At 56.3% G+C, this 69,160-nt stretch overlaps 1 protein-coding gene and 3 long non-coding RNA genes across 5 annotated transcripts in view; 2 read left to right on the top strand and 2 right to left on the bottom strand.

Moving 5' to 3' along the window:
* Positions 1-11,081: 11,081 nt before the first annotated feature.
* LOC138437972 (uncharacterized) lies at positions 11,082-13,995 on the bottom strand. Its single transcript, XR_011256220.1, has 3 exons — positions 12,801-13,995; positions 12,459-12,653; positions 11,082-12,153 (listed from the first exon to the last, which is right to left on the bottom strand). It is a non-coding gene; the product is annotated as an uncharacterized lncRNA (long non-coding RNA).
* NFAM1 (NFAT activating protein with ITAM motif 1) lies at positions 13,326-50,543 on the top strand. Its single transcript, XM_069586156.1, has 6 exons — positions 13,326-13,732; positions 33,257-33,586; positions 34,742-34,854; positions 40,126-40,224; positions 48,633-48,719; positions 50,085-50,543. The coding sequence occupies exons 1-6, from the start codon at positions 13,627-13,629 to the stop codon at positions 50,142-50,144; spliced, it is 795 nt and encodes a 264-aa protein (XP_069442257.1). The 5' UTR covers positions 13,326-13,626; the 3' UTR covers positions 50,145-50,543.
* LOC138437971 (uncharacterized) lies at positions 32,686-39,339 on the bottom strand. Of its 2 annotated transcripts, XR_011256218.1 has the most exons (6): positions 38,874-39,339; positions 37,703-37,910; positions 37,239-37,549; positions 35,671-35,787; positions 33,523-33,632; positions 32,686-33,019 (listed from the first exon to the last, which is right to left on the bottom strand). It is a non-coding gene; the product is annotated as an uncharacterized lncRNA (long non-coding RNA). The 2 variants fall into 2 exon arrangements; XR_011256219.1 differs by lacking the exon at positions 33,523-33,632 and having other exon boundaries at positions 38,874-39,317.
* Positions 50,544-66,011: 15,468 nt separating the features above from the next.
* Positions 66,012-69,160, top strand: part of LOC138437969 (uncharacterized) — a 4,749-nt gene continuing 1,600 nt past the window's right edge. Inside the window, exon 1 of the long non-coding RNA XR_011256217.1 lies at positions 66,012-66,233. This is a non-coding gene — a long non-coding RNA (uncharacterized lncRNA). The remainder of the gene's footprint in view (positions 66,234-69,160) is intronic.

The raw sequence follows: 69,160 nt of genomic DNA, 5'->3' as shown, positions 1-69,160 counted from the left end.
TTCTGCAGCCTGCCCGCGGAGGTGTCCATGTGGGCTGGTGGAGTGCTAGGGTGAGGGTAGACCGGGGCCAGGGCGAGCTTTCTCCAATCCCCACAGGGAAAGCGCAGTCCAGTTGGGCCTGGTTCTGAATCCTGATCAGAGTCATCACCCCTTTCTCCACACATAGGAGACAGCTGAGCTCCCAGAACCGGCCTCCGGGGCCCCCTGTTGCTGTGTTGTGCTGTGCTAAGTAGATTCAGTCGTGTCTGACTCTTTGCGACTCTATGGACCGTAGCCCACCAGGCTCCTCCGTCCATGGGATTCTCCAGGCAAGAATACTGGAGTGGGTTGCCATGCCCTCCTCCAGGGGATCTTCCCAACCCAGGGATCGAACCCGCGTCCCTTATGTCTCCTGCATTGGCAGGAGGGTTCTTTACCACTAGCGCCACCTGGGAAGCCAGCGCCCCCTGCAGACCCCTAAATGGCAGGGTCCCCGGACAGAAGACAGCAGCCCCAAGTTCATCCACGGCCTCTCACTGTCACGGCACTCGCTCTCCTTGTGGCTGCCCTTCTCACCGGCCTGGAGGAGGGGAAGGCTGAGGCTCAGAGGACCCTGGTGACTGGCCCAGGTTCCTGCAGGCAGGACGTGGCGGAGCCGGGCCTTGCAGACCTCGGCAGGGGCTCGGCTGCTGCGTCCTCTCTGGGCCGCTTCCTCGGAACAGCCAAGGAGTGCCTTGGCTTCACCCGCAGGGACGTACCTGCTCAGTCGGTGCCCCTCAGTAACAATGCAGTCTTTGTTTCAGCCGCTGAACCGCACTCTGTCACTGCGTTGCGTTTACGTGATCATAGGTTTCTGCAGACATTTTAACCTCAGTTAGATGAGCCTCTTGCCGCTCTGCCGGCCTCCCCGCCCCTCTCCCAGGCGGGTGGTGTCGGACTGGCCATGGCTTATGTGGCTCCCAGTTACCTCCACGTGGAGGCCGGTTCTTGGGCTGCTGAGGGTCTGGATGACTTCCAGGAATTATCCCACCGATGAAGGAAAAAGAGGACATCCAGTGAAAACAATGAAATAGTATTTGAATTTCTTAATGATTTGGCATGAAAAGCTGACAGTGACTGGCTTCCCTGGTGGCTCAGATGGTGAAGAATCTGCCTGCAATGTGGGAGACCCAGGTTTGATCCTTGGGTCAGGAAGATTCCCTGGAGAAAGGAATGGCTGCTACCCACTCCAGTATTCTTACCTGGAGAATCCCATGGACACAGGAGCCTGGCAGGCTACAGTCCATGTGGTTGCGAAGAGTCAGACATGACTGAGAGCTAACACTTTCACTTTCTTACTTTCTTGACATCAGTAAACATAACACAGGGACTTCCCTGGTGGTCCAGTGGGTAAGACTTCGCACTTCCACAGCAGGCGGTGCGGGTTCGATCCCTGGTCAGGGAACTGAGATCCCACATGCTGTGCAGCCAAAAAAACAAATAAAAATATATAAACATAACACAAAACTCAAAATATGTCCCTGCAGAGAGGCCATCGAGGCTACACTAGGTATTGAGGGTTGTCCATCCAAGAAGCAGGTTGGTCTCTGTGGAAGGAAACAACATGCCCTGAATTCTTCCTGCTCATCTGCAAAGGAATTGATCAAAAATTACATTCTCTGTATCAGTTCAGTTCAGTCACTCAGTCATGCCCAACTCTTTGCGACCCCATGGACTGCAGCATGCCAGGCCTCCCTGTCCATCACCAACTCCCGGAGTTTACTCAAACTCATGTCCATCGAGTCAGTGAGGCCATCCAACCATCTCATTCTCTGTCGTCCCCTTCTCCTCCCGCCTTCAATCTTTCCCAGCATCAGAGTCTTTTCCAATGAGTCACTTCTTCGCATCAGGTGGCCAAAGTATGGAGCTTCAGTTTCAGCATCAGTCCTTCCAATGAATATTCAGGACTGATTTCCTTTAGGATGGACCAGTTGCATCTCCCTGCAGTCCAAGGGACTCTCAAGAGTCTTCTCCAACACCACAGTTCAAAAGCATCAATTATTCGGCGCTCAGCTTTCTTTATAGTCCAACTCACATCCATACATGACTACTGGAAAAATTATAGCTTTGACTAGACGGACTTTTGTTGGCAAAGTGATGTCTCTGGTTTTTAATATGCCGTCTAGGTTGGCCATAGCTTTTCTTCCAAGCAGTAAGTATCTTTAAATTTCATGGGTGCAGTTACCATCTGCAGTGATTTTGGAGCCCAAGAAAATAAAGTCTGTCACTGTTTCCATTGTTTCCCCATCCATTTGCCATGAAATGATGGGACCGGATGCCATGCATTCTCTGTATAGAGTGTGGCATTCCAAAATCCTTGTCGGACAAAGAGGTGATGAGCGTACAAAATCACAAGGAGTAGTGTATAGAGGTGGTCGGGCAGTTAATACAGAAATTTCCGGTTATGTTCCTGAGTTGCTGGATGTTTATGGCTTTGTCAGCCTTTTAGGATTCTTAACTTGTGAGTTCTGTTCTCACTGGAAAGGGAAGTTACTATTCACTGTCACACCTCATATTGGTTTTGCAATTGTGGAGATTTTTTTTTCCAAAGAAAATCTGGTCAAAACTGTAAGCCTCAGCCCCCAGCTTCCTCTGAAAGCAGGCGATTTCCAGAAAAGTGGTGGGCTTGGTCCTGCCGCTGCCTCTCTCCAGATCCTGGCTACCTGGGCTTCCCAGCTCGGCTCTTTCTATATCACTAGGGGCAGCGTGTCACTCCTGGGAGGTATGAGATCACCTGTGTGATGCGCCCGAAGGCCTCCAGAATCCTCACAGAAGCCAGTTCTTGCCCCATCCCTCTCTTTCCTGGTTCATATCCCACAAAGATGGTTGCCATTCCCCCCATGGGCCACACTAAATGGGCGATTTGTCTTTGCCTGCACTATGAACTTCCCCACAGAGAGTGGATCACAGAGCCTGAGAAAGCCTTTTTCAAAATCAAAATGACCTGTGGGCAACCTCAGCTAATGAGGTGAGGGTTGGGAATCAGAGTGTCAGAGGGGACAGAGAAGGGGGGCTTCTGAACCAGTGCCTCCCCTATGAGCCCCGCGGACGGGCCTCGTCAGGGAAAGCCAGGTTTTTGCCACATGTGACGCAGACGAGATCCAACCAGTCCATCCTAAAGGAAATCAGTCCTGAATATTCATTGGAAGGACTGATGCTGAAGCTGAAACTCCAATACTTTGGCCACCTGATGTGAAGAACTGACTCATTTGAAAAGACTCTGATGCTGGGAAAGATTGAGGGCAGGAGGAGAAGGGGACGACAGAGGATGAGATGGTTGAATGTCATCACCGATGCAATGGACATGAATTTGAGTAAACTCCGGGAGTTGGTGATGGACAGGGAGGCCTGGCGTGCTGCAGTCCATGGGGTCGCAAAGAGTTGGACATGACTGAGCGACTGAACTGAATTGAACTGAACTGAGGCAGACGATAGTCACCATCACGAGCCACTTCAAAAGAGGACCCACGTGGGGGTGGCTTCCAAGGACATAGAGGAGGCCCAGCAGAGGGTAGACCAGCCGCTCGGGGCCAACGGGGGACCCAAAAGGAGCTGAGGGACTCTTGGGCAGCACCTGTCCAGGATACAGGCAAGGCCACACTCCCACTAACCTCAGCCCTGCACAGAACCCAGCTGGACACCAGGGAGGTGCAACTGGAGGAGCTGGAAGCTGGGCGGGGGAATGAGCAGGACCAGGGATGTCTTGTCCTGGCGGGAGAGAACCACAGCCCCATCCTCACCTATGGGAAGGAAATGGAAGAAGTTCCTGGAGGTGGAAACTCCTAAGGAAGGACTGTTCATCCAGGGCAGGGGCTGAGAGCCTCCTGTTATAGGTGGAACACTAGTGGGGGGGAGGGGTGGCAGGGCAAGGGGAGGCAGGAAGAGGAGGGGCAAAGCCACAAGGGCTCTAGGGAGAGGTAGCGGGAGCCCCAGGTCACCTGCAGACCCCAGGAAGCCCCTGAGCCCATCCCCCTCACTTCCTCCTCCCCGATCAAGTTCCCCAAACAGCCAAGGCCTCCTGCCCCCACCCCTGCTCTGACATCAAGCACAGCTGTTGCTTCCTCTGCCTGGACCCCAGGACCATCTGTTAGTCCCCTCCCCTCCCCCTCTGCTTCGGCAGCATGTCCCAGGGAGCCTGTGATGCAGGCATCTGGGATTCCCACAAGGGGAAGGGAGTCATCTGGGAGGGGTCTTATTTTCCCATGATCTCAGCACCAAGCCCAAGGCCTTGTCCCCGGGAGCACAGTTTAAACACCTGAGGAACTGATTTGAAGGAGGAACTCGGTTCTGAGGCCAACTTCCTAATACTTTATAATTCTACATGTTAGCCAATTCTTTCCTATGAAGGGCCAAATTCCACGTTTTCAGATTCTGACATCCACTTTCTACAAGTTGGTAGCCAAAGTCATATGCGTCTACTGTTAATTTGATTAAGGCTTCCCTGGTGGGTCAGTGGTAAAGAACTTACCTGCCAATGCAGGTGACACAGGATCGATCCCTGGGACAGGAAGATCCCCTGGAGGAGGAAATGGCAGCCCACTCCAGTATCCTTGCTTGGGGAAGCCATTGGCCGGAGGAGCCTGGCGGGCTACAGTCCATAGCGCTGCAAAGAGTCAGGCACAACAGAGCGACTAGACAACAACAAAAATGTAATCAGAACTCCCTGGGGGCCCCTTTTACCTCTGCATTCATAAAAGGGCCTCATACAGGACTCCTCTCCCAGTTTCCCATTCATTCATTCAAGAGATACTTGTGCTTGTTCTGAGCACCTGCAGAGACAGAGGTGTCCTGCCCCTGGAAGGGACGGCTGCTGCAGGCAGGGCAGGTGAGGACCCCAGAGGAGGTGTGGCCACAGAGAGCTCACCACCTAGCCAGGGAGTGCAGACACCCCAGAGGTTGTTAAGAGGCAGCCCGTGCGGGTGGGCAGAACCGGATTCAAACCCCAGCTCTGCCCTTGCCAGCTGTATGGCCTTAGAAAAGTGACTTCCCTTCTCTGAACCTGTTTCCTCACCTGCAAGATGGGGATACCTGCCCGGAACGGTGGCTAAGAGGATGGATGCAAGTCCAGCATCTGGCAAAGACGAGTTCCATTCCCGCCTGGGGACACCCTTCCCACACCCTCCCCCCTACCCCAGACACTGGCCAGACACAGGCAGGCAGGTCAACGCTGGGGCAGGGGGTGGGCGCAGAGTGGTGTCAGAGGGCCCTTTGCCTGCTTCAGGCCCTGGGTTTCCTACCCACCCTGAGGTCAGCTGCATCCAGCCTGGAGCCCAGCCCCGGCCCCACGGGCGGCTCAGGGATGTCCATGGCCTGTGCAAGGCTCATCTTCCAGAAGGTGGTGACAACAAAGATTGGCAGATAGATTTAGGGAGCGGAGAAAGGAAAAGGAATGACCAGCAGGGCGCGGAGATTCGGGGACTCAGGCCTGGGCTCTCCGCCAGGCTATGCTGCTGCTTAGGAATACTTTCACCCAAGCCAGATGCAAGGAGCCTGAAAACACTCCTCCAGGCTCCGCGGGGGTGGTGGGGGGTTTCCCGGGGAGGAGATTTCTGGGGGCGTGAAATCCTCAGGCCCTCAGGCCCTCAGCCTGCTGCTCTTCTGTGGGACCTGATAGATCACAGCATCTGACGGTCTAGACTCAGCTGACTTTCTCCCTTCCTTCTCCTATCTGGACTCAGGGCAGGCTGTGGTTCTTGTCAATCAGCACACCCCCTGCAGATTTCCGGTCCTAAAAGCCACAGTGTGGCAGGCATTTTGTACAGAACGGGATTTTCACTCCAGGGAACGCAGGAAGTCTCTTTACTTCCAAATGAGCTGTCTTCCAGAGAAAGTCTTTCCACTCAGAAACCATATCACAAATGATGCCAGGCTTCCAGGAACAGCCAGCAAGCTGCTTAACTCGGAGTGTGGCTGAAAATCTGTGCCTGTGAAACGAATACAGTAGAAATTGATACCGGTTGCAACACCAGGAATTTTTTAATAGAAACATAAATGGTTTTATTCATCTGACTGTTGACCCTGGAGAGAAGGTGGCTTCATCAGAGGATCGGGGAAGAGGGGGGCTGTCTTAGTCCGGCTTCCATGGGCCCCCCCTCCTGTCTCAGCTGCATAGCCTGGAGCTGACATCTCAGCCCCTCCTGCCCGCCATCTCTCTCCTACTCCTGGGAGCTCCTTACCAAGACTCAGAACGCTGTGGCCATGGTTTCCATGGCGGGCTCAGCCTAATCTGGGCTTGCGTCCCTCTCATACGGGGTTCCTACTGGGCTGTGACTTAGATATGTGGGCATGAAGCTCTGTCCTAGAGGGAAGGTGCCCAGGACAGCTCCTGACCCAGAGCAAGGCTCTGGAGACGTTCACAGAATGAATGAATGAGCGAACCAAAGTTCCCTGTGGCTCCTCCGAAGGATTTCCTCAGGAATTAGAGGTGCCAGCCTTGGATCTTTGCCATCTGTGGATTGAAGGCCTTCTGGCCTTCACCCAGGTCCCAGGCATGAGGGTTTGAGGGAGCAGGCCGAGATGCAATTCAATGGACAGATAGGAGAATGGAAAGCAGAGCTTTCCGGAGAGGTCAGTGGTGATAGAGACCCCGGGAGAATCCCCCGCCGCTGCCCAGGCCCCAGCACCCTGCTTCTGGAACCTACTGGGGCCATGGGCACCTGGAAGGCCCTCCTCCCTTTCATGTATGTCACCCTGCTGCCCTCCCAGACCTGTCCCCCACGCAGACTTCCCCATCCATAACTGCACACCCTTGGGGGCTGCACCTGCCTCTCTCCCGGTGCAGACCCTTGCTGTTCTCTGCAGAACCTCCCCCAACAACCCACCCTCTCCACCCAAGCCCCTGGCCCAGCCCCTGTAAAGAGACCTCCTTGAAAGAGGCTCAAAGGTTTAAGTCAAAGCAGCTACTTTCAACCAACACCTCATTCTTTGCAAAGTGCTCTCACTTCTGTTACTATGACTATTCTTCATCAGATCCGTGCAAGGTGGATATTTCACCCCCGTATTGTGGGTGAGGCAACTTCCCCCACTGGCCTGGGACGCAAATGAAGGGGGGTTGTTGCTTGAGCTTCACCAACCGGCCGTCTAAGAGGGAGGAGGAGGGAAACGGAAGGGAGCAGGGACGACCCAGTCTTTTTGAAGGGCTCCTCCTGGCCAGAGCCTCCTTTCAGAGCTGGCTCCCTCGAGAGCCGTCCATCACTGCCCACAGACCCTTGGGAATCCGCCTTGGGAAGCGCGATGGGCAATTTCTCAAGTGTGACCACACAGGTCCTCTGGTCTCCCAAAGCCTCATGGAGCTGGATCTCCAGGGTGGAGCCAGAAATCTTTGCAATTAGTGGCTGCCACCCCCTCACCGCCCTTCCCTCCCCACCGCACGCCCTGCCCACAGGGGACGGAGGTCCTCAGTCTTAAAGAACCTTGAGCATCGAGGGGTGACAGTGCATGACTCAGCCTCAGGGGAGGCTAATTGCTTCCTAATTGGCTGAGCTCTCTATGGGGAGTCCTGCCTGGAAAGTCCCTGGTTGTCTCTGCAAAGCCACGGACTGGTTTGCCTGGAGCCCGAGAGCTGGCTCCTGTGAAGCTGCCCCAAGAGGAGTTTCTAAGGTGTTCACAGCCAAAGCAGCTGTCAGGATGGAGCAGGGTGGGCTCTGAAGGAGGTTCTCGTGGGTGCTGCAGAAAAGCGTCAGAGAGGCAGGCAGGTTGGGGTCCTAAGGCCTCACTCCCTGCCTTCTGTTCCCACGGGCCCCCAGCACATTCCTGGTCCTGCCTGCCCTGTCCTCACCCCTCCCCCCGCCACTTTATCATGTGGCCTCTCAAGCTCTGGTCTGCCCCGTGCTGACTGGCAGCCTCTGGGCACCCCAAGACCGCTGGAGAGGGAATAAGCGACTTGGAGAGGCAGGCATCCCAGGTGAGAGAGGGCCATGTGTGCCACCAGGTGGCGCCACGAGCACAGGACAACCCAGGGGCTGCCCTCCAGACTGGAGGGGAAAGGGGTGGAAGCCTTAGGATAAGACCTTCAAGCTCTGCACACACCCCTCCCGCCACCCGAGGACCTCCAGTGATCAGCCTCCTGGCGGGTGTTTGTCTCTCCCAGGGACACAGTTGTACCAAGAGTCTGAACCTAACAAGGCCATGGCACATGGTGAGCATGCAATAACGGTTGAAAAGCGATGCCACCTTTGTTCTTCAGATCCTCAGGATTACTTTCAGTCTGGCAGGGGCGCGGGAGGGGGCACTAGCTCCTTGCTGCCTCTCCCAACGGTGTTAGCAAGGAAAGTCTTATCTAACTCTGGGTATACATCCAACAGGAAAACCCTGGACTCTGTCCCCTCTGTGACCCCAGGCAGGCCACTTACTCTGTTTTGCTGCATCACTAAATGAAGGTTGTAATGCTAGCTCCCTCTGGAGAATCAAATGAATTGCAGGACAGCATAGTGGTTAAAGAGCTTCCCTCGTAGCTCAGATGATAAAGAATCTGCCTGCGAAGCAAGAGACCCAGGTTAGATCCCTGGGTCAGCAAGATTCCCCCGGAGTAGGGAATGGCTACCCACTCCAGTATTCTTGCCTGGAGAACTCCATGGACAGAGGAGCCTGGCAGGCTACAGTCCATAGGGTCGAAAAGAGTCGGACACGACTGAGGGGCTAATACCTTCACTTCCCTTTTCATAGTGATTAAAAGCAAAGCCAAGGAATGCGAGTCCTTGTTCCGCTGCTTCCTAGCTGTGTGGCCTTAGGGAAGTGACTTGCGGTCTCTGAACTACAGTTTCCTTGTCTGTAAAATAAGGGCAATAATAACACCTACACACACGAGGTTTCTGTGGGGACTGAAGTATTCAATACATAAAGAGCCTTTAGAATCGTGGCTGGCATGAAGCAAATACTTCATAAACAGGCCAAATTTGGGCTGAGAAGGGACTTTGGAGATGGGCCAGGTCAGCCTTCCAGGCCAGGCAGGTGTATTTCAGCAGCGTGCAGGGCGGATGGTTTGCACACATCCAGTAACAGTAAGCTCATCCCGCTGAGAAAGGAGGCTGGTCCACTGTGGACCAGCCTAGTTCACGATTGGATGGGTCTCGTTCAACTGAGTTGCAGCCCGCTCTCTCCCCTGGGCGGGGTGGTCAGGGCCACTCTCAGAGCAAGGAGTCAGCACCACCCACCTGCCGGCTGCTACATGGTGCAGAAAGGGGCCCCAAGGCAAACCCAGGTGTTGCTAGGACGGGAGGGGGCCGCCCCGCACACCACTCTCTGTCTCTCTCCAGTGTGCAGGGTACCCGAGGCAGAGGATGGACGAGAACAAGGAGCCGATCCATCTGCCCCTGGTGCCCTGGGCAGTGGGGTCACGGAGCCCAGAGGAGGGTGACACTCTCCATCCCAGGCTGCTTCTCAGGGGGCCCTAGCAGGCTCCTTCTGGTGCTGGGGTCTACAGGAAGGAAATGACTTCCTGCGGGTGGGAGAGGAGGAGCGTGGTCCCCTTCCGCTTCCTGTGTCCCCGCGGCCCACGGTGCAGCATGTAGAGGAGACAGCAGATCCTGAGCATCAGGGCCAGATGCGGCTCTGGAGCCTCACCTCGCTCGCTCACTTGGGGCAGCTGGAAATACTGTCTGGGGGTTCTGTGTTCCTCCCTAAATGGGGAACACTTTGAGGACAAAACTATGACTTTTGTGTACCCCCACTGCCTGGCACACAGTAGGTATTTAATAAGTGTATGCAGGCCAACGACAGTGATCTCATTGGGAAAGCTTTAGTCTTTGTGTGAACAAGGCACTCTAGGACTGCAGGGGACTTGTGTGCTTCCCCATGTCCTCCTTCACAGCTGCCACCTCCTCCATGAAGTCCTCCTGGTCACCCCTGCCTCCCTCTTTGCTCTGTACACACTGTGCTATTGAGGCAGGCTGGAGCAGAGGCTGGAGTCATCCTGAGTCACTTCCCCTGGACGCATTTCTTAGCAGTGTGAACTTGGGCAAATTTTAACTTTCTTGTGCCTCATTGTCCTTATCTGTAAAATGGGAGTGACTATAAAATCTGTGTGTGAGTGTTAGTTGCTCAGTCATGTCTGACTTTTTGCAACCCCACAGACTGTAGCCAGCCAGGCTCCTCTGTCCACGGGATTCTCCAGGCAAGAATACTGGAGTGGATTGCCATTCCCTCCTCCAGGGGATCTTCCCAACTCAGGGATTAAGCCTGCATCTCAAGTCCCCTGTGTTGGCAGGTGGATTCTTTACCACTAACACCACCTGGGAAGCCTGATTATAAAACCTCCCTCATGGAATTGCAATGAGCATTAAATAGATGTGTAGATTAAAACTGTCTCATACGTGTGTCTGGCGTTGGTTGAGTAACTGCTCTGAACTGCCACGCGATTGTGTGATTGTGCGGACGGCTGCTCTCCCACCCGAGACGTGGGCTCCTCGAAACGGGTCTTTCACTTTTGCGTCCTCCTGTTGAGGCCAACGCCTGGGGAGGAACAGGTGCACAGCAAAATGCGAACAGATGACGGATGGAGAGAAGGATGGACGGACGACTGGGCGACAGCCGGAGCTGGAGTGAGCGGGCCCCGGGGCCCTCGCCTGCAGACTCAGCTGCGGAGGCCTGGCCCAAAGGCTGCGCCCTGGAGAGGCCAGCGGAGCCTTACATGGTCTGCTCTGCCTTTCACCCACTGATCGCAGCTCCCCCCAAAGGCAGGGGAGAGGAGAACCCTGGCCCCAAGTCCAGCAAGTTCACCGCCCGGCAGCCGCTTCAGGGAGAGGAGGTGGAGTCTCGGGGAAACTGTGGTTCCTGAATGTGCCGCGACTTCTCTTTCATCACCATCGCTGAGGCCCAGACGGCAGGGCCTGGACCCCTGGCTCCCCACTCAAGGTCTGCGCCTGCCTCTCCCCAGGGGCTGGGTGGCCTCAGACTATCTAGGAAACTCAACAATGACCCTGGACTTCTGGCCACTTCCTTTCACGTCACGTCTGCCTGGGGAGGGTGCCCGCCTCCTCCCGCTCCGCCGCGGAGTCCAGTCTGATGCCCAGAGGCACCCACCTCCACAGCCAGCCTTGGAGGGAGGCACTTGGGCTCATTCATCCTTCATTCATGCACCAAGATTTATTGGGCACAGACCAGGTGCCAGCCCTGTGCTAGGCTCAGGGGAGTCAGAGGTGAAAAAAAAAAAAAGACAAATGGGAGACCCCCAGGAAGGCAAGAGGCTGCAGGCTAGACTCGGGCCCAGAGGTGGCAAAGTTCCTAGGACCCAGGGGCGTGCAGACCCAGGGCACAGGCAGCACCATTAGGGGACCGCAGGCTCTGTGTTGGTGGTCGCAGGGGTGAGGGGGGCAGAGCGGCCCCAGAGGGGACAGGCAGGGGTCCCTGCTCCGAGGCGGCCTGGCACTCGGCTGCCTCCAGATGCCAAGTCATAAAGAGACTCCTGGAGGCTCAGACCGATGCCTTTATAACGCTCCCTCCGTGCGTGGAGGCATTAACATGACGTCTATCACCATGGCATCGAGGTGCTTAGACAACCTGCTCCCCCCAGGAGCTCGGAGACAGCGTGAAGCTGATTATCTGTGTCTCACCGCGACATCTGTGATCATGTATCACGGTGATGGATCCACAGTCAGTATCACTGGGGTCCTGCCACCCCCCAGCCCGCAGAAGTGTCTGCGGTTCATCTGTCTTCCTCACCTGGCGGGCGGGCCCTACTGCCTGCCGTCCTCCCGGTGCTCCTGGAGTTGGTAGGAAACAGCTTTCTGGTTTTCACTGTTCGTGTGCTCAGTGGCTGAGGGGAAAGCATTTAGACCAAGGGCAGAAGCTGGACCCAGTGTTGCCATCCCTGGAGGCCAGTTAGGGATGGGAAGAGAGGCTCTGGCTTCACCCAGCCGGGCTGCCCCTATCATGGGCATAATGCTTTGCCTCTTGGGGGCAGAGTTCGTCAGATTGGGATAAAAGCCTTGATCTTGAGGGTTGACGGGGTACTAGGGGCTTCCTCGGTGGCCCTGGGAGATCCCTCGGAAAGGAATCCGCCTGTAATGCAGGTGATTTGCAGGAGACTCGAGTTTGATCCCTGGGGCCGGGAAGATCCCCTGGAGTGGGGCGTGGCCACTCACTCCGGTATTCTTGCCTGGAGAATCCCACGGACGGAGGAGCCCGGTGGGCTGCAGCCTGTGGGGTTGCAAAAGAGTCAGACACAATCAACGACAGAGGACCACCAACAATGAGGGGGGGAAAGGGAGCGTGTTCAGCTTGTGCTGGAACTTACCACCTTCAGTGCCCCCCGCCTTCCTCTGCGGGCCGACTGGCTGCTCACCTCCACCCCAGACCCCTTCCCTCTGCCTCTCTGGACAGGCAGGCATGCAGCTGTCCCCCATGCCATCCGGCTCTGCCTGGTGCGGGGCTCCAGAACGCCAGGCCTGCACCGGCTCCCAGTCTGCTGGGGAGAGGGACCCAAGAGGCAGGTAGTCACTGACCTGTGTTGGGGGCCTTTGGAGGGGAGGACAGGGACTGAGGTTCACTCCTGATGGGGAAGCGATTCCTGGGCCTCCTGGTGGCGGAGGGGCAGCACGAGTTTAGGGGAGCGGCAGCAGGTAAGACGTCTGAGGAGGGTCTGAGGGGAGGTGTCTGCTGAGCCTCTCAGGGGGACCCCCACGGTGGCTGTTGCTGGGCTAAGGAAAGACAGCAGGCTTTTTGGTCTCTGTGAAAGGCTGGAAACTTGGGGCTCTTGCCCACCCCCACCCCCAAATGCCTGTCCCTCCCTCATCCCCCTAGCCCCTTCCACCCCCACATCCCAAACCATCCTCTTTGAGGAGTACCTTGATCCAAGGGGCTCCTGGGCTATTTCCAAGAGGCAGTTTGTGTGAATGGGGTTGGCCCATTGTGTTTTTAGAGTTTCAGGCCTGAGCAGCTAGACCTGCCCTCCTTTGGGCTAGTTTATCCAGCAGAAAAGGGGCTGAGAAGGGGAGAAGCCACCGCCTCAGGGGTGAGGGTGGGGCGGGAACGGGAGGCCTAGCCCCTCTCTGTTTGGCATGTCCTGGTTGCTGTTGTTCAGTCACTGAGTCGTGCCCAGCTCTTTGCTATCCCATGGACTGAAGCATGCCAGGCTTCCCGTCCTTTGCTGTCTCCCAGAGTCTGCTCAAACCCATGTCCATTGAGTCAGTGATATCATCTGACCATCTCATCCTCTGTCACCCCCTTCTCCTCTTGCCCTCAATGTTTCCCAGCATCAGGGTCTTTTGCAATGCGTTATCTCTTCGCATCAGGTGGAGCTTCAGCATCAGTCCTTCCAATGAATATTCAGGGTTGATTTCCTTAAGGATGGACTGGTTGGATCTCCTTGCATTCCAAAGGAAGGTTAAGAGTCTTCTCCAGCACCACAGTTCAAAAGCATCAGTTCTTGGCGCTCCAAGTCACATCTGCACATCTTGGACGGCTGGGAGCCCCAGATCCTCGCCTGGTGGCGTCCTGGCCTGAAACTGTTCCCACCAGGAAAGTCCGGGGTCATTGAGAGGACAAGGCGGTCGACTGAGACCTGGAGGAAGCAGAAGGCCGGCCGGGGAGGAGCCTGTTAAGGACGCCAAGGGCAACCGTGGCTACCAGCAGGCTGTCCCCGCCCGCGACCTAAAGAGGAAGGAGGCCCCGATGGAGAGCTGGCCTCCTCGGCCTAGGGCCCGGCCGGGCCCCCTCCCGGCCCCCGGGCTGCTGGGCTTGATCCTGCTCCCCTGGACCCTGCCGCTGGCAGGCGCAGGTACGCGGTCCTCCCCTCCTCCCGAGCTCTCTGCCTCGCGCACATCACAGCCGCTTTCATCCGCCGCGCGGCTAATTCCCCGGACCCGTCTCCGGGGATTTGCTGGTTGCGTTTGAACATTGCAGACTTCACAGGGGAAGCCTTCGGGGACCAGGAGATGTTTAGCTAATGCCTTGCCGAGGTGGCTTTTGAAGAGGCGGGGCAGAGGCCCCCTCTCGCTGCTGGAACAGCCTCCCTCTCGGCTCCTCCTGACCCCCTGGCCCCTCAGCGAGGTGGGTGGGCGTTGCTGTGGGCTGGGAAGGGGGGCCATCCGGTGGGGTGTGGGATCTCTGGGGAGGGGCAGCTCACCCCCAAGGTATCTGATTGCGGAACCCACGCCTTGAACCTGCCCATTGGTGTTGCAGTTCGCCGTTGGGAGGGGTGGGGCTGAGGGAGGGAGGCCACCGCTGGTCATAGGGCAAGGAGCCTGGGAAGCTGAGGGGATGGATCCAAGCCTGGCCCTAGGATGGGTGGCCTAGGGGCCAGTTCATCCAGACCAGGGAACTCCCAGGAGTGTCCCCCACCAGGGCTGCCCACCCTGGCTCTGGGGTCTCTGAGGCTGTCTCACCTGGGCAGTGCCCACCCTCCTGTAGCCCCAGCCTCTGCCCATCCCGCTGGGCAGGCTGGGTGCAGGCTGGATGCTTCCCTTTTCATTCACCTTGATTTTTATGAGCCTTCTAGGAGCTGCTCCCACCCTTCTGCTCCATCCTCTCCCTTTCACTCATACCATAAGCAATAACAGCTATATTTGTCCATATATTTTTTAAAAATGTATTTATTTGGCTGCGCTGGGTGTTAGTTGCGACATGCGAGATCTCTAGTTGCAACATGTGAATTCTTAGTTGTGGCATGTGGGATCTAGTTCCCTGACCAGGGAATTAACCCGGGCCCCCTGCTTTGGGAGAGCAGAGTCTTAGCCACTGAACCACCAGGGAGGTTCGACATCTACTCTTATTATCATAAATTAGCCTCTCTGCGCACATAAGCTGGGCTTTACACTTGTACTCAGGCCCCTTCAAGGTACCCTTGGGGTGCTGTTCCCACTGGCACCATGTAAGCACCGAGAAATTGAGGCCCAGCATAGCTGGCCTACAGCCTGGAGGGTGAGTAGAGGCCAGGTTCAGCTCTGAACTGACCCTTGGAAGTGGGCTCCAGGGGTCCTCTTGCCTTTCTTTGTAAAGAACATCCTTCACAAAAAATCTACCCCTTTGGGAAGGCAAGACTCAACTGGGTGTACCCACCCCTACCGCAGGCCTAACAGCCCAGCCCCTGTGAGGTCATCTCCTGTGCACCTCACACCCCCCACCCCGTCACCAACCACCACCCCCAATTCAAGGAAGGCTGAGGAAATGCAGCTTTTTGGTGACAACATGTTGAAACTCATTCGTTTTAATTTTTCCCCAGTTCCATCATTTCTCTTTGCGTGGTCCCTCTTCCCCAAAAGGGACCCCCGCACACCCCAGTAACTGAGTAGAAGAGACTTTTGGGGGTGCTGCTGTGAAAAGTGCCGTTTGTAACTGTCTTGACCACAAACAAACAACATATTCCCTGCCCCCGCCCCCCAGGATTGCAGGAAACATTGTACACAAGAGAAACTCTGCTCTTTTGCAAGAGGTGGAAACGCCTTGTGGTCTCCTCTCGGAGCAGCAGACAGCACCCAGTCCTCCTGGTCCTTCCCCTGCGGGTCCTGGGTTCTGTCTCTAAGCTGTGCCACGCCCCTCCCCACCCTCTTGTCTCTGAGCTTTGAGAGTTTGATGGAGGGAATCCAGTTTCTCTCACATCCCCCAAACCGCCCCTGACCTCACGCACCTGCCTGGTGCAGCCAGCTCCATCAACCACCAGCACCAAGACCCAGCCTGCAGCCTCAGCAGTGTCCCTGTGGGACCTTGGAGAGCGTCGTCGCTGAAGCCTGGGCTTGATGAACTGTTTACCTGGACCACCTGATGTAGGGTTGTGTGCAGGCCAGGGAGTCTGGATCTGAGCTCTGCTTTGGACCTGGGCCCCTGGGCAGGTTCTGTCTTTCTTTCTTTCTTTTTTTTTTTTGATATTTATATTTCTTTACTTGTTTATTTGGCTGCAAGGGGTCTTTGTTGTGTCACGCGAGATCTTCAGCTGTGACATGAGAACTCTTAGTTATGGCACGTGGGATCTAGCTCCCTGACCAAGGATCGAACCCAGGCTCTCTGCATTGGGAGTGAGGAGTCTTAGACCCTGGTGGTGGCTGTTGTTTAGTCACTAAGTCATGTCCTACTCTTTTTGCGACCCCATGGGCTGTAGCCCACCAGGTTTCTCTGTCCATGTGATTCTCCAGGCCAGAATACTGAGTGGGTTGCCATTTCCTTCTCCAGGGAATCTTCCTGGACCAGGGATCGAACCCCGGTCTCCTGCTGCTGCTGCTGCTAAGCTGCTTTAGTCGTGTCCGACTCTGTGCGACCCCATAGACGGCAGGCCACCAGGCTCCGCCATCCCTGGGATTCTCCTGGGATGTGGGTTGCCATTCAGCCCCAGAGAATCCCAGGGATGGCGCGGGGTTCCAACCCTGGGAGTGGGTTGCCATTTCCTTCTCTAGTGCATGAAAGTGAGAAGTGAAAGTGAAGTCGCTCAGTCGTGTCCGACTCTGTGAGACCCCAGAGATGGCAGGCCACCAGGCTCTGCCATCCCTTGGATTCTCCAGGCGAGAACACTGGAGTGGGTTGTCATGTCCTTCTCCAATGCATGAAAGTGAAGAGTGAAAGTGAAGTCACTCAGTCGTGTCCGACTCTTAGCGACCCCATAGACTGCAGCCTATCAGGCTCCTCTGTCCATGGGATTTTCCAGGCAAGAGTACTGGAGTGGGGTGCCATCTCCTTCTCCGTTGTCTCCTGCATTGGCGGGCAAATTCTTTACTACTGAGCCACCTGGGAAGCCCTTTAGCCACTGGAGTACCAGGGAAGTCCCCTTGGGCAGGCCCTTGATGTTGCTCGATGGCCTCACCTGTCAAGCGGCTGCAGTAGTAATGCCTGAAGGTGCACGTGATGAGAGCTCAGAGAATGTTAGGCACCTGCCTGCCTAGCAGAGCCAATCAAGATGCACGATTCAGTTGGCTGGCTCTACATCTTGGGGAGCCCCCGGGCTCCTTGGGGTCACTCTGACCTTTCCAGGGGTCTAGCAACACCCTGGGATGGCATCTCAGGACCATTCTTGCTCCCAGCCCTCCTCCCCTGCTCTCCTCTGATCTCTCTGCAAATTCTACTTTTCTCAAAGGGTCTAGCGGCTACCTCTGGTCTGAAGGGCACCTCTTAGAGGAGAATCATCCGAGTCTGAGGCTCAGCTTTCCTGAGAGCAGCTACACGCCTGCTCTAACCCTGCTTCCACCAGGCTTTAAGTCACTTCCAAGGGCTTTGAAGCCAGACGGAGCTTGTTCAAATCCTGCCTTCTTCTGTTGACTGCTGTGTGACCTCAGGCAAGTTCCTTAATCTTTCTGAGCCTTGGTGTCCTCAACAAACAGTCTCCAGTCTCTCCCTGGCTGTGTTTATTTCTCAACTATTCATTAAAGAGGACTAGTTCCAGGCACTGGGGGGGAACTGGGGGTGAATAAGCCGCAGCCCCTACTCCCAGCCTGGCGGAAACCATGAGACTCACCCGCAGAAACACGACCCCAGGGCCAGAGTCCTGATGCAGGCTCGCCTCCCCTCCCCCGTTAGCTCTGGACTCAGGTGTCACCGCTTCCTTTGTTGTCCAAAAGATGTTCGGGAGCCTGCTGCCTCCCTCCCCGCAGCTCCAGGCCTCTGTCAGGACTGGCTTCTGCTTTTGATCTTCGTCTAATCCCAATAAAGAGCTTCCGAGGCAGGCGGAGGAGAAGACCTCCCTGTTGGAGGTGGGGCAGAGCGGGTGCTGGAGGGGGCGGGTGGGTGGGTGGCAGGCGCAGCAGGAATGAAGGCTGGGAGGCCAGAAGGCAGAGCCCGGGGGCGGGGATGGCGAGAGGTTCAGACTGGCTGGGGAGGAGGGTCTCTTAGTAGAGCTGCAGGATACGATTCCCACTGGGATGTGGGTCTGGGTGGGTCATAAACGCCTGTCAGGTAGGAGTGCAGATGCCGTTCCGATGGGGCATTGTCAGTGCTTTCTCTTTTAAAATTGTGAAATAGAATACATACGCAGAGAAGTACCATAAATATTATAAAGCCAAGTCTGGCGTGTCTACCATCCAGGTCAAGAAAGAAAACATTCTAGCGCCCCAAAGCCCCTGGACACCTCCCAAGACACCCTCTCTCCCCCACTCAGAGGACACCATCCTGAGTTTAGGGCAATTGCTTCCTGGCACTTTTTGGGTACTTTTATCCTTTGGTTTGTGTCCCTAAACGATATAGATTACCCTGGCTTTGTTTTTGAACTTTGTATAGTCAGAGTGATGTTGTGGGTGTTCTTTGCGACCTACTTCTTTCACTCAACATCTTTTAAAAATTTATTTATTTATTCACTTTTGGCTGCACTGGCTCTTTGCTGCTGTGTGCAGGCTTTCTCTAATTGTGGCACGAGGCACAGGCCCTCTTTAGTTGTGGTCCACAGGCTTCTCATGTTGCAGAAAACGGGCTCTAGAGTGTGACGGCTCAATAGTTGTGGCACACGGACTGAGTTGCCTCTCTGTATGTGGGATCACCCCAGACCAGGGATTGAACCTGTGTCCTCTGCAATGGCAAGCAGATTCTTAACCACTGGACCACCAGGCAAGTCCAAACATGTTTTTTAAGCTACATCCGGTTGACAATGTGGCTGAAGTTTGTTTATTTTGGTTGGTAAAGAGCAGGGGTCCCAAACCCTGGCCAGTGGGGGGTAAGTCCAACCCACTGCCTTTTTGTATGGAGTTATGAAATGTATTTTTCTAATGGTCAGAAAAACATCAAGAGAAGAATACATATTTCACAGTATGAATATGAAATTATACAATAAAGTATAATTTTATACTTAAGCCCTCTGTATCTGCCAGTTCTGCATCTGCGGATTTAACCAATACCAGATCGAAAATATTCAGGGGGAAAAAAATTTCCAGAAAGTTCCAAAAAGCAAAACTTGAATTTGCAGTTCTCATGGCAACTATTTATATAGCTTTTACATTATATTTACAACTACTCACATAGTACTTACATTGTATTAGTCTTTTTTTTTTTTGGCTGCACTGAGTCTTAGTTGTAGCATGTGGCATGTGCAACTCTTAATTGCATGCGTGAGATCTAGTCCCCTGACTGGGAATCAAACCCGGGCCCCCTGCATTGGGAGCACAGAGTCTTGCCCACTAGACCACCAGGGAAATTCCTGTATTAGGTACTATAAGTGATCTACAGACGATTTAAAGTGCAGCTAACCTTTGGACAGCATGCATTTGAACTGCTCAGGAACATTTATACACAGGTGTTTTTCTGTAGTAAATACTACAGTAGTAAATACAACAGCTACACTGTTGGTTGACTCTGAGGATGTGGAACCTTGGGTGCAGAGGGCCGCCTGTGAAGCTACACTTGGATTTTCAACTGTGTGCGGTTCAGTGCCTCTAACCACCGCGTCGTTCAAGGGTCAGCTGTATATGGGAATCTTATGCCATTTTATGAATCCTATGTCATTATATTATGAAATATAACTTTTGTGGTTGTCGTTTAGCCGCTAAGTCCTGTCCTACTCTTTGTGACCCCATGGACTATAGCTTGCCAGGCTCCTCTGTCCATGGGATTTCCCAGGCAATACTGGAGTGGGTTGCCATTTCCTACTCGACAGGATCTTTCCGACCCAGGGATCAAATTCGAGTCTCCTATATTACATGTAGGCAGATTCTTTACCACTGAGCCCCAGGGGAGCTGCATAAAATATAATACAGACACAGAAAAGTATGATACATATTAAAGAAATATAGTCCCATGTGTCTACCATCTAGGTCAAGAAAGAGAACATTCCAGTGCCCCAAAGCCCCTGTATAGGCTTCCCAGGTGGCTCAGTGGTAAAGAACCCACCTGCCAATGCAGGAGATTCGGGTTCAATCCCTGGTCAGGAATATCCCTTGGAGAAGGAAATGGCAACTCACTCCAGTATTCTTGGCTGGAAAATTCCATGGACAGAGGAGCCTGGTGGCCTACAGTCCACGAAGTTGCAAAAGAGTCAGACACGACTGAGTGACTGAAAAACAACAAGCCCCCTGTACCCCCATCACTCTCAAGATACCCTGTCTCTTGAGCATCTGTGGATTTTGGTGTCTGTAATGGGAACCAGTCCTCCATGGAGAGTGAGTGATGACTGCATTCCCATTCCCATGTCCATAAATAAAGTTTTATTGGAACACAGCCATGCCTATCCATTCATGGCTCATTTATGGCTGCTTTTGCCCCCACAACAGCAGAGTAGAGTAGCTGCGATAGAGACCATATGGCTCACAAAGCAGAAAATACTTACTCCCTGGCCCTTTACAGAACACGTTTGTCAACCCCTGCTGTGGAGCGTCCCACTGAATGAACATACTGCGATCTATTTAGTTATGATTGACGTTGCAGGTGTTCCCATCTCGGAACGCTCATGTGTGGTCTCCAGGCACACGTGTGTTCAGTGCCTCCAGCGGGTATGTTCCCATTAAGACGGCTTCTGTCTCCACTCCCCTCCTCCCTGTGTGAACTGCGAGCTTCACGAGGGCAGGACACATGTGGACTTACTTGGCTTCAAATCCTTGGCTCCCAGCACGGAGCCTGGTGCCCAGAGGATGCCCAGGAAATACAGTAACAGGAAGAATTCAGCTCCCAGACAACCCCCTTCGGAACGCTGAGCAGCATGGAGATGTGATGCCACCAGGAGAGGAATGACAAAACCTTCCTGACTTGTGACCGAGGGAGCGGGTGCCCGAGAACCCCGAGACAGGATCTGACCCCCTCCAGCTTCCCTGCCCGCTCTGAGCCCCAGCTTCCCTCCTATGCAGGCCTCTTGCCCGGGGCAATAGGAAGGCACATCTGGGACACCCAAGACCCCAGGGCTGGCACCTGGGACCGCGCAGGGAAGGTCTATGGGCCTCAACCATGGGGACAGGCTGTCTGGAGGAGGTTGGGGGCCTGGCAGGTATCTGCTCTCACCCTCCCCGCCAACCCCGTCCCAGGACTGTGTGGGCTGCAGCTGAGATACAGCAGAGCCAGGGCGGGGGCCCCTTGGAGGCTCTGGGCTCATCCCTGTTTGCTGCTGATGGGGAGGTTGTAGGGCAGTGGGCAGGAGGGAGGCACCAAGTGGGTGCAGCCCAAGCCCAATGGCAGGCGTGCCCTCCCATGGGCAGCCCGTCCTCGGACAGTCAGGGGAGGCACTCACTCCAGCGTTGGACATAGGGTCCAAGGACGCATGTCTGAAGGCAAGTTCATACCTGGCCACACACACCAGATTTAAAACATTGGTTGTTCAGTCGCTCAGTGTCCGACTCTTTGCGACCCCATGGACTGCAGCACACCAGGCCTCCCTGTCCCTCACCTTCTCCCAGAGATTTAAAACAGGCACACCTTTTAAATCAGAGCCTCCCCTTCTCAGAGCTATCCTAAGGAGCTGGGGGCCTAGGAGACAGCCCCTGGTCCCTTGGAGCACAGCTCAGGCTCGCTGCCAGCAGCTGGTTCACTGCAGAGCACCTCGATCTGCCCTGCCCCCTGCCCCCGGCCCTGGGCTACCCTTTCTTCCCGCCCCCGCCCACACCCCACTTCCCAGCCGCGCTGATGACTGCCTGCCCTTGAGCTTTTGGTCCTGCTGGTCCCTTGGCCTGAAAGGTGTCCTCGCATTTGCCCACCTGGTGACTCCACCCTGTTGTTCAAGGTCGAACTCTGGTGCTCTCTCTGCGGTGTCCCTTCGGGTCCACTCTTCCTGCCCTGACAGACTCTGCCTTGCTCCCCACGGTGTTCACCCCTGGTTCTGAATGTGCAGGAGCTCAGAAGTGTGGGACAGGACTGAGCTTACCTGCAGCAGGGGAGGGTAGGGGCGACCCAGGAACCGGTATTCAACCTCTGGGGGTGGGCTATGTAAGGAAGAGGGCAGGGGAAGGCTGGAGAGGAGGGGTCTGCAGGGTCAGGGTCAAGGCTGGAAAGGAGCCACAGCTTAGTCTCAGGGTCTTGACTGACCTCCAGCGTGGAAAGCATCAGGGGTTGGGGGTTGGGAAGGGTGGGGTGGAGGGCGGGGCTGAGATAGGGTGGGAGGGGCGGGGATGGGTGGGAGGGGCGGGGATGGGTGGGAGGGGCGGGGATGGGTGGGAGGGGCGGGGATGGGTGGGAGGGGCGGGGATGGGTGGGAGGGGCGGGGATGGGTGGGAGGGGCGGGGATGGGTGGGAGGGGCGGGGATGGGTGGGAGGGGCGGGGATGGGTGGGAGGGGCGGGGATGGGTGGGAGGGGCGGGGATGGGTGGGAGGGGCGGGGATGGGTGGGAGGTGAGGGACGGGGATGGGATGGGATGGGATGGGATGGGATGGGATGGGATGGGATGGGAGGGGCGGCGGGGGAGAGCCCGGCTGGCATACTGGCGGATGCGGAAGGGGAGGGAGAGGAGGAAGGAGCGCGCCGAGTGATTTTGTGCCCGGAGCCGGTAGGAGCTTTGGGGAGGTGGAGATTTAAAAGAAGTCGGGGTAAAGGTGATCGGCGCAGGCATCCCCGCGAAGAAGTTAGTGAGTTATCAGCCAGAAGCGTTTATATATTAAAAGGAGGCTGGAGCTGGTTGGGGGCGGGTAGTGAACCCCATAGAACAAAACCACGGATGCGAGGGTTTCAGGCTGCTGAGGAAGCCTGTCTGGAGCTCACTAGTATTTCTCTCTGTCCTCTCTCTAACAGGAAGTGTGATCAGGTCACTTCCCAATTTCGAAGCCTGCAGAGGTTCCCCAGGTTTCTAGGTCAACATTCAACCCCCAATCTCCTCCTGGCCCCCACCGGAACCATTTCTTTCAACTCCACCAGGGCTCTGGAGCCCCCAACTCCCTGCCCTGGCTCAAGGCTTGTAGAAGCTTCCTGTGCTTAACCCCCCTCGCTTTGACTCTCCCCTTTAAACCTGGCTCCTGCTCTTCCTTCAAAGTTCAGCTCAGTAAAGAGGTGGGAAAGAAAGATCAAAACGCTCACAGCTGTGATTCCAGTGGGGCAGGACTGCACACAAGCTCCCGGCCTCCTTGATCCCTCTCTGTGGCTTCCAGAGTGTGCACAGGGAGCGTGTTGCACGCTTTCATAATGGAAGGGGGTGCCCTGAAGAGTTCTAATTTAAAAAACAAACTGCCGCTCCCAGGGTTCCCTCTCCAGGAAGCCCTGCCTGCCGCTGGGCTGGCTGTCCACTGGGTTTCGGTCGCCCCTGAGACTTCCCTTTATCTCACGCCTTTCAGTTTTGTCAGGCAGCCCCCTTCCCAGCGGCAGTGGGACCTCGAGAGGCCACAGATGCCTTGCTGACGGGGGTGTCCTGGTGGGGTCTCTCCCCTCGCTCCATTTCTCTCCTTTCAGACACAAGGGGCAGCACCTACTCCACCTGTTGTCTCTACCGCACCTTCGCCCCGTCCTGACAGCCTTCTCTGAAGACAGAACGGGTTGTAAAGGGAGAAACAGTCCCATGTTCCCCCAGTCCACACTCTCAGATGAGTCCCCAAGTTTGAGCAACTTGCCTTTCAAAACAAGCCGGAAGGGGAGTGACTGCTGTAAATATACCAATTCACACCAGTGAAGCTTAGACATTTCTGGACTAAGCACTTGACGGTCTGCCCTTGGTTTGTGTCCCCACGTGGCCGCTGTGCACCCAGGGGCCAGAGTCTGGAGGCCTGAGAACAAGATGAAGCAGACGTGGAAGGGCCCTCCCCCTACCTCCAGGCAAGCCACATCCGTGAGCGTCTTTGTCATTCGGAGGTGCTGAAAGATGTGACAGCCAGTCTGATGGCAGTGTTCCGGGGGCATGAGCGCTAAAAAGCTCCAGGAACACACACTCTGTTCAAAGACTGCCTTCCAGCGCCGGCTCCGAGCTTCTCCCTAATCAGCCGCTCGGTCCACGCACTGCGGTGTTTGATGCGCGTGCCCCGAAGGACTTGCCCGTTTTTCCAGTGGTGTCCTGGGATTCGTGCTCGGGCGAATGGCCAGAGCCCCATGATAAAACCAGCAGTCCCACACCTGCAGCCCTTCAGAAGGGCCTTGAAAAAGAGGCCCGGCTCTGAGAGATGCCAGAACTAAATTGGAGGGCAGAACTCCTGCCTAAAATAAAGACCGTGGGAACAGCTTTCTTCTGTAGCCGGAGAATCAAAGTGTTTTCATTTAAAATCGACCTAAGTTGGAATGGCTACCTTTGATCACCACCTCTGGGCTACAGAGCCTTGGCTCGGTGCCCTAGAAAGGATGGCGTTCCGGGCAGAGGGGGAAGCTGGGGCCAGCGCTTGGCTCAGGGTTGGTGGGGGAGAGGCGCAGAGAGTGGGCCAGGGCAGCTGAGGCACAGGCGGTGCTGGGGAGCGTGTCAGATCCTGGGGGGGAGGGGATGTCACTACTGCAGTGCGGGGGCGGAGCTGGCTCTGGCTGGCCTTGCCACAGGACCAGCTATGCAGGGCTCATGGGGCCCGCTGGTTTCCATTTCCTTCTCCAGGGGGATCTTCCTGACCCAGGGACTGAAGCTGGGTCTCCAGTCACTCAGTCGTGTCTGACTCTTTGCGACCCCATGAATTGCAGCACGCCAGGCCTCCCTTTCCATCACCAACTCCAGGAGTTCACTCAGATTCACGTCCATCGAGTCCGTGATGCCGTCCAGCCATCTCATCCTCTGTCGTCCCCTTTCCCTCCTGCTCCCAATCCCTCCCAGCATCAGGGTCTTTTCCAATGAATCAACTCTTCGCATGAGGTGGCCAAAGTACTGGAGTTTCAACTTTAGCATCAGTCCTTCCAATGAACACCCGGGACTGTTTTTCATTAGAATGGTCTACCTGTTAGATGACCCAAATTTAGGGGAAGGGCCTCTGAATTTTTATCTCCCTTTAAAAGGGGGCAGTTCTTTCATGCGAAAAGTGTTTTCTGTTTTGCTTGCTCTGAGGTTTTAAAATGCTTGCCTTGAGTAGTGGTTAAGGGGTTAGGGCTTTGCTGGTGGCTCAGTGGTGAAGAATCGGCCTGGAGAAGGGCACGGCAACCCACTCCCATAGTCTTGCGTGGAGAATCCCATGGACAGAGGAGCCTGGTGGGCTACAGACCATGGGGTCGCAAAGAGTCGGACACGACTGAGCGACTGAGCACAGCCGGTGCAGGAGACGTGGGTCTGATCCCTGGTCCGGGCAGATCCCACAAACCAAGGAGCGGCTGAGCCTGAGCGCCACAACTATTGAACCTGTGCCCTGGAGCCCAGGGGCTGCGCTACTGAGCCCGTGTGCCACAGACGCGCGGGTGCCCTGGAGCCCATGCTCGGCCACAGGAGAAGCCACTGCCGTGAGCAGCCCACAGGCTGCAACAAAGAGCAGCCCCTACGCACTGCAACCAGGGCAAAGCCCGAGCAGCAGCGAAGACCCAGCACAGCCAAAAGTAAATAAATAGATTCACTAAGTCAAAATAAGAGAGACAGAGTTGGGGGGTTAGGGACTTCCCTGGCAGTCCAGTGGCTAAGACTCTGAGCTTTCTTTCACTGCAGTGGGGGACAGGTTCCTTCCTTGGTTGGGGAACTAAGATCTCACATGTTGCAGTGCGACCAGTTAAAAAGAAAGACAAAAATAAAGAGTAGGGTTATTGGCTCAAAGAGACTTAGCCTAAAATCCCACGTCCACCACCAGGCTCCTCTGGTGGCGCAGACAGTAAAGAGTCTGCCTGCCATGCAGGAGACCCGGGTTCGATCCCTGGGTTGGGAGGAAGATCCCCTGGAGAAGGAAATGGCTACCCACTCCAGTATTCTGCCTGGAGAATCCCACGGACAGAGGAGCCTGGAGGGCTATATAGTCCAGGGGTTTGCAAAGAGTTGGACATGACTGAGTGAGTAACCCTTTCCACCACTATTAAGCACTTTGCTGATTGGACAAACCTCTCCACTCTCTGAGCCTCAGTGGTTTCATCTGTGAAAGGGAACAGGCCTAGTGGAGGTTGGTTCTTAACACAGGCTTGACTGCCAAGCCTGAGGGTCTGTGCTGTGTAAACAGAGTGTGCGCGCACAGGAGCCGCTCAGGGAGGGGCTGAGTGAGTCCTGTCCACCTAGAGGCTGGCTGCACAGTCTGTGGAGGAGAAGGGCACAGGAGGATGTGCTGGGCAGCGGGAACAGTGTGGGCAAAGGCTCGAGAGCCTGGCAAGCTTGGCATATGTTGGGGAGCGAACAAGTGAGAACCGAGGACAGCTGAGTTGGGCTGCACAGCGCCTGGAGGAATAGGCTGGATCCTCCAGGCTAGGGAACTTAAAAAAAAAATTCCTTAACAGTGGCCCCAAGTTAAGGGATACATGGTTATAGTGTGACCCTGTCTGAACCCAGTTGTACCAATGTAACAAGCCAGAAGGTCATAAACAGCGACCTTACTACAAATGAGATGCTCTCTGTTCTATTTCTTTTTTTTTAATTGTGTGTCTTGACCCTGTAAATTGATTTCAGACTTATTCCTGGGCCTCCTATGGTTGGTTGGGGAGGGTGGGCGTTCAGACAGGGTCAGGCAGGGCAGGAGCAGGATGGCAGGTGGCTCCCTCGGGGGCAGTGCCAGGCTGGCCGGGCAGGGGAGGAGAGAAGGCTGGATGCTGGAGCTGTCAGAGGAGGATGCGCTGGGAGCGGGAGGTCTGATGGGGTGGGCACCCCTCTCACCCCCGGGTCAAGTTCCTTGATTGCAAATCTGCACCCCCCCACACCCCCAGAGGACTCAGCTTGGAGTCCCTGGGCCAGAGGTGGGAGTGAGGCGCCGACTGCCAACCAGCTCTCAAACCCACAGTTCAAGCGCCCACAGATTCAAAAGAAGAACCAGAATAGGAAGGAATCAGGCACCAGCGGGTGGTAGATAAAGTCTTTCCCAACCAGGGCGGCAGACACACGGGCAGGATGGGGGAAGAGCAGCAGGAGGCTCCTGGTGGGAAGGGCTCTTGGGCACACACTGCTCAGCCCACAGGACAGCCTCTAAGGCCAAGCCCAGGATCCATGCCCCAAGGTGTCTACCCCCATGTCCAGCCCAGCACAGGGCCTGAGGTGTCAGAGAGGCTTGGGGCAGGAGGCACAAGGCCTCTTAGGGGATCCCATCATGCCCGGAGACCACCCCATGCTGCGGTGCCCCGTGCTGAGGGCCTGTCACTTACATGGGCAGAAGAGTCAGGCTGGCATTTGCCCTTCCAGGTTCCCAGCGAGGACTTAGGACTGGTCTGGCTTCCCTGCCTGCTGTCACTGGGGAGAGGCAGCCCGGCTCTGTGGCAGGCATGCTGTGTTCTTGGACCCATTTTATCACATGACAACCCTGTGAGGTTGGCCTTGTTCTTCTCCCCTTGCTTCAGGAAAGACACTGAGGTTCAGAGAGGTAAAGGCACTTGCCTAAGTTTGCACAGCTTTATAAAAAAATATTTATTTATTTGGCTGCGCTGGGTCTTAGTTGCGGCGCACGAGATCTTTGATCTTTGGTGGGGTGTGTGGAATCTTTTAATTGTGATGTGCAGGTTCTAGTTCCCTGACCAGGGGTCGAACTCAGTCCCCTTGCAAGGGGAGCATGGATTCTTAGCCACCCAACCAGCAGGGGACGTCCCAAGCTTGCACAGCTTCCAATGGCAGAGCCAGGATCTGAACCAAGGCTGGCTGCCTCCAGAGACTGGTCTTCTCCCAAACACCTCCTGCCCCCTCATTTCTGGCCAGGCCCCTGGCTTTCTAGCAGTCCTTGGAGCTGCCAATAAGCGAGGGAGGAGGAGGTGGTGGTTGTTGTTGAGCCGCCAAGTCCTGTGCGACACTTTGTGACCCGAGGGACTGTAGCCCAGGCTCCTCTCTCCATGGGATTTCCCAAGAATACTGAAGTGAGTTGCTATTCCCTTCTCCAGGGGATTTTCCTGACCAGGGATCGAACCCACATCTCCTGCATGGACAGGTGCGTTCTTTACCACTGAGCCACCGGGGAAATCCGATGGTGGAGGTACCATACCGTCTCCTGCAAAGCAGGAGTGGGTGGGCTTCGTGGGGGTAGCTTGTGCTCCCCAGTGCAAGCTTCTGTCCATGCAGTTGTGTGGGGGTGGGGAGAGGAGGACTCAGGAATTTGTCATAAGCAGCCAAGCTCTCCAGCAGAGCTGGACTGGGGTGGTGGCTCTGGGGATCAGGGCCCTCCCAGACACCCCGCTGCAACTGTTTCCAGTCCCTCCCTGGCTGACCCTGCTCCCAGCCGGCTCCCACTCACCGTGGACCTCACCCAGCAGGGGCGCCCCTCCTTCAGCCCTGCACCATCCACACTGACACAGGCTCACAATTCTCCCTCCAGAAAAACTCCCCCTGGACCCGACCTGCAAATTCTCCCTGCGCCTCCTGCTCCCACATTTCAGGTCTGCTCTGGACAGAGCAGTCGCCTCCAGCCCCTCTTCCCTTCTGCCACCAAGCTGTCCCCCCTGCAGAAAACGCCAGACTCCTTAAAGCACTTCCCTCCTGGTGCCTGTCCCAGCCTAGGCTGCACTGGGGATGCACAGAATAATCCAAAATCTACGCTGGGATGCTCCTGCAGCCCAGACCTCTTGGTGTGCGGAGATGGTCCTGGAGCTGCGCCAGCCGTTCTGAGCGAGTCGGAGCTCTGCGGTCATTTACAGCCGCAAATGAGTCCTAGTTCTTCGAGTCCCAGCCAAGATTCAGAGCCGGTTCCCACTGAACTCATCCCTGGTGCCATCTGGGGTGAGAGTAAGGGGTGAGGGCCCTGTTGGCTCTCTCTCTCTCTCCTCAATCCCCCTCTCCAACCTCCCCCACCTCTGCTCCAGGGTCTGCCAGCTGGAGGCAGGAGCCTGGAGGAGCAGGAAGAAGCAGAGAAGCCCTGCCCATCAGGTGCTGCAGACATGGGGCCCTGTCTCTGGGCACTTGCAGGGGTGTGGAATGGACTCCCGTGGGCACTTCTGTGGCCACTCAGGGGCCCCCAGTTGGGCTCTCGCAGCTCTCCCTCCTGCCACGGCCTCAGGAATCCGAGGTCCACCCCCATCCTCTTCTCTGGGCCCTTTTCCCCTCTTGGCCGCCCGTGAATCTAAGGGAACCCCAGGCTGGCTCACGCGGCCCCGGCCCACTTTGCTGGGAGACACACTCCCTTTGCTGAGTTAAAGGCAAAGCGGGAAGCAGCTGACACCAGGCTTGAGACAGAACAGACAGCAGCCAGTATGCCATCCCTGCGGCACTCAGTGTCACGCCTCAAGCTCAGTGAGGGTCCCCAGGATCACCCCCCTGCCTCGCGCACTGCATCTAGGGTGAGAAGCAGGGCCCCACAGGGCAGGCTGGGTGCCCTGGGCAGCTCTGTTCAAGCCCCATTTCACCCGTGCTTTCTGGCCCGTGATTTCCATGTAACCTTGCAGCCTTGCAGCCCCTTGTTAGCCTCCAGCTGTGAAAATGTAGGCCTCCTGCCAGCAACCCCCCCACTCTATCATCTGATAGCACTCACAGCCCAGCACCCGTCACACTTGGCTGGGTCTGACCTCCCCTCCTAACCTGGCAGCTGGCTTTTCTTCCTTAGCACGGTCACACAAACCTGGGTTCAAATCCCAATGCTACCGCTTAGGAACTATGGGGCTTTGGACTTCTAAGACCCTCTGTTTTCTTTTCGTCTGCAAAATAGGGTTGGGTTAGTTGCCTCATAGGACTGCCATGATGTTTAGTTGACGTGGGGCCTGGGTCACACCCAGCCAGAGGACATTTTCTACACGTTTCTTTCCCCTCTGTCCTCGGGCCAGTTCTGGCCTCACTGTACGTGTGTGTTTCCGTTCCCACACTCTGGGGGATATCACTACCCCTTCCTGTCCTCCCCAGTCTCAATTAGTGGTTCCCTCCCCTGGCTCCGTCTGCTGCCCTGTTAGACTGGGAACGTTGCGAGGGCAGGGAGCTCCTCCAGGCCTTAAGGCACTCTTTTTAATTTTTAATATTAATTCATCTATTTGGCTGCTCTGAGTCTCAGCTGCGGCGCGTGGGATCTTCGAGATTCATGACACAGGCGGGATCTTCAGCTGAGGCATGTGAACTCCTAACTGTGGCACGTGGGCTCTAGTTTCCTGACCAGGGATCGACCCCGGGGCCCGCTGCATTGGAAGCACAGTCTTAGCCACTGGACCACTAGGGAAGTCCCTAAGTGAAAGGAAGAAAGAAACTGAAGTCGCTCAGTCGTGTCCGACTCTTTGCGACCCCATGGATTGTATAGCCTGCCAGGCTCTTCCGACTGTGGGGTTTTCCAGGCAAGAGGCCTGGAGTGGGTTGCCATCTCCTTAGGTACTCCTAAATGTTTGTTGGAGGTGTAAACAGATGGTAGCTGAAAACCGTGGTGGACTCGGAAATCACTCTGAACCTGACTGTGGCTCTGAGCCTGAACTGTGGAATGCTTCAGGTGGCTGCCAGCTGGAGCAGCCTGGACCCCGGAGGGGCTGCTTGGAGGCACAGGTCCAAGAGAAGTGAGGGGAGCTGGGCTGCTATGGTCCAGGCTTCGGGGTGCTGACACCCAAGTAAAAAGAAGGGACCCTGGAGGCAGTTAGCGCCATCGTCGGGTCGGAACCCTGTTGCCTTCCTCCAACAGCAGGCTCTCCTCCTCCCTGTTCTTGGCCCGCCATCTCCTGACTGGCCGCCCTCACTGGTCCACAGAGACGGCCTCATCCTTCCACATTTTTGGAGACAGATCCACCCCAGATCTGAGGTTCTTTCTGCAACAGACCTGAGCCAAAGCCATCCCCTTTCACAATCCCATCCCTCTGACCTTAAAATAACGAATCCCAGAAGAATACAGAACAATGGTCATCTATTTTTATAGATTTCCCCAGAATTGTAAAGTCAGGCTTAATTGCACTAGCAGATTTCATCATTTTCTAGAAGCATCCCTCAAATGGGGATCATTTTTAAGACACCTGGATGGATGTCTTCCTGCTGGGACAAACAGGAAGGTGGCCCCAACTTGATGACAGCGTGACCAGCCTCCCCGGGCCTGGCATGGCCTCTTGGATACGGGACCGGAGGAGGTGCTGGGGGAGGGGGAGAGGCCTCGGTGCGGCCACTTTCCTGGTGGTTTTGGTTGGGTTCCGGGCTTCCCTGGTGGTACAGATGGTAAAGAATCTGCCTGCAATGGGAGAGACCTGGGTTCGAGCCCTGGGTCAGGGAGATCCCACCCAGGAGAAGGGAAGGGAATGGCTACCCACTCGAGTATTCTTGCCTGGAGAATCCCATGGACAGAGAAGCCTGGAGGACTACAGTCCACAGCGCAGCAAAGAGTCGGACACCACTGAGCAATTACCACTTCCACTTCACTTTTGGTCGGGTTCCAACCTCCAGACCCCCATGAGGAAACGCCAGGCCATCACTGTGCTTGCCAGGCTTCCTTGAAGCTTCACTGTGAGACCCAAACGGGAGGGGATGCGTCAATGTTGCAAGTGGCCCCTGAGCTGAGATCTGGGGACTAGGGAGGCGTTGGCCGGGTGAGGGGATGGTGGTCGGGGCAGAGGGGACAGCAGAGGGGGCTGCAGAGCTGGGCAGTGGCCTGTGTGTGCAGGAAGGACACGGGGTGGGCTCGCTGGGGGCGGTGAGCACTGTTCATCTCACCTCCTGTCCTTCCTGGCCCAGCTGGGACCCTGGGGGATCACTGACCACCCCTTCCTTCAGCCTCTGCACCCACACCTGTCCCTGCTGTGCCTTAAAACTCAGCCCTGACTCAGGCTCCTTGTTTTATGACAAAATTAAAATATTGTTATAGTTAAACAGTCACCACCAGCAGCCCAGAGATATAAAGTGCAGTGTGACGTCCTCTCCCCACGTCCTCTCCCCTCCCCCTCTCCGGAGGGAGAATCCCTGGGGCCAGCTCAGCGGGGTCTCCATGCATGAGCATCACGTGTGACAAAGCCGACCCACTGTGACATCCAGATGTGCCAGTCGATCCCCTGGGACTAGCCTGAGTCCTTCAGAGGAGAGGGTGTCTAGCTTCTTCCCTGGAGCTCCAAATATCAGTGTGGCCCGAGCTTGGAGGAATTATCCGGTGTGGAGGGCCATCGTCCCTGTCCTGGGGTCCCCCAGGGAACCTGACCTCACTCCCCTGGGGACCCGGCCCAGGGCTGAGCTGGAGCCCCCAGAAGAAACCAGGCGGGCGGGGGGCCCACGCCTCACTTCCGCAACCAAATAAATCCTGCTGCTCGCTCCAAGTGGCTCCAGTGAATGATCTTCTCCCGATTAACAACCCGGCCAGCATGTTCTCGGTGGCTCGCTGCCGACCTCAATTTAGAACTGTCTGCTGGTCGGCTGCGGGAGAAGGAAGGTGCAGGGCGGGCGGGGGACAGGGCACACTGAAGCTGGGGGGCTTGGGCAGCTGAAGTCCGGGGGTGGGGAGGTGGCCACTGACCCAGCCCAGAATCTGACGGGCACCTCAGAGCCTGCAGGAGGGTGGGAACCCCAGCCAGGCAGACTCCTGCCTCGGGGGAGCTTTCAGACTGTGTTCCTAGGTGCCTCTGATGACAGGCCCTGGAGAAGGAAATGGCAACCCACTCCAGTCCTCTTGCCTGGAAAATCCCACGGACAGAGGAGCCTGGTAGGCTACAGTCCCTGGTGTCGCAAAGAGTTGGACACGACTGAGTGGCTTCACTTTCGCTTTACTTTTCTGATGAAAGGGGTGCTAGGTGGGGGCCGGGAGAAGACAGCTCCCCCAGAACTGCCTCAGTCATGGTCATGGCCATGCGGCAGCCCATGGAACTCCTCTGCATTGCCCGAGAACTGCTTTTAGGGGTGCGGTTTGCTACCCACTCCAGTATTCTGGCCTAGAGAATTTCATGGACTGTATAGTCCACGGGGTCGCAAAGAGCTGGACACGACTGAGCGATTTTTGCTTTCACTTGCTATATTTTATAAACACTCTACAAGCTCTTCTCTAAGCTCAGATTCAGGGAAAGGTTTGTCTCTCCTCACTGATGCCTCCTCCAGGCTGGGGAGAGGGTGCCTATGCCCGGAAGGGCTTCTTCCTGCCAGGAAGCATTTCTTCACTTGGTTTCTTGCCTCCTTCCTCTTTGCTTCTCCTCCTTCTCCAGCTTTGGGTCATCTCAGGCCTGTGCTTTTTATCCAACGTGGCTTCTTGACCTTTGGGAAGGAGGGTAGTTGGGAGTGTGGAGTCTGGCGTCTTCCAGCCCCTGGGGAGGAGTTGCAGCTGCCCTCCACGCCTGCTGAGAAACTGAGAGTTAGCAGCTGGACCCCCTGAGCCCAGACTCTTCCTGCTAAACGAAGCCCTCACGCACTCGGCTTTGGGCGTGTTGGGAAGTGTAGAGTCATGTGTGAAAAGCACTCGGCATGCCACCTGCATCCATGCATCCATGGAGTACGTGGCGAGCGTGAGCCCCGGTCCTCGTGGGGACATGGGGGCACTGAAGCATCACTCTGTCCCTTTCCTTCCCCGGCAGAAGAGCGGTCTGTGACCCACACCGGCCTCCCCATCCTGGTCTCTCTGGCCAACAGGGCCGTCTCCTTCAGCTGCAGCATCACCTACCCCTACACCCCCAAGTTCAAGGACTTCACAGTCAGCTACTTCTACGTGGACCTCCAGGGCCAGACCAGCTTCGTGGAGAAGATCAGCTGCCAACCTGGTACAGGCAGTGAGAACCAGACCCACACCACTGTCTGTCCCATCACCCTCAAGCCGCGTAACGCGTCTGCCACCGGTACCTACTACTGCTCCGTGCACTGGCCGGACACCAGGATGACAGGCAAGGGCACGTTCATCCTGGTCAGAGGTGAGCTTCCTCTGCAGCTCTTCTCTGGGCACAGAGTCCGGCAGGCCTTGGGGGCACAGGAGCAAAAGTGGGGAGTGTTTGCCTCCCTGCTCAGCTTTGGCACAACAGAGCTGAGCCACCTCCGGAAGCCCCTGGCCACACAGGTGTGCCGAGATGCCGACCTTCGTGTGGAAAGGGCAGAGTCTGGGGTATGGATCGGCTCTGGCCACCTCTGGCAGGCCCTTGTCCTCGGGGTCCCTTTCGCACCATGGGTCATGTGAGTGCAGAATGGAGCCCGGGGCCCGTGTGTGTTTGTGGAGACCTGTGAGCATGCACGCAGCTCGTGGACATCTTTCTGGGGTCAGATTCCTAGTTTTCATCACATTCTCAGAGGAGTGAGTAATGACTCCCAGAAGTTAATAAGAACAGCCCATCACCGAAGTCATGACCCTCTGACCCAACTCTGCCATTCCCACTGGTCGTGCCAGAGTTTCAGAAGGCCATGGACCTGGGCTTGGCACCCCCATCCTGCGGTTTGCCAGGATGTGGCCTTGGACTTGCTCTTCATGGCGACACCCTGCCTGTCAGAGGCTTTCCTTGGGATGAGAGGGATCCTGAATGCAAGGGCTGGGGCCTGGTGGCAGGAGGACACACATGTGCCTGCCATGTTGGTTGGCACTCCGCCGTTTTTTGGTCCACCATATGGATGGAGGGATAGAGGGAGAAGAGGTGGATGAAGGGATGGGTGGCTCAAGGGAAATGGCTGGACTGTGCCCTCGCCCACCCCTGGCGCAGGGCAGCACCTGCCAGGCCTGGTACAGACTCTGCCCAACCCCTGCTTCACCTCACTGCTCCTGCCCGTGTGAGCACGACATCACAGGTGGAAAGGAGGAGACCCCAGGAGGTGACGTGGCTCGCCCAGGCCCCGGAAGCGCCTTTTGGTGGAGCCAGGCCTTGAGGCAGGGGCACCTAAGGAGCAAAGGATGTGGTCCTTGCCCTTGCCAAAAATCAAGGCAGCGAACGCATTAAGGGGCTCGGCCAAGGAGAGTGTGGGGTGGTGGAGGACCTCAGCAGAGGTGGGGTCCGGGGGTCCTAGTCGGGGAGAGTTGTAAGGAGGGCTGGGGGTGGGGTGTGCCTCTCCAGACAGCTGACCTCTGCTTCCCTGCCCTCACCCAGACACAGGGTACCAGGAGCCCCCCCAGAGCCCCCAGAAGCTCCTGCTCTTCTGCTTCGTCGGCATCCTGGCCGTCCTGAGCATCCTGGCCACGGCCCTGCTTCTCTGGAAGAAGGTAGGGGATGAGGACCCAGGGTAACCCCGCCCCCACCCCACTCACCGTGGCTTAGGGACAGCCCCTCCCAAGCAGGGTGCTTGGAATAGGTGTTTCTTGGGGCCATTTGCCCCCAGGACCCCTGCCTCGCCTCACCTCCACCCCCACGGCCACCAGATCCTTTTTGATCTTGTTGTGGGAGGTCAGGACTCTTGAGTCTTTTCCGGGGCTCAGGTTCCTTCGAGTGTCTGATGGAAGGTGCAGGCCTGCATTTGTACCATTTCTAGTTCTCTAAGTTTCCAAAACCTTATCTCATATTTTCTGTGTGTGCGTGCTAAGGCGTTTCCATCTCATGTTCAACTCTGTGCGACCCTATGGACTGTGGCCCACCAGGCTCCTCTGTCCATGGGGATTCTCCAGGCAAGAACACTGGAGTGGGTTGCCATGCCTTCCTCCAGGGGATCTTTCCGACCAGATTCGACCCAGGGATCAAACCTGCATCTCTTATGTCTCCTGTGTTGGCAGGCAGCTTCCTTTTCCACTAGCACCACTGGGGAAACCCATATTCTCTGGATCCCCGGCAACCCCGAAGGAAGGAAGGAAGGTTTCCTCAGGGCCGCTGGGTGCTGGGCACCCTCCCCTGCGTGCTCTGGTCAGTTGACCTCCGTCACTTCTTCCCGCTCTACAGCTCTGAACAGTGAGGTTTCTTCCCCCCTGCGGCTCTTCCAAGGACAGGAACAGGTGGGAAGGCTCTGAGTCTGTCCTCAGGAGCAGCCCCCGGGGGGCCGCCTGGCTGCAGGACACAGTAATCTGAGGCAAGAGTGCCAAGGGACTCACCTCCGCCTGCGGACCCCCAGCCCGGGCACAGTTGTGTGAGCATACAGGTGTCTTCCACGGGCGGGATGAGGCCCGAGCTGTGTCCGGGCAAGAACTTGACCTACTTCAGCCCTTGCTCTGCAGAAAAAAAAAAAAAAAAAGGATTTTAATGATTGGATCTCAGTGTCCAGTGAAGCCAGGGAGGCCATGGGGCAGAGTAGGAAGTCACGAAGGAGGTCACTACCTCCTTCCCCGCACCCTTCCGCCTTCCCTCCCCTCCTTCCCAGGAACAGCTGCTGAGTGTCTAGTGTGTGCCAGGCTCTGGCCTAAGTACCAGACCTAGTGGAAAGCAAGACAGAGGCACCCCCTGCCCTCTTGTCAAGTTTCCACCCTCTCTGAGCCTCAGTTTTCTCCTCCAGAAATGGGGTTAAGGACAGATCGCCTTCTCCATCTGAAAAGGTGGGCGAGACCTCATTGGTCAGATGCCAGTGGGTGCCTGGCCCCGTGCGAGCACAGTGCAGGGCACCTCCTGCTGTCGTCCGTGCACTTGGGGCGCTGGGGTGAGAGCCCAGCCTTGAAGGGGAGAGGACTCGGAGGGCCGGGAGCTGCCGCGGGGTTTGTGCCGCCGAAGAATTCCCCAGAGTTCCCTGGAGCTGCGTCTAAATCCGGATGTGGACCCTGTAGACGCTGCCCCAGAACTGGATGGCCCGCACGGTTTGAACCCTGAGCTGAGTACAGGAACAAAGCACGCAGCAGGGTCCCCGGCCAGATACAGGCTACCCGGCCCGCCTCGGAGGCCAAGGAGGAAAAGGGACAGAGGACCCCAGGAGCACATCTGATAAACGCATCAAAGCTGGGAGCTACCGACTCAGAAGAGGAAGATGAGTCCTGTCCTGAAAGCGGGTTCAAGGGCTCCCACTCAGCGTGAGGGTGAGGTGGGCTTCCCGGAGCAGGCAGCCTCCGATGTTGGTCCGTCCTTATCTTTGCAGGGCTTCAGACACAGCAGGTCTCCCTCCTCCATGGCGCACTCCATCCTTGGTTCTGGACTCCCCAGGGGAGCCGTGTGCTAGGTCACCCACATTTCTGTGGCCTCTGTATGTCGGCACGTCCCAGGCCCCTTCCTCAGAGCTCCCCTCATCTGTCTATACTCTTCCATGACTGCTACGCTCTAGGGATTACAACCCCACCTAGTGTGGCTGCCCTGAGCGCTCCCCGCGCTCCAGATCACATCTTCTCCGTGCAAGTGCCCACGGGCATCCGCACCCACCTTGTCCGGGACAGCGCTCCTTAGTCCCCAGCAGCTAACATCATCCCAACAAGTAGCACCACGCCCCAGATGTTCAGACCGGAAGCCCTGGTGCTGTGCCTGTCTCCCTGCCGCCCCCACGGCTGATCCCTGGACCCGTCCCGCAACCCCCAGCCCAGGCCTCCATCACCCCTCGCCCAGAATACGGGTCTCCCTGTTTTCCGCTTGCTTCTTCTCACTCTGCCCCACACAGCCTTGTTTCTGTGTCACCGCCTCTCCCCCCACCAGAGTGGAAGCCCCAGAAAGAAGCCCCAGACTTGGTGTCTGGGGGAGCCTGACTCACAGAGTTCGTGAAAGGGATGATGGAGTGAGTGAGCGCTGAGACCTGAGAGATGAGCCCGCGGTGGCCAGGCTGAGAGGTGGGCAAGGTGACAGTGTTGCTTCCACCTTACAGAGCGGGAAACGGAGGCTCTACAGATTTCCGGAGCAGCTGAACGGTTTATTCGTTTGAAAATCACAGTCAGAAGGGTACATGCTGATGGTCTGGGACGGGGCACCCGAACGGGGCAAGGCTGGCTCCAGGGAGCGTCACTTCCACCATAACACAAGGCACTGTCTCCAGGACCTGGATTCTTTCTCACGCTCCACTCCTGTCTTTGGACAGACAAGCAAGCTCTGAGAAGTCCGGCCCCGGCCCTGGCAGACTTGGACTCCTTCTCGTGACCCCACGATGTCTCTTACCTTCCTAGTGGCCTCGCCGCCCTCCCCACCCCCAGCCTCAGTGGAGCACCACGAGGCCAGGCCTACCTGGGTCTTGTCACCAAGAAGTCCGGCAGAGCCCCTGCCCATGAGCCCACACCTACCAGCTTTGGCAGTGAAGCAGGTGGTACAGAGAAGGGGCACTTGATTTGAAAACAGGGCACCTGGGTTTGATCCAAGCAGTCACCGACAAGCTGGACAAACTTCAGTTTCCCCCTCTGGAAAGCAGGAACTCCATGCCCACTTCCTCAGGCAACTATGAGAATCAAGTAACAATGAGAGATGGTTAGACACCATCACTGACCCAATGGGCATGAATCTGAGCAAACTCCGGGAGACAGAGAAGGACAGGGAAGCCTGGCATGCTGCAGTCGAGGAGACTGCAAGGAGTTGGATGTGACTTACTTAGAAACTTAGCAAGAATAAGTCCTAGAATTCTTTGTAAACTGTAAAGTGCTGCCTGAATGTCTGCCCCTGTCTGTCTGGGAGACTTACACATCCCAGAAGAGCCAAAACCCCAGGTATTGTCAGGGCAGCATCTTGGTCAATCACACAGACCTGGGTTCAAATCCTGCCCCTGCCGCTTCTGGCTCTGTGGCCTCGGGCAAGTTGCCAGCCCTCTCTGAGCTTTCACAGCCTCCTGTGTGGAACAGGGATGCCGTGTGAAGACTGGTCTTGCAGATTTGTCGAGGGGCGCAGGAGGGCAGGCAGGTCACGCATTTAGAGCCCCACCTGGCACCCAGTGAGGCTCCGTCCTAGTCCTGAGCCATTATGCTGTGACTGGGGATGGCGCTGGCTTCTGCCTGAGAGTTAAGTAGCTCTCGAGAGCTAATCCCAAGTAAATGGGCTGGGGACTGGCAGGCGGCCAGGGTTTTTAATTAGCTCCTGCCCCGAGATGAGGCTGTTGTTGCTCCACTGTTGGCAGCACGGTGCCTGCGATGAGAGGGGGGCATGTGGACAGCCTCCTCCTGCCTCTGCATGGCCTCCGGCTCCCAGAGCCCCCGCCTCCCGGAAGGCCCCCACCCACCCCACCGCCGCCGCATCCTCGACCACTAGAGTTTCTTGCAGCACCCAGCACAAGCTTTCTGAAACCACCTTCTGATCCTAGTGTGTCCTGCTTGCAGCCTTCAGACCTCTTCCACCATCCACCCTCTGCTCGCAGCCCAGCACAGCCGCCCTGATCCATCCCAGGCAGGTTTGCGTCTCTGATCACACTGACCATCTTTTCATTTTTCGAAACCTTCAGGCCCTGGCACCTGCTGCTGCCTCTTCCTCTCCTTCCTCTCTTCCAAACTAAGAGGACTTAAAAAAAAAATCTTTGGCTGCGCTGGGATTTCGTTGCCGTGCTTGGGCTTTCTCTAGCTGCCAAGAGCAGGCTCTAGGTTCAACGGCGTGTGCAGCACGTGGGTTCTTCCGGCGTCCCCTACATTGGCAGGTGGATTCTCAACTCCTGGACCACCAGGGAAGCCCCAGCCTTCAGGTCTCTAACAGCCCTTTCTGCCGGGCGAGGCACTTGTTTCCTCTCCTGAGCCAGAGGCTCTGTCTCTGTCGGTCAGCGCAGGAACCACGCTTGGGAAAACTGCTGGTTCATCAGCCACCTCTCCACTGGGTCCTAAGCTCCGGAGGGCAGGGATGGGGCCCCCGTGTCCACGCTGCCTGGTTCACTAGAGGTGCCTGGCGAGTGTGTGATATTGCACAAGGGCCACCTAAGCAACACCCACGTGGCAAGCACTTACTTCCTCGTCGGTTCCCTGAATGTGTGCAACATTCTATCAAAGGAGGGTGATTGCTGGAGAAAGTGATGTCCAGACTGGGGGCGAAGGCAGAGCCTATAAGGGACAGAGAGGACTGCACACCTGGTCTGGCTGGTGCTCACTCAGCAGCCCTCTTCAGTAGTCGGCCCTGTAGCCGGGGACCCTGTCTCCCTGCTGGCCCTGTGCCCTGCAGCACCCACCTCCCCAGAACCAGGCCCTGTGTGGTGGGCAGGGTGCCTCGACGGAATCTTTATCGTTTCCAGTATCCTTGGGCAGGTGAGTGATTTGATGTAGGTCTTGGGTGTCCCAGTTGGCACAAGTGGTTAAAAAAAAAAAAGAAAGAACGCCTGCCAATGCAGGAGACATAAGAGATGGAGGTTCGATCCCTGGGTCTGGAAGATCCCCTGGAGGAGAGCATGGCAACCCACTCCAGTATTCTTTCCTGGAAAATCCCATGGACAGAGGAGCCTGGGGAGGCTGCAGTCCACAGGGTCGCAAAGAGTCAGACACGACCGAAGTGACTTAGCATGCATGCACGCATTAAGGGTATTTGCCACGCTTCTCGGGAGAAGGTGGGTGGAAGGCGCTGAGTGATCAATTTCCAAGTGGCCTCATGGGTATCTGCCATCCTTTCCTCTGTGGGGTCTGGTGGGGTCTGGGGAGAAGGGGAGCTGCTGGTCCCCGCCCAGCTTGACGACCCTGATTCCTTTCCCCCAGAGACAGATGTGGGCTCTGTGGAAGCACGTTGCCAAGAAGTGCCCAGGCCCCAGTGCCACCAGCAGCCCAGGGCAGCCTCCGTCAGACTCCGTCTACACGGTGAGTCCTCCACCCCCTGAGGCCTGACTCGGGGACTGGTTCCCTGGCTCAGTGAGAGTTCCAGCTACGTGACTTCTCTGTGAAGTCCGAGCCTCCGCTTCCTCATCTGTGAACTGGGGACCAATATTCCCACCCTGTGGGATTTCTGTGAAGGTGAACCGGGGTTACAGGTTTGTGGCCCTGGCCCCTGGCAGACACGTAGATGGGAGGCGCCTCTGGGGTGCCCTCCTTGGCACACCCCTCCACTTCTGGAACAAGGGGGCGGCCAGGGCACAGTGGTGAGGAGTGAAGAAATTTCCTCCGTCTGACCAAGTGACAGTGACCAGCTCACCAACTCCTTCCTGTTTTTATTGCACAAACAACATTGGAGCAACAAGAAGAATCACAAAAAGAGGAAAAGGTCGGGCCGTGTCCCACACCCTAAACAGAGCAAGGAGTTTCAATTCTTCACCATCCCCTTCCCCACCACACACACACACCACGCACACACACATACACAGGCACACATGCACGCGCATTGTTTTATGTCCTTACAGCCAAGCAGAGGTGCTGTTTGTTGCCCAGCAGGGCCTGCCCACCTGGTCTACACGTGGCCACTCTGCCCGGGGGCTGGGATGCCGACAGGCATTCCTTTTCAGTTGCGTCTATTTTAGCTGAATGAGGAACATACGCTCATTGTCGAGAAAGCGAAGAATAAAGGCTACCCAATGTCAGCTGCGGTCTCAACTCTACGGGACCTTCAGGTCCCGCCAGGTGCGGGTCTTGGCTCCACACCTGGGAGGTGCACAGCCATGCCAGGGGTCCTGCAGGGGCCCCCAGGGGATGTTCTGGGACTCTGCCTGTACGAGCTCCAGCTGTTCCTGTACCCACCACCCTGACCCGTACATGAAACACGGATCTTTCCTCAATGTCCAAAAATCCCCACACAGAGGGTGTTCAGAATATGACCATGATTATCAAGGATGAGGTAGATGGGGACGAGGCGAAGACAGGGTTCCTTCAGGGCAGCACCGGTGGCCCCAAAGGGGACACAACACTGCCGGCTTTCCCAGGGCCTTGCCCCCACTCCCGCTCCAGGGGATTTCCAGCAGCCACTGCTTCCCACGGGGCCCCAGACTTCCCCATAGTCTCTTTTCTCCCGGCAACTTATCATGGTATTTTCCCTAGGAGGAATTCTGAAATCAGCTGTTAAATAAAAACATTTCTTTCTCTCCATACACACACACACACACACACACACACACAATCTTTCTATATATATCAAATAGAAGAAAATACCATCATCCTAAACCTATCTTCTTCCAGGATAAATACTACTAACATTGACTTCTATACCTTGCAGTCTTTTCTGTAAACACATACCGAGAGACCCATACACTCACTCACACACACACATTTTTTTAAAGAAAATTGGAGTAGTACCGCTACTTTTGTTCATGTTACAATATCTCATGAACATCTTTTCACATGAATAAATATCCTTCTCCAAGGTTATTTTTAATGGAAGAGAATCACTTTTGCATGGAGCATCTTTCTTGCCTGTGTTTAGACTTCTTTGAGACTCAGGCTGACTTTGCTGGAGTGTGGGGAAGAGGTCTGATGGCCCTGCCAGGTTGCTGGGTGGTTCAAGAGGCTTTAAGGCTGGAAAGGAGCTGGGGAGAGGGTCCACAGACTCTGCTAGCCCTTGAGACCTGTCCCTAGTGGCTAGGGTTGGACCTGGGCAGGTAAGAATGGACAAGCATGACGATGATGTCAGGGGTCGTTTGGTGAGTACTCCCTGCATGCCTGGAGCTGTGGTACACCTGTCATCTCATTAACACTCATAATGGGGCTCTGGGCATGTTGTTCCCATTTTATTTTCTAACTGTCTATTGCTGGTAAGTTGAGATATGATTGGTTATTTTTTATATGATTTATTTTTGTATGTTGACTATATAAAGAGTAACCTTGCTGAACTCACTAATTCTAATCCTTTCTCTGTCCATTCCTTTGTATTTTTTGTGGACCCAGCCATGCCATCTATGAATGATGGAAGTTTCATTTCTTTCTTTTTAACCTTCAGACCTTGTATTTCTTTTTTTCTTGTCTTACTGCACTGCCTCAGACAGTGATGGTGAATAGGAGTGGTGGACAGGGAGAGACCTGTGTGTACGTCCCCTCTCTACTTTCTTTCTCTCTGTTGTATTTATTTATCTGGCTGCACTGGGTCTTAGCTGTGACATGCAGGATCCTTAGTTGTGGCGCTAGAACCCTTAGTTGCAGCAGGTAGGATCTATTCCCTGACCAGGGATTGAACTCAACCCCCAGGATTGGGAGCGTGGAATCTTAGCCACTGGATCACCAGGAAAGTCCCTCTAATCCATTTTGTTTGGATACTTTGATCATTGATTTTCAATCTTCCTTCTTTCCTAATTCATGCACTTAAAGCTATGAACTTTCCTTTAAAGTGGCTTTAGCTGCATCCCACAAATTTTGATATGCCACGTTTTCATTATTGTTCAGTTTAAATTTCCCACTGAGATTTCCTTCCTCCCCCATGAGTTATTTAGAAATGTTTTGCTTGATTTTCAAATATTTAATTATTTTCTAGTTTCATTGTTTTTTATTCCTTACCAATTCTGTTGTGATCAGAGAATATCTTCTGTATGATTTCAATCCTTTGAGGTCTTTAGAGATCTGCTTTAGGTCAGCTTACATTTCAAATGCATTTGAAAAGAACTTGCATTGTGCATGGCTGAGTGAGTGAGTGTTCTGTGTGATAGAGAGGTCAAGCTTATTGATTGTGTTGGTAAAGTGTGCCATTTCTTTATGGGCTTTTTGTCTATTAGATGTTAAGTGAATCAAGTTAAAATCTGCCCATATGATTGTAGATTGTATATTTCTCCTTCTAATTATGTCAATTTTTACTTTTTATTCATGTGAAAAAATGCTCATGATATATTGTGACCAAAAAAAAAAAAAAAAAAAAGGCTATCCTGCTCCAATTCGTGTGTGTGTGTGTTTGTCTGTGAAAATTGACCAATTAAGGAGCATGGATTTAGATTTAGCCAGAGAGACTGGGCTGCAAAGCTTAGTTTTTTGGCTCATGAGTTCTGCGACTCAAGCTTTCCAAGCCTTGGTTCCATAAGCTGTGGCACAGGGCTGATGTAGTTTCCGTTTACAGTCTGCAAACGCGTTCCGATTTCCTCTACCTGCAGTTTCTCATTTTGAGCCCACAGCCCCTCCAGTGACCCTGCTCTTTTTCCATGACTCCTGTTAACAGGTCTGTCAAAATTCTGTCTTCAGTTTCTCTCTCTCTCTCCTTTCTGATCCATTTAGTCAGGCTTTCTGCCCACCTGTTCTCTCTGCCCACCAAAGCCTTCCTTCTCAAGGTCGCTGTTGGCCTCCATGATATTAAACCCAGTGGCCCGCTGGGTCCTCCTCTTCCTTGGTGAGCTGCGGTGTCTGAGGCCAGCAAGCGCTCCCTCCTCCTGGACACACTTTCTCTACTTGCTTCTGGAACATTCCACCCTCCCATGATGCCTCTCTGACTCACGGCCATACGTCCTCAGCCTCCTTCACTGGTTCCTTCTTAGAAACCAGGAATCCTGACCTCTAAACGTTGGAATCCAGGCCTGGAGCCCTTTCTCTTTGAGCTTCTCTCCCCTCCCCGGGTGATTTCATGCAGCCTCAACCTTTTGAGACTGTCTACACTCTGACAGCTCCCTCATTTCTATGTTCAGCCCAGACACCTCCTCTGAACACTGGAACCAGCTCTATTTGGACCCCTCATCAGCTTCTCTCTCAGACCAGTCTCCGGTTCTTCACCCGTGGAACTGCCTCTTCCCGCAGTCCTCCTGATGCAGAGGATGACCGCGCCACCCTTCCTGTTGCTCAGGCTAAACATTCGGAAGCTGTCCTTTCCTTCTCTCCTTGCACCACTGCTCCCGTCAGGTCCATCAGCACAACTTAACTCCAGACACATCCGGAATCTGAATCTTCCCACCCCTCCAGGGCTGACGCTGGTGGGAACCACCACCATTTCTTGCCTGGAGCCCTCCATTTGGGTTCTCCTTCTTTCTCCCTTCCTTTCTCTCTCTCTCTCTTTCTTGTATTTGGCTTTGTCGGGTCTTAGCTGTGGCATGTAGTGCCCCGACCAGGGACTGAACCTGGGCCCCTGTGTTGGGAACATGGAGTCTTAACCACTGGACCACCAGGGAATTGGAACCCCTGGAACCCCTGCAATTGGTTTCTGATCAGCTGGCCCGTGATTACCCTAGCCCCACTGTCTGTGCTCCGATCAGCAGCAGCGGAGTCACCCCCTCCAAACATAGGTCCCATCCCTCTCTGCTCTGAGCCCTTGGTGAGCCTCGGGCCTCTGAGAAGCAGACACCAGGGCAGGAGTAAATGTGTGATAGTGGTATTCGGGGACCACTTGTGAGAGCAAATGGAAATGACTGGGAAAGCTGATGTAGGTCTGGTTCTGGGTAAAGGAAAGGGCGAAGGAAAGCAGAGAGGACGTGCTGACCTGCGCGCAGCCTACGGACGCTTCAGCAAGGCCCCTGGGAGCCCGGTCAGAGGGGCCCGGGGGTCTCCCAGGGCGGGAGAGGCAGGGATGGCATCCCTGCCGGGCTCAGCCACTGGCTGGGGCAGCCCACGGGGCTGTGGCCTCTGTGCACACGAACACTGGGTCTCAGAGCCCAGCAGCCGGGCCCTGGGTCAGTGCTTTTGATCTCTGGAGCTGGAGGTCTGCAGATCACACTCACGACCGTCTAGTGAGGTGGATTCCTGTCTCACTCAGAGTGGGCACTGGAGCGCTAACTCTTCTCTGAGAGCTCTGCCCACAGGCCCTCCCGCCGGGGCACTCACTTGCTCCGGCACACTGGTCTCCATGCTTTTCTGCAGACATACCAGGCTTGCCCTGCTCCACCCTGTGGTGGGGCCTTGGTGTTGGCTGTGTGTGCCCCCCCACCGCCCCCCCCCCCGGCTCAGGGGTTCTGTCTGGAGCTGTTGTGGGGCCCCTCCCTCGCTCCATCTCCCTGCTCAGGGGGCACCTTTGCAGGGAGGCCTTTCTGACCTCCTCACCCCCACCCCAACCCCCCCACCTGTCCCCGCCGTGACCCAGCCTCCTTCCCTTCCTTCTCCAGGTCTCTCTGTGGCCCTTACGGCCACTGTTTGCTTTCTGACTGTGGTCTGTCTGGGACCCCAGGGCCCAGCACATAGCAGGCACTCAGCAGTCAGCTGAGTAGAGGCCCGCTCTTAGCTCCCGGGTGCCTGGGGTTCCCTGGGGGCTCCGTGCTGGGCAGAGTGGGCACTCCATGGTGAATGTGGGGCATCAGCGTTGTAGTTTCACATGTCCCAGGAGCATCTGGATGCCTCCCCTCAGCTCTGCTCCAGCTTCCGTCTGGCCCAGCGCCCTCATTCTCGCGCTCAGCCTCCAGCCCTCCTGCTCCTCCTGGCAGGAAGAGGGGCCTTTCCAGCACACCCCTGATGCCGTCGCTTCCCACCCAGAAACCTCCAGTGACGCCCCACTGCCAGCTCCTCAGCTGGCACGTGAGGCCTTCACTGGAGGCCTAGCCCAGCCCTGCCTTCCCGGACTCTGGTTAGCACCATGGGCCGTTCGCTTCAGACATGCCAGGATCCTAACCTAGAGCAGAAGTGCTCCGTCTCTCCTGAGTATCCCTTCTTGCTAAACAGGGCTCCCAGATCTGCCCCAAGAGTGAAGTGAGTGAAAGTCGCTCAGTCGTGTCCGACTCTTTGCAACCCCATGGACTTTACAGTCCATGGAATTCTCCAGGCCAGAATACAGGAGTGGGTAGCCTTTCCCTTCTCCAAGGGTTTTTCCCAACCCAGGAATCGAACCCAGGTCTCCTGCATTGCAGGCGGATTCTTTACTAGCTGAGCCACAAGGGAAACCCCCAGAGGGCATCAGGCAACTCTCAGGTGTCCATGAGACATAGCTCTTGTGTTTCCTTGATGACAGGTGTGGGTATTACTAGGGGAATCAATGTCCAGGACCCTCAGATTAGGTCTCGGCCCAGGGCCGCTGACTGCAGACCTCAGCCCACCCGGACAAAGGCCTCGGCGCTGACTTCACCCCTCTGCCAGGGCTGATGACCACTCAGCTCAGCACCACTGTCCATAGAGGGCGGCAGGAGACAAAGGACTCAGGGAGCCTGGATCCCAGACAGGTGGCTCAGCCCGGCCCAGCCTCAGCCCAGAGCACAACACAGCAGTGTGGCCCACCCAGCGCTGTCCAGGCCAGCCGTGGCAGCACAGCGTCAGCCTAGCCCGGCCCGGCAGCCGGTTCAGAGGCCTGGCCCTCTCCCCGCGGACGGAGGCGGCCCCCATCACCCCTCCCTGGAAGGCCAAGAAGGAGTCCTGTTGACAAGGTGGCCTGCATTTCACAGCCTGCTGATGCAGGTCACAGCCGGCATGCAGATGCCGCCCAGCAGGTCAGGGCTTGTCGAAGGCTTCTCTCAGCAGCTGCTAATTGGCAGCAGCTCCTGCAGCCGCCCTTTCCCCAGCCCCGCAGCCGCTCCCGCCCACAGCCTGACCACCGCCAGGGTGGGTCAGAGGCCTGCAGGGCCCCGGGTCAGGATGCTCTTCTCTGGCTTGGAAATCACTTAGCCGCGTGCCCAGGCCGGTGGGAGCACACATCACAGAGGGCAGGAGGAGCTGTGAGACCTCAGACAGCTCCAGGCGTCTCTGGGCTGATATGTGGTGGGCGGCCCATGGGCACTGGACCTGAGGGGACCCTCTGAGGGGCCCGAGATCTGGTCTTCTGCCAGCATATCGGCAGAGAGGTCCTTTTTCTTGCTTCTCTCTGTGACCAGGAACATCCAGCTTGGTGGGAGGGCAGCTGTCAGATCTTCAGAGATCCAGGACTGGATGGATGGAGGCTGGGGGCCCAGGGCCACTGGGGAGACCCACACCCCATGTGTCAGGCTTGCCAGCGGTGGCTGGTGCTTTGGGCAGGCATGAGAGCCCAACAGGCCAGAGCAGGTCTCAGAAGATGCCTTTCACTGAAACTGGGGCTCCTCCCTGGGGCCTCCCTGCTCCCACAGGCAGGTCAGAAGCCCCTCCTCCAAGACCCTCCCTCTTTCTGACTTGGAGGTCTCTGGGCAGCCTTGCCATCCCTGTATGTGATGCCCTTGAAGTGAGGGTCTCCCAAGTGCCAAATGGTTTATTACACAGGTTTTCATGCCCTGCTGCTTTGGAGCCTCCTCCCACCCCTCTTTACCTCCCCTCCCTTCTCTTGCCTCAGAGTACCACCTGTCTCTCCAGCCTTCCTCAGCAACCCCTGCTTGCCTGTTGCCAGGGAAACCACCTCCTTGGCAACGAGCCGGCATCCATATGACATGTACACGTGGGAAGGAAAGGTTCCTGCCTCTTGCTTAGGCTGTTGGTGGCTCTGCTCCAACAACCCCCAAGGAGTAGCATCCACCCTGGTGCCCATCAGGGTCTGAGCAAGGGTCTAGGCTGTGACTGCAGAGAGGGCAGGGAGGCACCAAGCCCCCCTTGATGATCATTCAATCGTTATTAAGCACATGTGATTCACTAGACCCTGTGCTGGGCCCTTTGTGCACAATATCTCATATAATCATCCACTGAGCCTGCAAGATGAACAGTTATCCCCATTTTACAGATGAGGAAACTGAGGCACAGGAAGGCTCCCGGTTGCCTCTGGCTGGTAGATGTCAGAGCTGAGAGTTGAACCTAATTTTGCCTGATTTCAAACAAGAAATCGTTTCTTTTTATTAATACCATTCTGAGGCCTCTGGTCAGGCTGTTCATAGATGGACCAAGAGTCAATGGGGCCCTAAGACACACACCCAGGTGAGTGAGGAGCCCCCTCACCACAGCTCATTCAGGGCTGTTCTCCAAGGGTCCCAACCATGGCCACGGTGACCTAGAGACAGATCAAGCCCCTCTGCGGGAGAGGAGTGTGATTCCGGTGTGAGCCGAGGTCCTCTGTGAGCACAGGCTGGCGGGAGAGGTCAAGGGAGACCTAGAGGGGTGGAGGGGTGAGTGGGACCCTCCCAGGGGCTTTGGTCCAGGGAGTGAGGGGGGGTGTTCGCAGAGCTCCTGTTGCAGCCTTGGCCGTGGGAGTCACGTCGGGGGACTGCTGGCTGCCAGGTGCCCGAGGCCCTAAGGACAGGCAGGGACAGTGTGTGTGGGCCTGGGCCCTTCCTCTTGCCAGCAAGCTGGAGGCCTGGAGAGCCCACCGGGCTGAGCACAGGCTCCACGAGAGGCTTGAGGTGGTGGGAGGGTGTGGCAGGGAGCACCCAGAGGCGTGGCACTGTGCAAACGGGGGAGGGGTGAGATGGCTCCAAGAGGGAACGGTGGGTGCAAAGGTGCGGCTGCGTGACCAAGAGGAGTGAGACTGGGCCCCGGGGGCGTCCCCTGACCTCACGGGTCTCCTGCAGGACCTACAGCGCCGCGAGTCCGAGGTCTACGACTGCATCCAGGGTGAAGCCAGCAGCCCGCCCACCTCCCAGGGCCTGCTCTCCCAGGTACGCAGGGTCGGGGCAGCGAGCCTGGCTCCTCCTCTCCTTCCACGTGTCCTCCTTCCACTTCCCCTCCTCTGGGAAGCGCCAGCCATGTGCCGGGGGTGGGGCGTGAGCCACCCGCTGCTGAAGCAGAGCCCTCCCCCGAGGCGGCTGACCTGGTACTTAGGAGGCCTGGTGGGTTTACCCCCTACCCCGGCACCACCCCTTTCCAGCTCTGCCGCCCTGGCCAAGGGGCTAACCTCTGTGCCCACATCTGTAAACTGAGGACCCTGAGAGCATTCACCTCCTAGACTTGCCATGAGGATCACAGATGGTACTGCGACCCAGTAGGCGCCATGCAAGGGAGCAAGCGTAACCGCCACTGGGCACGGTAGAGAGTCTACGCCCGTCAGTCAGGCAGGGGCGTGAGGCTTCTCACTGTCCCCAGGCTGAAGGTGGCTGGAGACTGTGCTGGCGGCAGCCGGGGCAAGCCTGGACAGGGCTTTATTATTATCATGAAGGGGGCTAAGGCACATCCCTCGATCATGAGTCTCTCTTAAACCTCAGTCTGCTCATCTGTCAAGTGGGTGCATGACACTTTCCTGCAAAACCAACTGCCCATGAATTCAAATGAGTTCCAAGTTAAGTAGCATCTATACCAGAGCTCTGGACACCATCAAGTACAAGGGTCTCAAGGACCGTGGCTGGGCACCTTGGAAGAACCATCAGGAAGTGAGGGGGCAGGTTCTTGGGCCCCCTAGCAGAGGCTGACTCTGTTGAATCTCCTATTCTCAAAGCTCTTTCTACGGTCATCTCTGAACTAGGCTGTGACTGGAGGCAAGGCTTCCCCACCCTGGGACCCCCAAGGTTGTCTGGGCCATCCCAGGGAGTGACCACTGTATGGCAGGCCCTGAGGTCCTGACCAGGACAACTAGACGCTGTTCCAGTTCCCCAGCAGCCTCAGGTCTGCAGGAACAGGGTCACGGATTCTTACAGACACACAGAAACATCTGTGAACAGTGGGCTCTGGGGAGGGACTAGCCCAGAGTTGAGGAGAGGGCTCTTGGCGTGCTGAGCTGAGCTCTGTAGAGTGAGGAGGAGGTCATCGGGGAACAGATAGGGTCCTGGGAGCACCCCAAGAGGAGAGATGACCATCTGGAGAGGCCTAAGGCAGGAAAGAAGAGGCCTGTGGGGCTGGAGGGCAGAGAGCAGGTGTGGGGTGGGAGGACAGGAAATGAGGCTGGTGAGGTGGGCCTGGGGACAAGAATAGGGCTCCCGGTCAAAGCTACTTAGAAAGCCATCTATTTGTCTGCCTTTGCCCAAAACTAAATTAGTGCAAATTTATCTTTCCCCTCCCTACTGTTCATTTCTTTCTTTTTTCCTTTCCAGGAGAAACAGCATAAATTTGAGGGTGATGGTGAATTTAACCTGGTCTATGAAAATCTCTAGGACGAGCTCTGCCTGCCCACAGGTCTTGCTCTGGATCAGAGGCCCTGGGGAAGCCTCTCCCTCCAGGGAACTTGATCTGTATTGGAAGTGCGGCTGCAGGGTACCCCATCACCTCGCCCCCACATTTACGAGGCTGGCCCCCACGCCTGTTCCACAGCCCAGTCATGCCCCTCAAGTGTGCCGCGTCTCCAGGCTTTTGCCCAAGCTGCTCCCTCTGCAGGTGGGCACTCCCTCCATCTCCAAGGGCTCTCTTGGACACCTCCCATCCCTGGGGCCCTCCTCACCCTCTAGGGACGTTCGGGCTCTCTTATACCAGCCTGAGCCACCAGGAGGTTCCAGCGGGGACCCAGTACTGTGTGCACACACAGAGTAGATGAATAAAAGAGCAACTATACAAAAGGCCCCCACCCCTTACCCGCTGCCCTGTTGGGCCAAAGACAGAGCAGCTGTGCAAAGTGGAACCGGGGGCCAGCGTGGGAGGTACGGGGTGTGAGCAAGAATGAACCATGCGGAGGCTGGGCTGGGAGACCGAGCTGGAGGCCCAGGATGTGATCATCGGTCTGGGGGCCTGGGGCTGGGAGGGTCAGGGCACATGCAAGTGAGGAAGGAGATCTGGGCATCAGGGGGCAGGGAGGAGGGTGCTGGCAAGACAGGGGCCAGACAGACTGACGCTCTCTGCCTCCCCCCACGGGGACCCCAAGGTTATTTACCCTTCAGCCTGCCCCCGACACTCAGCGTGCCAACTGCTGCCTCCCAACGCCCCCCTCCTCAAAGCTCCCCACCCCCAGGGCCTCAGTGGTGCCTCCATCCACCCTGCAGCCCTGTTCCCCGGAGCCCCCCTCCACCTGGCCTGTCCCCACCCCACCCTCCTCCTCCTCTTCAGCTGCCTTAGGCTCCAGCCCTGCCCCCTGCGGACTGGGGCAGACCAGTCCCTTCCCTGCTTGCCCAGCTGCCCAAGGCCACCCCTGTCCATCGCTGCCTAGTTGCATGGCTTGGTTCCTGGAGCTGTCCCTGGGGAGCACAGAGGGGTCCCTTTGTGCGGCAGAAGCTCAGGCCTGGGGCTCCTCAGTGTCTGATCCTGAGCCCTTTCTGCTGCCCTAGCGTGTGTTCCTGTGATCCCTCATTTCACCTTTAGCACCGCCCGCGGCACCCTGTCTCGCGGGCGGACCAGGGCTGAGGCTGGGGAGCACCAGGCTGCCAGGCTCGACGCCCTCCTCCCTGCTCCCCCCAATCCTTTCCTGACCTCCTCTGCTTGCTCGTCCTCCCTCCTCACACCCAGGGCTGCCCCAGAGGTGCCCAAACCCCAGCCTGCCTGCGAGGGTGGTTGTGGGCAACACCGACTGCTCAGCAGGCCAGTACTCACCCCGGCCCAGGCCCTGCAGGGATAGTTAGCGCTGGGGGAGTGGGGCCGGGGCCACAGACTGACGTCCAGAAGAAGCCCCAGCCCCTCTGCTAGGGCAGCAGGGGCCCCCACCCCGGGCTCACAGGACCCCCGTTCTGGGCTCATGGGACCCTCCCCCCCGGGCTCATGGGGCCTCCCAGGCTCACAGGAACCCTCTGGGCTCACTGGACCCTCTCCCCAGGCTCATAGTGCCTCCCCAAGCTCACAGGACACCCCCTGGGCTCACAGGACCCTCCCCCCGGGCTCATGGGGCCTCCCAGGCTCACAGGACAACCCCTGGGCTCACAGGAACCCCCTGGGCTCACAGGACACCCCCTGGGCTCACAGGAACCCCCTGGGCTCACAGGAACCCCCTGGGCTCACAGGAACCCCATGTGCTCACAGGACCCCCCATCTGGGCTCACAGGAACCCCATGGGCTCACAAGAACCCCCTCTGGGCTCACAGGACCCTCTCCCCAGGCTCATAGTGCCTCCCCGAGCTCACAGGACACCCCTTGGGTTCACAGGAACCCCCCTCTGGGCTCATGGGACCCTCCCCCTGGGCTCATAGCACCTCCCTGGGCTCACAGGAACCCTGTGGACTCACAGGAACTCCCTGGGCTCATGGGAACCCCCTCCTGGGCTCATGGGACCTCCCTGGGTTCACAGGAACCCACCCCGGGACTCATGGGACCCTCTCCCCAGACTCATGGGGCCTCCCTGGGCTCACAAGAACCCCGCCCCCGAGCTCATGGGAGCCCCCCCAGGCTCACGGGACCCCCTCAGGCTCACGGGACCCCCCTCCTGGGCTCACAGGACCCCCAGGCTCACAGGAACACCCTCCTGGGCTCATATGACCCCCCTGGCTTCACAGGACCCCCCCCCAGACTCATGGGGCCTCCCTGGGCTCACAGGAACCCCGCCCCCAGGCTCATGGGATCCCCCCAGGCTCACGGGACCCCCTGGGCTCACAGGAACCCACCCCTGGGCTCAAAGGGCCCGCTGGGTTCACGGGACATGCTGGGCTCACAGGACTCCCCTCCGCCGGGCTCATGGGACCCCCTGGACTCACAGAAACCCCCCTGGGTTCACAGGATCCCCCCAGGCTCATGGAACACCCCCTGGGCTCACAGGAACCCACCCCTGGGCTCAAAGGGCCCACTGGGTTCACAGGCCCTGCTGGGCTCACAGGACTCCCCTCCGCCGGGCTCATGGGACCCCCCTGGACTCACAGGAACCCCCCTGGGTTCACAGGATCCCCCCAGACTCATGGGACCCTCCCCCCCGGACTCATGGGGCCTCCTTGGGCTCACAAGAACCCCACCCCCAACCTCATGGGATCCTCCAGGCTCACGGGACCCCCTGGGCTCACAGGAACCCACCCCTGGGCTCACAGGGCCTGCTGGGTTCACGGGCCCTGCTGGGCTCACAGGACTACACCCCGCCGGGCTCATGGGACCCTCTGGGCTGACAGGACCCCTCCGGGCTCATGGAACCTCCCTGGGCTCACAGGGCCCGCTGGGTTCATGGGTCCTGCTGGGCTCACAGGACAGTCCACAGCCTCCTAGCTCGGCTCCCAGCCTCCGAGCACAGCAATGAGAGCTCTGAACTGGATTATGGGGCTGGAGTGGGGTGGGGGACGCAGAGGCCCCTGCCCCCCAGAAGGCAGTTTAATGAACTGTTTAAGGAAGAAAACTGCCTCGAGCAAAGCTACCCTCCAGTCTCCTGACTCCCATGGCCCAAAGTAGAGGCCGGAGCTGGGGTTGGGGTGAGGCAGACACACTGTCCACGGGGCTGCGGAGCCGCTCCGGGAAAAGCCAAAGCCTGTGAGAGCAGGAGGCTTTGTGCCTGGCCAGGCCTGGGGCACCGCAGCCCCTGGCCCCCAGACCCACAGGCTGGCAACCAGCCTTTTCCACATGGCCCCGGGGATAATGCGGGGAGCCAGGAGGGATGGCGACCTCCCGCCCTGGCCCAGGTCCCGCAGTCCCCTGTCCACGAGGCAGCTGAATGATCCTGGTGAGAGGTATGTGGGACCTTGAACTTCCTCGGGCTCAAAACCTTCCACGGTCCCCACCTCACCTGGAACAAAATGCCAGCTCTTCTGGGTAGCCCGTGAGGCCCTCAGGGACTGACCTGTCACTTTTTTTAAATATTAATTTTTATTTATTTATTTATGTGGCTGCTCAGGGCCTTAGTTGTGGCATGTGGGATCTAGTTCCCCAACCAGGGATCAAACCCAGGGCCCTAGCATTGAGAGATCAGAGTCTTAGCCACTGGACCACCAGGGCAGTCTCCCGTCACCCTTCTTGTGGACATACATGTTGTCAGTGGTGGCCGAGCTGGGTGCTCGCTGGGGTCTTCAGTGAGCAAGGAGAGAGGCAGGGAGGGGGAGGCGGCACGCTCAGAAGAGAATGCTCTGAGACCCCCTACTTGGGGCCAGGAGGACCAACCCCCAGTCCTCCGGCCCCCAGGACTGAGCCAGGACTGCGGAGACAGGCTGGGCAGGCGTAAGGGGCAGCAGGTGTCTGCAGGGCGGAGGGGGGCAGGGGGCCGTGGCGGGGAGGAGGGGCAGAGGGGCCTGGAACTGAGCTTCTGGAGGGCAGGCTTGAGTGGACGCTGAGTGCATGGAGAAGAGGAGGGAGGAGCCGCCTTCGGAGGTAGCCTGGGGCTGGGTGGCCGCCGACTTCTCTTGAACACCAGCTCCAGCTCTGAGCAGCCACGTCCACCTGAGCCCCGGCTTCAGTGACAATCAGGACGTCGGGCGCTGCTCGGAGAGGACAGATGGGGAACTCCCTGCTCTGCGGAGGCTCAGCGGGTGTGTGTTTCCTTCTCTCAGCCTTCAGGAAAAACCGGCTGCCACTGTGCAGTGCGGCGGCGCGGGGGGGCGGGGGCTGTTAAATGAGGGGCGGGCCTCCCTGGGGGTGGGGACCCCCTCTTTGGTTCCCCCACAGGGAGGACCTGGGAGTGGGGACAAGGCAAACGGAGAGGAGTGTGTGTATGTGTGTATGTGTGTGTGTGTGTGTGAGCCAGGCCCCGGAGGGGCCTTGAGAAGGGGGACAAGGCAAACGGAGACGTGTGTGTGTGTGCCGGGCCCAGGAGAGGGCTTGAGAGGGGCCAAAGAGGGAGAGAGGCTCTTAATCAGCAAGGAAGATGCCCGAGGGGAGGTGCCGAGGAGCCACAGTGAGCCCACCTGAAGGGGAGCCTCAGAGCAGAAGAGTGGGTGGCAACCATCCTAAGTGCGGACCCCGGGGCCTAGAGCCGGTAGGAGAAGCCCTGGCAGCCCCTGATGGCAGCTGCGGGCACTGCCTCCTGCTGCCCGGATGGTACCCTGAGCCCCCGCACAGACGGTGGGCAGACGTGTGCCAGGGCCTCAGCTACTGGCCCTCTCTCTGCCTGACCCGCCCGGCTCCAACCCAGGGTTTCCTGCCAACTCTAGGTCACAGCCCCGTCACCCTCTTTGGCACCTCTGGGCGTTTGAAACCTCTCAGTACAGCCCACACCCTCAGCCTCCATGGCCTGTCCAGGGTAGTGGCTTTGAAACGGTCCGTTCAGCTCTTTTGGGCCGCTTTGGGCAGCTTTCAGCCACCAGCCCTCCTTTGGCTCCTGTTCCTCGCAGCAGTTAAAATCAAGCGTTCCTGGAAACCAAGCCCAGGAACACAAAGTGGGTGTGAGAAGTGCTTTCCCCTCCTGGGGAATGATTTCCAAAGGATTCTGCAAAGCAGAGTTTCCATGGGAACCCTTGCTGTTTACACTGGAAGCCTTGGTGGGGCTGGGGTCTCCTTCACAGCAAGCGGCAGGACACTGGTGTAGGGGGGCAGGACCCCGGTGTGGGGGGCGGGACCTTGGTGTGGGGGGCAGGACCTTGGTGTGGGGGCTGCAACCAGGCACGACTGTTGCCTTTTAGCCACCAGCCCTCACTCACCTGAAATCAAGCTACAGGCAAATCTGCCTTCCCCCACCCCCCTACATTCTAATTTAAAGGCCACACTCCGTTCCAAGGATGCCTCTGGGATTTCCAGGATGGATTTTTATGTCGTTCACTAGTTTTCTTGGCAGACCGCTCAGCAGGGAGGGGTGGGCTGTGGCCTTGGTCCAGCTAGGCTGACAGCATCCTCTCTCCAACCTGCCAGGGGATATCATTTGCCCACCTGAGGGGCTTCCCCAGTCAGAACCCAGACTCTGAGAGCTGGGGATGTTGGCGGGAGGCACTGAGACGCCTTCCTTCCCAGGGTGCCTCCCTTGACCTACATTCAGAATTGTGGCCTCTGAGCCTTGATGGCACATGGGTCAGCCCTCTTTGGTTATGTGCTCAGCCCTGTCTGGCTCTTTTGCGAACCCATGGACTGTAGTCCACCGAGCTCCTCCTCTGTCCAAGGGATTTTTCCAGGCAAGAATACTAGAATGGGTTGCCATTTCCTCCTCCAGGGGGGTCTTCCCAACCCAGGAATCGAACCTGAACCTCTGGTGGCTCCTGCTTTGGTAGGCGGATTCTTTGAGCACTGAGCCACCTGGGAAGCCCAAGGTTAGCGTGGGTCAGGCTAGCCATCCCAACTGTCCGCACTTGGTGCCGGAGGGTATTTTGTATGAGTGTATCTCCGCAGGGGACACAGGCATATCCTACAGTGAAACACTTAACACTCCCGCAAAGTGAAATTCTTTGTTGTTCTTGCCACCTCCCAAACCTCCAACCCAGTCCCCTCCCTGGAAGTAACCAGGGAAAGTAACCACTGGCTCATTTGGTCATATTCTCTTCTTCCAGGGTGTGTTTATGGCATCCACACGCACAGGTGCGTACATACGAACATAAACTATATAGCGCTTGTGTGGGATTCCCAGAAGCTGAAACGGAATCAGCTGTAGGTGTTGTTTGCTCCTGCTTTGTTTGTGCAGCCCCACGTGGCAGGAATCTGTCCTACGTGACAGCACGTAGGAACTGCCAGCCTCTTTAATTACAGCGAAGCGGTGTGCAGGACTGATGGACCCTAGTTCAATCAGGCCCCGATTAATGCCCTTTCCAGTTGTTTATGATTTTCCAATCTCACAGGAGGTATTGCAGGAAACACCCTCAGACGTATCTGCAAAACTTTCTCCACGAGAAATGTTGGGAAGAAATTGCTGGGGCCCAGGGCGTGGACACTAACTGTTTTAACAGACACTGCCAAATCACCATGCGTGGAGGTTGTCCTGACTTCTACTGCTCAGGCTCTTTATCTACAATATCTCGTTTAATCCTGAAAACATGCCAAAAAGGGAGGGGGCTTGTCTCCCCATTTTACAGAAGCGGAAGCTAGGATTCAGAGCAGCTGCCTGGCTGAAGGTCACTTAGCGCAGAAGGGTAATGCTGGGCTGGCTCCAGCTGTGTGCAGGGGAGTGGGCAGCAGGGAAAGCAGAAAAGAGCCAAGGAGGGACTCTGGACCCCAGGGCTGGGCGGGGGGTGCCCATGAAGGGACAAATGTCCTTAAGAATATTGCTCAGAACTGCGGGGATACAGGGGCCCTTCTGTCCCTTCCTGCTCTATTTCCTTGGGGCAATGAAGGCAGGTCAGTATGGGGAGAAGCCGGGCCTGTCTAGCAGCCGGTACCCAATGTGGGGCCTGGTTTTCAGGTAGCCTGCATGCTTGGATCCCAAACCTCCCCTGGAAATTTCCAGGCACAGCCTGCCTGGAGGTATGAGCCGCCTCTTGGAAGCCTTATAATCTGGGGTAGTGCTGCTGTAATTGGCATTGTTTTGCACTTGCAATCCTCTCGTTACCTGAAAACTCACTCACAGTGGCTCTATCTGGAGAGGGTTTAATTTTAGCACTTTGTGGATCTCAAGAGGCTGAGGAGCCCAGTCTTTTTCCTCTGTCATCCCCTCACCCCCATCCCCATTCCCTAGTGTATGCTACATTCCGGCAGATCTCTGTACCTGGCTCCCCACCAAGGTGCCCCCACCCCACCCCGGCTGATCTGGGAACTGCTTTTCTCCCCAGTTCCCCCTCTCTCCCTCCCTCAAGCCCACCTGTAGAGTCTCCATCCCTCCTCTTTCCAGCCCATCCCGGTCTCTGCCGTCAAATTGATCTTCCTATAGCACGGATCTGAACGTGTGCCTCCCCTCTCCAAAACCCTGCAGTACTTAACATTTATGGTCAATTCATTTCAATAAACAGGCTAAGATAATTCAATGGGAAGAACAGCTTTTTCAATCAACAGTTCTGGGAGAAATGGACATCCACATGAGAAAGGATGAAGTTGGAGCCCTGCCTTACAACCTGGAAAAACCTCATAGTGCCCTCCGCTGTCCACAGGCGGGGAGCTTGACCCCTCAGCTCTTACGACTCCTTCATTCTTCCAACATTTGTCCAGCTCTGACTATGTGCCAGGCCCTGTCCTGGGGCTGGAATAAGAGACAGACAGTTCTGTCCTCATAGAGTCCATCAGCCTCCTTTCTGACCAGCTCCCACTGGCCCAAAGTCACCCCAAGTCCTTTCCATGCTTCAATCACAGCTGCTGCTACCCCTAGTGCCAAACTCCCCACCTCTGATCGTGAGCTGGAGTTCCTGCTCAAATGCCACCTCTTCCAAGAAGCCTTCAGGAACACTCCCTCCCCTGCCAAGCAGTTTCTTCATCTCTCTGACTGCTCTGACCTCCTTGTATTGAATCGGTTCACACACATCCCCAGGAGGCTTGAGCTTCCTGCATGTGGCAAATCCCTTGCTGGGCTCAATCCGTGGGTTGGGAAGATCCCCTGGAGAAGGGAAAGGCTACCCACTCCAGTATTCTGGCCTGGAGAATGCCACGGACAGTCCATGGGGTTGCAAAGAGTCGGACCCAACTAAGCGACTTTCACTTTACTTGTCTCTCTTTCTGTCTGACTCAAGAGCCTAAGAGCAATTTGTTTAAAGAATAAATGCAAATTTTTCTCTGCTGGTGATTTAGAGCTGGCTCTTCTTTAAAAAAAAAAATTGTTTATTTTTGTTGGCCGTGCTGGGTCTTCACTGCAGGCTTTTCTCTAGTTGCAAGGAGCAGGGGCAGCTCTCCAGCTGTGGCCCACGGGCTTCTCATTCTCCTGTTGGGGAGCGTGGCCTCTGGAACAGGTAGGCTGCTGTAGTCTGTGGCTTCTGACCTGTGGAGCACAGGCTTAGTTGCCTCGCAGCATGTAGGAACTTCCCAGACCAGGGACAGAAACTGCCTCCCACGTGGGCAGGTGGATTCTTATGCACTGAGCCACCAGGGAAGCCCTAGGGCTGGTTCTTGCTGGAAAAGGGAGAATGATTTTCTTCCCTCCAATTTCCAGCACCTGTAATTAGTACGTGACCCATGTTACATACGTGAAAACTGGAAAAGACAGGTAGCTGCCTCCACACCCAGGAAGGGCAGGGCAATGGAAGTGCAGCTGTTGGAAAAGCACCCCACTTTTGTCTGATGGAAAGAGGCAATCTCCGAGCTGGGCTGCTGGAGGCGAAGCCTGGACACATCAGATGGGCCAGCAGCGGCCTCTCACCCCACCTCCCGACCGTGGAGGCTGTCAGAAGCTCTAATCAATCGATGATGCTGATGTGGGCCTGTGGAGCGCGCAGCAGGGGCCATGAGCCCTGGTAGGGTGGTTCTGATAATTCATCCCAGAAGGCTCTATCACCACCAGGGGATGCCTCGGCCGGCTCAGCGATGCCCTTCCTCCGTCGCCTCGAGTCTAGGCCAGACAACTCTGACCACGCGGGGCCCGGGACCTCCCAAGCAGTGGGCAGGGGCTGAACCCGGTGGGGAGAGAAGGGTGGGGACACGTGTCTGGGTTTGCTCACAGCCACCCTCTTAGTGTCTGGGTGGGTAAGAAAGGCTCTGGGGGTTCAGGCCTTTCAAGACCCCCTACTCTGGCTTCCTGGGAACGAGTCAGGATCCAGCCTCAAATGCCCCTCACTTGCTCCAGCAGCCCCACAGTCTCCCACTTCCTATGGGCGGGGGTTGCTTTGTGTATGTGGGGTGGGGCAAGATTGCTTCTGGCTCCCTGGGTCTGTTAGGACAAGTCTGTGCAGTTGAGTCCCCAGGGGAAGGAGACTGTGGAGACAGGTGACCAGGTCCAGAAATAAAACTGGTAACCGCGGTGATACAAAGCAAGCCCCGAGCTCCCCCGCCTTAGCCTGTACCGTGGGTCGTTCCAGCCTCCCTGGATCAGGTGAGGACGCTTGCAGGGGCTGAGGAGTTGACCCCAGGTTGGTCTGGCCCCTCGGCCAGTGCTCATACCCGACGTCTCAGTGCTTCAGGATGCTGGTGCCTTCTCCCTGGGTTCGAGCCCAGAGTGGGAGATGAGAGAGCTTTACGATGCTCCATCCTAAAACTGCCCTGCAGGCACACACGTTCACACACTCCTCCCTGGGACCTGGTCCGGCTCCACCCTCACCCCTCTGCCCCAGCCTGCCCTGCCTTGTCCACTTTCCTGCTCATCTTCCCATCTTTCCGTAGTAGGGTCCTTCTGGGGTCTTTCTCTCTCTCTTCCTTAAAGTATTTATTTATTTATTTGGCTACATCAGGTCTTAGTTGCGGCATGCAGGGTCTTTGATCTTCGTTGCAGTATGCAGGATCTTTAGCTGCAGCATGTGGGATCTTGTTCCCTGATCAGGGATTGAACCTGGGCCCCCCTGCACTGGGGGCATGGAGTTTTAGCCACTGGACCCCCAGGGAAGTCCTCTGGGGTCTCTCTTAACCTCCAGGCCCTGGCACATGCAGTTCCCTCAACCCAACAGATGTTCCTGAAACACCTACTGAATTCTTGCCTGGAGCTAGGCACTGGGCTTCCCTGATCGCTCAGAAGGTAAAGAATCTGCCCGCAATGTGGGAGACCCAGGTTCAATCCCTGGGCTCGGAGGATCCCCTGGAGAAGGGAATGGCAACCTACTCCAGTATTCTTGCCTGGAGAATCCCATGGACAGAGAAGCCTGGCAGGCTGCAGTCCATGGAGTCACAAAGAGTTGGACACAACTGAGTGGCAAACACTTTCACTTTTCTTTCAGGCACTGTTCCCATTTTATAGATGAGGAAACTGAGCATCAGAGAGCTGTAGCAACTTGCCCAAAGCCAAACAGCTGGCACACGGTGGCGCTGAGTTCAAGCCCCCAGAAGTAGCTTCAGAGCCTGTGATCGCAACCTCTTTGCTGAGTTGCCTTGGATAGTAGGCTGAATAATGGCTCCCCCTAAAACGTCCACTTCCGAATCCCTGGAATCCATGAATATTAACATGGAAAAGACTTTGTGCTTGTGATTAAGGATTTTCAAATGGTGAGATTATCCTGGATTATTACACTCACAAGTGTCTTTATAAGAGAGATGCAGAAGGAGCTTACAGATAGAAGGCAGGAGGCAATGCGATGATGGAAGGAGAGACAGAGATTTAGCGATGTTACCTTCCTGGCTTCAAAGATGGATGTAGGTGCCATGAGCCAAGGAATGCAGCCCTAGAAGCTGGAAAGGGCAATAAAATAGATTCTCTTCAAAGCCTCTGAAAGGGGCATGGCCCTGCGGACGCCTTAGTTTCAGCCTACTGAAGCCGATTTTGGATTTCTGGATTCCAGAAGTATAAGAGGAGAAGTATGTACTGCTTTGAGCCACCAAGTCTGGGGCAATTGGTTATGGCAACCGTAGGAGTCGGATGCCCTTTTCCTCCTGGAAGAGCCGATTCAGCCTCCCAGGCCCCCAGTCGGGTGCTCACGCCAGCTCTGTGTTCCCTGTGATGACTCCGCATGGCTTTGATCCTGGAGGTTGCTGCAGCCACTGCCTCTCTGCTCACCCCAGCCTGAGCCTCTCCTCTCACTCCCAGCACTGACCTTGCCAGGGTGGCATCATCCTCCAGTTGCCCAAGGACAGGCCCCAGCTCTAGGGCATGGCAGAGGAGGAAACTCAGGCTCATAGAAGGTCAGTGCATGCCCGAGGTCACACAGCTGGCAAGGGGCAAAGCCAGATTTGAATTTGGGCCTGTCTGATAACAGAACTGGTGCTCCCAACAACTCCTCACCCGGTGGACACTCAGTAAATGTCCCTGAATGAGTGACAAGGCAGGCAGACAGCGGAACTCCAGGGAAAACACATTACGGGAAGAGCTATGAGATTCTGAGCAAAATAAGGAAGGCTTCCTGGAAGAGGTGCCCTTGAAGGATGAGGGTGCTCCAGGCAGAGAATATCACGAGCAAAGTCTGAAGACGGAAGGAGTGATGTAGCAGGAAGGGTGAAGCGCTGAGAGGAACCTGGAGAAACGACGCCAGGCCCAGGTCGTGAAGGGCCTTGGGTATCAGGCTGAAGCCTGAGGAGGCCACAGAGGTTGGGGAACAGGAGGGCAAAATCCCCCACATTGCTCTTTAGGTGACTTTGTTCGACTGAGTGACTTTGGGGAGGGTGGCCCGTTCCATTTGGAGGCTGCTGAGATGGGTAAAAGCTTTGGGGTTGGGATTGAGACCAAGGAGATACAGATTGGGACAGGGAACCAGACTCGAGAGCCCCTTTGTGGCGTGGGGGAGGGGGCCTACTGGTTGATTGATTGCATACCCTCATTCAGTGGACAGAGGCTCGTGTCAGTAAGCAGGGACAGCGCAACTGTGAGTCGCTCAGTTGTGTCTGACTCTGGGCGACCCCATGGACTGTAGCCCGCCAGGCTCCTCTGTCCATGGGATTCTCCAAGCAAGAATCCTGGAGTGGGTTGCTGTTTCCTTCTCCAGGGATCTTCCCGACCCAGGGGTTGAACCCAGGTCTCCTGCATCACAGGCAGAACAAGACTAGAGCAGAAATGCGGGGAGAAATCCGGGTGGCCACCAGGAGTAGGTGTTCCAAAGGCAGCCGACACAAGGGCTCAGGAGACAGGTTGAGGCTGAAGACAGATGAAGGGGAGAAACTGGGAAGGCGGGGGTGGCCCCAGGAGCAGGAGGAATGGAGCAATCCGAAAAGGTGTGCTCAGAGGGTGACCAGGACACCCACGATGAAGGACTCACGAGACACTGACTCCTCTCCTCCTCACCTGCTGCCCCTGGACGCCAACCCAGCACTCTTCTGGGTCCCTGTGGAATGGGACCTTTCCTGGTGGGCTCCACTTTGGGGAAACCTGATAGCAAATTCCAAGCCAATAAGAGCAAATAAATGAGGGGTGATTACTGGCAATAGGAGAGGGTACGCCACGGGGTGCCTCCAAACAGCAGCTCCTCCAGTACGTTTTAAGTGCTCTATAGGTCATTAACTACTTGACAGAGACAGCCTGACACTTAAAGCAAAGGACTCTGCACCTCTGTCAGGGAAAAATCAATCAGAAATGAAGACAGAGCCTCCCTGGCGTTAAGATGCACAGGGTGGGCAGACGGAGTTCGATTTACACATAATTTTAAGGTCCTCTCCATTGTGTGAAGTGAGGTCATGGGTATTTGAGGCCATTTATAAATCCCAAACTGGAGTTTGGAAATATTTAACCTCCCCTTGCCTTTTTGGGGGGTTGTTGTTAATGAAATATTTCAAAGATGGAAAAGTACTGAGACAGGCTTAATCTAAAGGCCACCACTTGATTCTGTCAAGTAAAACTATACAGCTATGACTGAAGCTTTTAAATGTTACTTGTTTTTTAAAATGTTTTGTTTGTGTGTTTGTTTCTCCTTGCTGCCTTTTCACATTCTATCTTCCAGCCCCCCTCAGGGAGACCTGAAGGCTGACCACCCACCCCTGTCTAAGATATCACTCCTTCCTCTGAAATCCAAGAGTAATTACTGCCTCTTTAATTAACTTGGTGATTAATCACCACCTGCTTGGGAAACAGCTTTTATTGTCCTTGTCCGTCTTGTATGTGGGATGCGGGTGGTTTGGGGTAGGGGGGGTGGGTGGGAACCAAGCAGGCAGGCAGGCTGGCTCTCCTCAGGGTCCCAGGCTGGGCAGGGTCTGCTGGAAGGAAAGGCTTACTATTCAGGGGATCAGTTCCCTCCTGGCTCTGTTTAGGCAGCTGCCAGGCATCAGGAACTGAGATGAGCCAGAGATAAGCCCCTAAAGAGCAGTGGGTAGCTAGGAAGGTAATCTACCCTGGGCCGCCTCAGGGTCCCTACTCTTGCTGTTCCCGTCTGACCAGAATGGTCCTTCCTCATTGGGCCTTGCAGGTTGAATTGTGTCCCCTCAAAAGATAGGTTTGAAACCCTAACCTCCAGTACCTGTGACTGTAACCTGATTTGGAAATAGGGTCTTTGCGGATGTGATGACGTTAAGTTGAGGTCATACTGGATTAGAGTGGGCCCTGAAGCCAATGACTGGCATCCTTACAAGAAAGCCATATGAAGACAGAGACTCAGAGAGAACTTGCTGTGCCACCAAGCTGGCTCCTCTGCAAACCTGAACCTGGCTGCTGAGGGTCTCAGCCTTTATCTGATCGATTAACCCTCCCTCACCCTGGTGGCCCAGCGGTAAAGAATCTGCCTGTCAATGCAGGAGACACAGGAGATGTGGGTTCAATCCCTGTGTTGGGAAGATCCTCTGGAGGAGGAAATGGCAACCCACTCCAGTATTCTTGCCTGAGAAATCCCATGGACAGGGGAGCCTGGAGGGCTACAGTCAGTGGAGTCACAAAGAGTCGGACACGACTGAGCACACACACATGGTAATTCTGACCCTAGCACACCCAGCTCCTACATCCTCCATTGTCAGGGGAAGCCCTCTCCCCACCCCATATCAGAGACCACCTCGCAATCAAAATGGCTCTCTTGGGAAACAGGGTGCTCCCAAGAATTGCCCTTCCCCCGGAACAGCATGCCTGCTCAAGTCAGTTTGCTTAATGAGAACCCCTGTGCCCCCCCAGAAAATCCTCCTACATGGCCCCAAACCCTCAGAAGTGGGCAAAGTACCCACAAGGTACCCCTGGATTGAGCAGAGTGCTTTTTACTTCCCCTGTGATTAGATTCCCCTGTGGTCAGGGAGGGAGAGAGGACAGCAGGGAACCAGGATTTTAACATGAAGGCACAACTGCCTCATTCATACTGCCAAGCGCAGCAGCACAGTATAATCGGTTCACACAAACAGTTCATCTTCTAACCCATCTTCGGCTCTAACCTAACATTCTCTTTTGACAGATGGGAAACTGAGGCCTGGACACTTCACAGGGATTCCCTGCGTAGGGATCTGAAGTCCACTGATGTAAGCACATCCCAAGTGACAGCGTTTCTCAGCGCCTCAGTCTCTCCATTCTTGTTGTTTTAGTCCCTAAAGTGAAAGTGAAAGTGAAGTCGCTCAGTCGTGTCCGACTCTTTGCGACCCCATGGACTGTAGCCTACCAGGCTCCTCCTTCCATGGGATTTTCCAGGCAAGAGTACTGGAGTGGGTTGCCATTTCCTTCTCCAGGGGATCTTCCCAACCCAGGGACCAAACCTGGTTCTCCCTCATTCCAGGCAGACGCTTTAACCTCTGAGCCACCAGAGAAGTGGGGAGATGTCCCTAAGCTGTGTCCAACTCTTGCAACCCCATGGACTGTAGTCTGCCAGGTTCCTCTGTCCATAGGATTCTCCAAGCAAGAATACTGGAATGGGTTGCCATTTCCTTCTTCAGGGGGTCATCTTGAACCAGGGATCGAACCCTGATCTCCTGCCTTGCAGGCAGATTCTTTACCAACTGAGCTACAAGGGAAGCCCAAGCTGGGGGCTTAGCAGAGGATGGTTTCGATCCATCGACCTCTGGGTTATGGGCCCAGCATGCTTCCACTGCGCCACGCTGCTCTACCTCCCACTCTAGAAGAATATTAATACCCTCTTCTAAGGGATGTTCCTAGCCTTAAAAATAGCTCTAGAAACCTATACGTACATTTTCCATGAATCCAATCAACAAACACGTTTTGAGCACCTCCCAGTACCAGGTCCTGGGGATACAGTGGGAGCATCACAAACCCGGTGTCCTGACTTCAAGGTGCTACGGATTTGGTCAGTTCAGTCTCTCGGTCGAGTCCAACTCTTTGCGACCCCATGGACTGCAGCAAGCCAGGCCTCCCTGTCCATCGCCAACTCCCGGAGCTTGCTCAAACTCATGTCCATCGAGTCGGTGATGCCATCCAACCGCCTCATCCTCTGTCGTCCCCTTCTCCGGCCTTCAATCTTTCCCAGCATCAAGATCTTTTCCAGTGAATCAGTTCTTCGCATCAAGTGGCCTATTTGGTAGAAAAGGACAAAGAAGAGCATTACCTTCGAGGTAGTAAAGTGTTAACGACAGAGTGTGCAGAAGCAGTGAGGAAAAGGCTACAGATCTCAGGAGGACCCAAAAGAGTAGTGGCGGCTACATTAAAAAAAAAAAAAAAGTCAAAGAATGGATCCTGTAACCCTCTACTCTTCTTTGCCTTAACCAATCAGGCGTCAGCATCGCCGAGCCGGCAGACCAATCAGAAGCCGGAACAGGAGCTCTAGTCGCCGACAGCGGCTTCCCCGGGGAGTGTGGCCAGAGCCCGGGTGCCCCGCCCCACCCCGCCCGCCCCCGCCCCCAGGGCGGCGGGCCCCGCCCAGACCCCGCCCAAGGCCCGCCCCGCCGCGGCCAGCAGCGCCAGCCCCGGAGTCCCTGGCCGGCGGCCGGCTGCTGGGGCCGAGTATTGTCTTAAACGCCGAAAAAAGAAGAAAGGCGGGAGGGTGGGGAACTGCCAGGTGACCGGGAGAGGATTTATAACATGTTCTTTCACCGTCGACAATATTGCACAATGTATGAAAGAGACGGTATCGCCTGGACAGGAGCGTGAGGGCGCGGGCAAGGTAAGCCGCCCCCGGCCGGCTGGTCTGGGCGTGGAGGGCACCAGGAGGAGATCCGGGCGCACCTCCTACGCTGAGCCGCTGTCTTTCGCGGGGGTCTGCGTGCCGGTCCGCGCTCTGGAGGGTCTAGTGCGCCTTGAGCAGTGTGGACGCGGCCCCAGAGCTGCGGTGTCTCCGAGGCGGAGTGGACGCGGCCCCCTGAGCTGAGACGTATCCAGTGACGTGGGGGGACTCCTGAGGCGGTGTAGACGAGCGCAGGGGAGCCGGCTGAGGCGCCCCCGCCCCGAAATCCCGAGGTCGTCGAGACTGATCCCTAAGACTGGGGTTGACGGTCCTCCTAACTCGTGGCGAGTGAGACTGGAGACTCGGACTATGACTGAGCCAGCGACCCGGGGGCAGGTGAGGCCGTGTAGACACGCGCCGCAGAACCACGAGCAGGTGTAGACGCAGAAAGTTTGCCGGAGCGTGCGGCGCTGGTGGCGCGGAGGGAGGGTCCGCGCGGGCGGGGACCTCCCCCCACCTTCATCACCGCCGTGAGTTTCAGCTGCTTCCCCTGGCCGGAGGCGCCCGAACCCCGGACCCCAGCGTCAGGAGTGACTGAACCGAGCCGTAGAGGAAAACCAGAAATTGATTTCGAGCCTCTCAGGCACACTTGCTCTGTCTCCGCTGGGGCTTGGGGCATCTGCATGTCACCTGGGAGGAATCTGAAGGGCAGAGGTCGGCCTGGTGTCCAGACACGCGCTGGTCATCAGCCAGGGGGACACAAACCTGTCTGGTCCAAGCCCCGAGCCCTGCTCCTTCTCTCCTTCCACTTCTGCCTCAGGGAGGAGAAAGAGTGCCGGGCTGCTGGTACTGGGGTGCAGAGGAAACCTGGGGGTGGGGTGTAGGGAGGCCCTGGATCTGCCTCCCACTGCCTCTTGGGGGCTCCGGGTGGCCCCATAGGTTCAGGCAAGGGAATGAATGGAGGAAGGAAGGCAGTGGTGAGAGGAAGAGCATTGGGCAGGTGATGAGTGCTCACCTGCCTTGACCCCAGGGGAGTGCTGTCTGGTGCAGATCAAGTGGGGCAGGGTATCCATATGACACTCCTCTGGAGGAGAAGGAAGACACCCAACCTCAGTCTCTGCCACCAGGGAAGAGCAGAAGGGGGCCCAGAGGCTGGAGGAGATGCCGGTCAGTCCAGGGTTGTTCTTGGGTGTAGTTCTGTCTCATCTCCCGTTACTCTCTGTGCCTTCCCCACCCCCCTATTCTGACTCCTACACCCTCCTAGTCTGTGATTCCGCCTACCATAGGTCCTTTGCACATGTTGTTTACATTTTTTTTTTTTGATCAACAAGTAGTCATCAAACATCTACTATGTCCCAAGCACAGGCAACTCAGTGGCAAACAGGACAGACCTCTGACCTCTTGGGGACTTCCAGACTAGTGCAGGGAAACAGATGGTGAACAAGAATCAGGAAAGGAATAGGGACAGGAGGCAATCTTGAGTGGCCATCAGGAAAGGCTCCTCTGCAGAGGTGACAGTGAGTCAGAAGGGTTAATGCCTCATCATCAGTCACCTCCTCCATGAAGCCTTCCTTGATCTCCCCTGACTCGACACTTCCCCTATGATGCTCTCTCATAGCCTGGGAACCCCTCCCTCCAGGGACATTTTTATGGTATTACTGGGTTAATTTTTGACTCCTCCCATCGGTTGTAAGTGCCAGGAGGGCAGGACCTGAGTCAGGGTGTTTGTAGGCAAATCGAATAAAGGATGAGTAGAATTTTCCCAGAAAAACGGGAACTGCTCAGCCAGATTAGGCACCCAGATGGCAGAAATTTTTCTTTCCCCTTCCCTGACCTGGGTCCTGGGCTTCACACCCCATTTGCTGTCCACAGAAACAAATGAAACCAGCAGGCTCAGTGAAGAAGAGGGCAGGGAGAGGCCTGGCACGGATGACCCACTGAAGTGCCAAGGCTGGCCCTCGGGAAGCGAAGGGACTCTGGGGTGGGGCGGTGGGGAGGCCTGGGGACAGGTGAGTGTCTTTTTTCTCTGAGCTCAGACCAGCCTATGCCTCATTTTTGTGTCCCAGCTCTGGGAGGCTTGGTTTCCTTCAAATCCCACTCTGGGAGAAGGTGGGGGTCAGCAGGGTCCCCCGGAAGGCCGGGGTACAGGGACATATTGCCTGCCCTCCTCCCCCACATCTTGGACAGACAGGACCCAGAGTCAGGCCTCCGGGCCACAGACAGCAATCCAGGTAATCTGCGGTTCATTTAAACTCCAGGCTGGAAAGGAGGAATCAGGCTTAGAGGGCCAACTCTTACTTTCATTTTTTAGTTTCTGTCCTCAGTGAATTTCACCCTCCGGGGCTCCGTCAGACCTGTGCGCCTGGCAGCTTTCCGGTGGAGATTACCGCTCTCACAGGCGCCTGACAAAGCTTTTAGCACCCCCACCTCCACCCTCCCCTCTTCAGGGGACTGAGCGGCCTCTGCGCACAGCTAGACAGTGTCTGCGTGCTTTACTGAGGCTCCGGCAGGGATGCAATGAAAACAGGCTCGCCACCCCCACCCCCAACCCTCCTGACTGGAGTCACTTTAAAAAATTAATTTGCAGTGATTTAATCCCTTCTGTTCTGTGGGGATCACCAGCATCTTAAAGATGTATTTAAATCAGATCACTGTTCCCCGTTAAACCTTCACTGCCTCCCCCGCCCAGCAGAAAGAGCACTGGATTTGGAGTCAGTGGTTCACTGCCAAGTTCTGCTAATGAGTGGGCTGTGTGACCTTGGGCAAATTACTTAACCTCTCTGCACCTCCATTGGCTCTGGAAACTGAGGTTAATGATAATCCTTCCCTCACAGGGTGTTGCGAGGATTAAATTAGATAATGTTCAGGGAAGAGCCACGCAGTGCCAGGCCTGTGTTTTCTATTCTCCCAATACTAGCTGGGCCTCT

Source organism: Ovis canadensis, chromosome 3 (genome assembly GCF_042477335.2).
Source record: "Ovis canadensis isolate MfBH-ARS-UI-01 breed Bighorn chromosome 3, ARS-UI_OviCan_v2, whole genome shotgun sequence".
Lineage (NCBI taxonomy): Eukaryota > Metazoa > Chordata > Mammalia > Artiodactyla > Bovidae > Ovis > Ovis canadensis.
This window is presented reverse-complemented; position numbering and strand designations above follow the sequence as displayed.

What these genes read in the sequence shown, in the direction of transcription:
- NFAM1 (XM_069586156.1), top strand. Translation starts at nt 13,627, where the DNA reads ATGGAGAGCTGGCCTCCTCGGCCTAGGGCCCGGCCGGGCCCCCTCCCG. An exon ending in CCTGCCGCTGGCAGGCGCAG is followed by an intron (nt 13,733 to 33,256) that starts GTACGCGGTCCT and finishes CTTCCCCGGCAG; the next exon opens with AAGAGCGGTCTGTGACCCAC. An exon ending in CCCAGGGCCTGCTCTCCCAG is followed by an intron (nt 48,720 to 50,084) that starts GTACGCAGGGTC and finishes TTTCCTTTCCAG; the next exon opens with GAGAAACAGCATAAATTTGA.